Source organism: Piliocolobus tephrosceles, chromosome 12, assembly GCF_002776525.5.
Source record: "Piliocolobus tephrosceles isolate RC106 chromosome 12, ASM277652v3, whole genome shotgun sequence".
In the NCBI taxonomy this organism is placed as follows: Eukaryota; Metazoa; Chordata; class Mammalia; order Primates; family Cercopithecidae; genus Piliocolobus; species Piliocolobus tephrosceles.
In genome coordinates, this window is record NC_045445.1 from 19,984,238 (window position 1) to 20,056,326 (window position 72,089).

Sequence of the window (72,089 nt, forward strand, 5' to 3'; positions counted from 1 at the left end):
ACTGAGAGGTATAGGCAAAAGTATAATTTGGATGTTTACAGATCTGCTGTCTTTTGACAAGGATCAGGTCTGGTTGACTGACTTCAGTACACTGACCATGTCTGCTATCATGTAACACTTTCCAAATGCCACCATTAACTTATATAGTAATTGGTTATTTTATAGTTTTCATCTTCTGAATAAAAATCACAAATACATTTTTGCTTTACATCATTAATATTCAGTTACCTCATTATCTGAACAAGGCAGTATTATGTAACATTGGTTGATGTATAAAGCAGCATTTTGCCTACACAACTGAGGACTTAGTCTAATATATAAATATAAAAGGGATTGGGTTTTTCTCTTAAAAAGATAAACTAGCCATCTGCTGGCTAGAGAATTTTCCTAAGAAATTCTACCAGGTCCATCCTTTGGAGTAACTTTAGCAACTGCTGGCGACTGCAGTTGGAAAAACAAACAAACAACAACAACAAAATAACAGCTTAAATAGCTTCAATTAGCTAAAGAATAGCACACAACTCCCCATCTCCATATTTTTATGGCAATTAAAATGAGACTTTAAAAATTGGTGGCAATTGAGACTTAATAATGGATTTTAAACACACACAGGCACATATGTGCCAGGCACTACTAGGTAACATTTGCAGTGAAGTACACCATCCTATGTTCTGGAGTTAATTAGAACATGTTACTTGATTTTTCCCCCCACTCTGCAGGTTAGGAATTGTGTGTATGGAACGAGCATATCCTACTAATTACAACTTTGATTTCTGCCCTGGATGTGACAAACCTCAATATATAAGCACTGTACTAGAAGCACACTGTCCATGGTAATGGGAGTACATTTAAAGATATAAGGTAAAATCCCTTTATGACAAGGATATTAATCCTGTACCTATATAACCAATCTGATAAATTGTACTAGGAGTTTTGGTTTATTTTCAAAACAACCTTCTGGTTGGTTCCAGAGGATCTGATTTAAACTATGGGTATCTGAACCATGTAATAAAAAAACCAAGATGTAATGCAGTTCGATTGTACTTACAAGATTGCAGTTTCTCTCCATGATAAAACCTTTATATTGTGAAACTTTGAACTGAATTCAAATTCACATTTTTTTTTTTCTCCCACACTTGTTTAATGAAAAGTTATTAAGCTAGGCATTTTACTCTGAAATAAAGCAAGATTAAAAGGAACACAATACTATTGCTGTTATCAAATAAGCTTCAGTATACACTTTCACAAAAAAGACAAACAAATATGAAAGTCATAAGTCATTTATTGAATGTATATGCAAGAATACCAATAAAAGGAAACTAATACTACAAACTACAATTTTGAAAATAAAGCCAATATAACAGGAACAAAATATACATAACATGAGAGGAATGTTTGATTTTTGACCCATAATGCATTCCTTATCTTTACAATTAACCTAAATGTCTGTTAGAACAAAACTGTATACCTTGGTCTAACTTCAGTGCTTTTTTAAAAAAGCAACAACACTCTAGAACACTTTTTCTTTTGCTTTGAGATATTTGAGATTCACACATTTGTTCAAGTACACAGATTCTGATTCAATAGCAGATCTACAGATCTTGTTATCTCTTAATATCTTGAGTAGCATGTACTTCTGAGCAAGTACTATCTGAAATTCTAAAACTGCTGATCCTTGAAATAAAATTTACCTCAGTTGTGGGTTTTTAATAACTTGAGATGAAAGTAAAATTCACCCCTACCCCCCTACCCCCAGGAACAAAGAGCTCTTATTAAAAGTATAGAAACTCAAGTCTATCTTTCTACTCTAAAGAACATTTCCTACTAACATTTCTGGTAAGGCAATAAATGCTCCAGAATAATCTTCAATATACGCTTGCAAAGATTACACTGTTTAATATCAATAACAAAAAACAAAACAAAAAAAGAAAAAAGAAAGAAAAAAGACGCTTCAAAATTTCAGGCTAAAATATGCATAAAAGACAGTAACGGCAGTATTTTTTGAAATGATGTAAATGTTATATACTTATCAAATAATGTCATGCTTATTAAAACTACAGTTAAAGACTTAAGAGATGTACAGTAAATACACTGCTGAGGTCCATTTTTCTAAATATTAATACCACAATGTAATTACTACCCAGAAGATGATGATGCTACTTGGGAACATAAGTACTGTACAATTTTTACATTGTAAGGCACTTTTACTCAGCATGTGACGAAAACATGATTAGAGAATCAAAACATTGGAGGTTTACAACCAAACATGATTTTTCATGTGAATTCAATTTACATTTGAATTTTTAATGCAAGATTGTTTAGCCAATCACACCACAGTGAGAAAAACAGGGAGTCAGCCACTTATCTAGCCAACCAAAAGGTAAAGTGCTATTCTGGTTGCTAGTGGCAGAAAAAGGGCTGAAGAAACCCATACAAAGTCATACATTTTACTACATAACAAATTTATCAACTGACAGCTATAGTATTTGAACTCCTTTATATAATTATTGACTGGCCATGATTACCCCTGGCACCTTCCATTTTTCCTAAAAAAAAAAAAAAATGATTACAGTAGTTGTTCAAAAATGAAGGAGCTCTGTTGTCCCATGGGTAAGTCTATGGCACACAATGTAAAAAATGATCTAGACACAGTGATTTAAGGATTTTAAAATAATGATTTTCAAGCTGTTGTAAGGAAAGAAAGTACAGATCCTTTGGGAGAAGTCACATAGCCTGGTAAACAAACAGCTAGATCTGTCCTTGCACTTCAAGTCATGAATTTTGAAAATCACATACACACAAAAACCCAATGGTATATTAAGAGCAAAAAGAGAAAACATACAGGGCAACCCACTACTAAAGCTAGTTTCCTTCTAAAAATAGTAAAAGATGGTTAAAATAAAAGCAAGCATTGAGTCCCTTGATTTAAGTAAATGTGTGAATACACACTTGACAAACATGACCTTAAGGGACTCACAGTTTTTAAAAAAAGCAGTCATTAAGCACAGTGTAATTTTCCACCTGTTACATTTTAAAAATGCTGCTCTATCAGATGTAGAATATCTCAATGTACAGTCAAGTTAACATGATTATTCCTTATTTAAAAATCTGCTTTATTGCGGTGGCTTAATAATTCAACTAGTCAAAATCCCTTCCCTTGGTATTGAGGTGCTATGGTAATATCAGGCAGACCACAACTAAAGTTATTTGGTTTTGCCATAAAGAAATGCATAAATGTGCTTCAGCAGGTAAGTGGAAGAAAATATCACTACCTAGAAATGCCAGTGTGAAAATCCTTTCTAAAAAGCTGGGTTCTTCGGCTTTCAAAACCAATTCTGACAATCGATAAAACACCACCAAGCCCTACAAGAAGAAAAGTAGGGCACAAAAGCCTTTTTTATAGATAACCAAAGCAATGACTGAAAACATTAAAATATTAAATAAAGTTTCTAAAATAGTGGTCACAAAAGTAAAAATAAATACTGTTTTATGCAAAGACTTTTTTACTCCTACAGCACGAGACCTCCTTACGTACTCTGCGCCAGTATGGGAAGTGTTCCACACAACAGGGCACTTGAGAGGAACACGTCTCGGACATGATGTCTGAAGTCCTTAGCAAGCGGTAACCCTTTCTTTACATCTTAAAAACATTTAATTTGCTGTTGCCAAATGTTAGTTTAAACTTGAAGGACTCAATCATTTTGCCAGAAGTCCTCTGTATAATATAGAAAGAAAGGAGGTGTGCTGTCAAGAGAATTTTGGCAAAAGCACTGGAGCTCATAGCTTATAATTAGCAGTTGCCTGAGTCCATGCTGGTCAGTGAGAACAACTTTAACAGGAACCAAATGAAAAGCTTTAGCGTACTTCTTGGAAGAGATTTTTAGCATGTGCTGTTAAAGCCAAGAGAAAAAGAAGGTTCTCTTCATTTCTAGCCTCCATTACTTGAGTGTGAAAAAAAATATCCACAAATTACCACGTGCTGCCACCAGTGGCATGTTTGCATTGTAAAGGAAAATTTGCTTATGCTTTCCTTTGAGTATGGATCCACTAAACAAACTTAAACACTCTAAACAGCAGAACTTTGTTCAGTCCAGAAATATAGCTTACTTTGTTTCATCTGCTTTAACTGTTGACACTATACACAGGGTTAATAGTGTTTCAATTGCTTCCCAGAAACTGCAAACTCTAGCTAAGTAATATCAACATGTCAAACTCAGCCTTCTAGTGAAGGCTCATAAAACAAACAAGACATTTTTAGGCAGTTCAATGAAGGATCTAAGAGTTGGGCAGTAAAAAGTTACAAACCCTTTTTGATTTTAGAAAACAGTGAAAAAAGAATAGTAGTTATGGATGTCTTATTCATTCCCAGTTTTCTAACTCTGTCCCATGAACCTGTTTAAAAGATGATAAAAAAATGTAAAATATGATGCTGGAGGGGAACACAATCAATATAATGTTATTGAGGAGTGTGATTATCTTATTGATTTGACATTACAACTACACTTATTGATAAAGCAGATAGCTTGTTTTTACGGTTACAAAATCAGCTAGTTAAAAAAAAAAACAACTACTATGCAAGCCTACAAAATCCTCAGCATTTTAGTAACATGCTCTTAACTAAACATAATAGGATTTAAAAAAATCTTACTGCATACCATTACTTCAACATGTATATATCAGTGTGTATTGTATCCTCACAACAGATCCCATATAATTAACTTTCATACCTAGTTTCCATTAAGTTGCTGCTGAGTTAGTTGTTGCTGATCAATTTCTACTTTTCCTCGGCTTTTACTTTCTCGTTCCTCATCTTCTTCATCTCTCTCATCATTTCCGCTATGATTTTTACAGTATAGTCTGTAACGATGAAAGGCAAAAATCTCAAAATGCTTTGTCACTGTTGAACATTCCTACCAACATTAGTGGGTAAGGCTAGTGCCCATTTAAAACATGGGTTTCCTCATCCACACTTTAAAAAATACTCCCCAATTAGTTACAGACCCATTTTTATCTAAAAGATAGGAAAACAGGCTACTATTGAGATAATAAAAGTTCATCTGAAACAAAATCTCTGGTTTAAGATGACAGTTATCATAAAGCAATTACTCATTTTGCCCAATGAGATTAAAAGCAAAGTTTTGGCCAACTTAAAAATACCAACCTTCAGGTATACTGATGAAATAATCAAATTCTATAAATTTGTTTCATATATTTAATTTAAAATCACATTTCAGGAAATATATATTCTATCTATACTGCTGCCTTCTGCTCACATTTGATGAAACAATTTTACTCAAACTCTTCAAATGTCTTTTCATTATCAGCATCCTAGCCTTCACTGGAATACCTACATGAGTCATCTAACAGTTTTCCGGCACTGCATTTGGCTATGTCTCTTTTAATTTAGACTGGTCCTTCCAACTTCTTGTTTTTACATGACACTGACTTTTTAGGATGAGATCAGACCAGACAGTCTGTCAACTGTAGCACATTCTGGACTTGTCTAATTGTGGTACTGTTTTATTTGGTTCTCTCTCGCCCTGTATTTCCTATACACTGGGTATAAGGTCTAAGGGCTTGGTCAGCTTCAGGTTCAGCTTTTCTTTTTCAGTCAAGATATTCTGTAGGTAATCCTGCATACTTCAGGAGGCATCTAATTTCAAAATATCCTGCTACTGGGTAACACTATGTTTGATCATTTGGTTAAAGTAGTGGTGATGGCCAGATTTCTCCATTGTAAAGGTAGGTTTTCCCCTTTAAATCTGGCAAGTTATCTCTGGAGTGACACTTTGATTATCATGCTTGACTCTAACCTTTTATTTGGGTATACAGACTGTATATTTAAAGTTCATTAAGTTTTTAATAAAAATCATAATATAGGTGATTTGGACAATCAAACAAGGGCAGGCTGATTTGAGCCATTTTTTCTTTTTGTATTATACTTTAAGTTCTAGGGTACATATGCACAACGTGCAGGTTTGTTACATATGTATACATGTGCCATGTTGGTGTGCTGCACCTGTTAACTTGTCATTTACATTAGGTATATCTCCTAATGCTATCCCTCCCCCCTCCCCCAACCCCAAGACAGGCCCGGGTGTGTGATGTTCCCCACCCTGTGTCCAAGTGTTCTCATTGTTCAATTCCCACCTATGAGTGGGAGGCGATTCCTCAGTTTTATGTCTATTATACATAAGACAACAATGGAAGAATGCTTAGAACATGTTCACTGGATGCCCTCTTGTGGTCAGCAATAGATAAAAGAAATCATCTAGGAATTTACATGTCTAGTTTAGATTATCTAAACTAAGTCTAATATTTGAGTAGAATAAAAGGCAAAGGTGGGGTTCAGGACACAGTGGACAACAATAACAACTGACTTTAGTTTTGTTCATTATTTTTCTTTTTAGTCTTAAAACATTTTCAATAACTTTCAAAGAGCTAGGGAGAATTTGTACACTTCAAATACTACACATTGGGAACTACCTCTTTTTACATTTTTAAATCATGAGTTTAAATATCAAGAGTGAGATTCCTACACAATAGCACCTACGAAGAATCTTCCCATAAAATATAACCTGAATCTAATTAAACTTCTGAACCAACTTCTAGTTTACAAGAAACGGGAGAGAGGGATAGAGACACAAGTAAAATGACATCATGAAATGGCAAAGAGACAAATCTAGAATGTGGGACTTAGGACAATTTATCGAGGCTCTTCAATAAGTAAGGGGACAAGTATGTCCGTATTTAGACTTAAGAGACATATCAAATGCAATGGATGGACCTTGCATGTATCCAGATTTGAACAAATTAAGTCTAAAATGAGTTTTTTTTATACAACTGGGCAAATGTGAAAATGGATTGGGTATAAGATGATACTAAGAAATAATTGTTAATTTTACAAAGTGTGATAATGGAATAATAATTATATAATGACAAGAGATCTGGAATTTTGCTTTAATATATATACTTCAGGAAAATAAACAATATACTCCAGGAAAATAAACAATTAGATAAAGCAACTGTGGCAGCAACTTGGTAACTGCTGATATGAGGACTTGTTATACTATTCTGTTTTTGTTTACATTTGAAAATCATCTTTTTAATGGAAAGTTTCCTCCAAAAGGGCAAGTGCTTTGTTGTTGGAGCAACTTTTAATCATTTTATGGGATTAGTTTTTACTTGCAGAATATTTCCCATAGGCCCTTATATGGCCTTCACTAGTCTAGGTGCCAAGGTCACAGGTGTCAACTGGTCAAACAAGGTCCCTGCTGTCACAGAACTCCTTTTTTTTTTTTTTTTCTTGAGACGGAGTCTCGTTCTTTCGCCCAGGCTGGAATACAGTGGCACCATCTGGGCTCACTGCAAGCTCCGCCTCCCGGTTCACACCATTCTCCTGTCTCAGCCTCCTGAGTAGCTGGGACTACAGGCACCCACCACCACGCCTGGCTAACTTTTTGTATTTTTAGTAGAGATGGGGTTTCACCGTGTTAGCCAGGATGGTCTCGATCTCCTGACCTCAAGATCCACCCGCCTTGGCCTCCCAAAGTGCTGGGATTACAGGCATGAGCCACCGCGCCCGGCCAGAACTCCATTTTTTATAGTGGGAGGCTGACATTTTAAAAGAATCCATATTTAAATGGTTAAAAATACAATAAATACAATAAAACAGGATAAACATAAATAACAATTATTATGTACCTCTCCCTCGTCTTTTGAATAGGAATATAGTCAGGACCCAGAAAGGGCTGGTAAGGAAGAAAAGCCATAGTTAGGAGACAGGGAAGCCATTTCTTTTTTTTCTTTTCTTTTTTTTTTTTTTTGAGACAGAGTCTCGCTCTGTCGCCCCAGGCTGGAGTTCAGTGGCACGATCTCTGTTCACTGCAAGCTCTGCCTGCCTCAGCCTCCTGAGTAGCTGGGGACTACAGGGGCCCACCACCGCACCTGGCAAATTTTTTGAAGTTTTAGTAGAGACAGGGTTTCACCATGTTAGCCAGGATGGTCTCGATCTCCTGACCTCGTGATCCGCCTGCCTTGGCCCCCCAGAGTGCTGGGATTACAGGCGTGAGCCACTGCACCCGGCCAGGGAAGCCATTTCATTCAGAAATACTCCTCCCTGCATTTCCTCCTATTTGTTCCTTCTTCTCTTGCCAAACTACCCAACTATATGGGTTCTCATTTGAACTCAATGGTCTCTATCTGGAATCCACATTACAAGTGGATTGCAGAAACAAATCTCAACAGGAAAAAAGTAAAAGAGCAATTCAAATCATTATGGATCCAAGTACAAATATTTTTGTTTTGAGAGGGTCACTGAAATATGGTTGTCTAATAGCTAAAAAGCAAAAACAACCTAGATGTCTGAAAAAGGAACCAACAGAATAAACTGATATACCTATATAATGGAATACCATGCAATCATTGAAATAGATGTAGCCTGGGCACAATGGCTCATGCTGTAATCCCAGCATTTTGGGAGGCTGGGGTGGGTGGATCGCTTGAGCCCAGGAGTTTGAGACCAGACTGGGCAACATGGTGAAATCTCGTCTGTACAAAAAAAATCAGCCGGGTATAATGGGGTGCCCCTGAGGTCCCAGCTACTTGGGAGGCTGAGGTGAGAGGACCACCTGAGCCTGGGAGGTTGAGGCTGCAATGGGTTGTAATCGCACCATTGCACTCCAGCCTAGGTGACAGAGTGAGACTGTCTCAAAAAAAAAAAAAAAAAAAACAAAACAAAACCCAAAAACCAAAAAGAAACAAGATGTAAAATTGATTAATGTCACACAAAAATGTCTCAGATAAGTGGAAAAGAGATTATAAAATGGCATAGATAAGAAAATCTTTTTTTTTTTTTTTTTAAGAAAGCAAAGGAATAAAAGGATGGCTGCCCCATAGGCAGAGCAGCAGAAAATCTTGTTTTTATAAATACACGCACATAATTACATAAACGTCTAAGAGAAAACATTCCAAAAGATTTAAAATTATTACCTCTGCGTGGTAGACTTAAAGTTGACATTAAGTATTTTTTCTCATCTATATTTCCATTTTTCTTCCAAAATGAAAATGGAAATATTTTCCATTTAAAACTATTATAATAAAAGCATCTAAAAGTTACATTTTAAATATAATAGTTCTCCATATAATCTGATTTTGGATATTTAAAATCAGCCTGTTATTTTAAAATGTTAATGGCTACTTTAATAATAATATACTGCTCATGAAGATATTCAAACACCACAGAATCCTATCATGGAGAATATAAACTTGCCTCTTCTCCTCCATCCCTATGTAACTAATGAGAAGTAATATAACCATTAAGCTTGTTGAATACGTTTCTAGAGATTTTTCTACGTACACAAAAACATACACACACATACGTGGAAGGAGACCTTAAGGAGGGGTGAGCAGAAGGATGGTGATGTAGGTCTTTGACAACACTGAAAAATTGCCTACCACATCTGGATTGCTTTTCTCTGCATGTCTTTTAAGTGAGAAAGCAACCCTCTCTCTTGTTAAGCTGCTATTTTTTTTTTCTGTTATATAAGGTAAACACAACCATTACAAGTGAAAATTATATCACATTTAGCCTTTCAAATAAAACTGTCAAAAAATTTGGATTTGATCAAAATTATACCAAATTTATACATTTGGTGAGAATAGGTGTCTTTCGAAGCTGAGTTTTCTATCAAGGAACATAATATATTTCACCACTCATTTCAGTCCTTTGTAAAATGTAATTTTTGGCCAGGTATGGTGGCTCACAGCTGTAATCCCAGCACTTTGGGAGGCGCAGGTGGGTGGATCACTTGTGTCCAGGAGTTTGAGACCAGCCTGGACAACATGGTGAAACCTTGTCTCTACAAAAAAATAGCAAAAATTAGCCAGGCATGGTCACGTGTGCCTGCAGTCCCAGCTACTCGGGAGGCTGAGGTGGGAGGATCACCTGAGCCCAGGAGGTCGAGGCTGCAGTGAGCCATGATCATGTAGTGGCACTTCAGCCTGGGTAACAGAGTGAGACCCTGTCTCCCCACCCACGCCCCAAAACAAAGCTTTGTGTGTGTGCTTTTTTTAAATGGAAAAAATTCATCTTTAGTGTATGTGTGTTTGGCGGAGTATGGCAGACGATTTTCGTTTACATTTTCTAACTAGTTATTACTGGAATTGTTTTTCAAAAGTCATCTCATATTCAGCAATCTTACTGAGCTCTTACTAATTTTAATAAATTCAAAGTTGATTCCTTTGAATTTTCTTGGTAGATAATGATATAAATAACAAATACTGATCATTTTATTACACACTTTTATTTACTTTTATTTTTATTTGAGATGGAGTTTCGCTCTGTTGCCCAGGCTGGAGTGCAGTGGGGCAATCTCGAGGCCGGTCTCAAACTCCTGACCTCGTGATCTGCCAGACTCAGCCTCCCAAAGTGTTGGGATTACAGGCGTGAGCCACTGCGCCCGGCCTTATTTTTTAAGTTGAGACAGGGTCTCACTATGTTGCCCAGGCTGGTCTCTACTTCCAGGGCTCAAGTGATTCTCCAGTGTGGGCCTCCTGTGTAGCTGGGGCTACAGGCGTGTGCCACTTTGCGTGGCTAATTTTTAAACGTTGTGTAGAGATGGGTCTTACTATGTTGCCCAGGTTGGTCTCGAATTCCTGGCCTCAAGCAATCCTCTTGCTTTGGCCTCCCCAAGTGTGGGATTTTAGACGTGAGCCACTGCACTGGGCCTCTTTCTTTTGGTCTTGCATCAGCTTAACCCTCTAGAAGAATGTTAAAAGTCATGCTAGTAGTTGGCATCCTTGTCTTCTTCCTAATCTGAATTAAAGTATAGTCTAATGGTTTTCAATTAGAGATGAACATAAGAATCACCTGGGGAGTCATAAAAGTGCATGGTTTGGGCCCCAATCCAGACCTACTAAATTTGAATCTCTACGGGTAGGGCTCAGGCATGAACATTTTAAAAGAGGGTCTTATCCACCTCACAGTGATTCTGAGGCTCACTCCTGGTTAAGAACCATTGCTCCTTTACCTTAACAACAAATAAGCTATTTGCTGTTGTTTTTCTCATAAACACCTATTAAGATTCCTAGCTTACCAAGAGCACTTGTTACTTTAAAATTCAGAAACTGATGTTGAATGTTATCAAATGTCTTTTCACTATCTATAAGGAAGGTGATAAGATTTTTATTTACTCTACTAACACATTATATTAATATATTTCCTAATTTTGAAGTCTTTTTTCTTTCTGTTTTTAAAATTATATAGAGATGAGAGTCTCGCTTTGTTGCCTGCACTGATCTGGAACTCCTGGCCTCAAGCAATCCTCCCACCTAAGCCTCCCAAAGTGTTGAGATTGTAAGTGTGAACCACTGTGCCCAGCCTGAACAGTCTTTCAATTCTTAGAATACAGAACTGGATTTGATTTACTAATATTTTATTTAGAATTTTTGTATATTTATAAAAGTGAGATTGTGGCTGGGCATTGCTCATGCCTGTAATCCTAGCACTTTGGGAGACTGAGGCAGGGAGATCACTTGAGCCCAGGAGTTTGAGACCAGTCTGGGCAACATAACAAGACCCCTCCTCAAAAAAAAAAAAAATTAAAAAAATTAGCTGGGCTATAGTCCCAGCTACTTGGGAGGCTGAGGTGGGAGGATCACGTGAGGCCAGGAGGTCAAGGCTGTAGTGAGTCATGATCGCACTACTGCACTCCGGCCTGGACAACAGAGTCAGATCCTGTCTCAAAGCAAAAAAAGGGAGACTGGTCTACAGTTTGTTTGTTTGTCTTTTAACGTATCTTTGTTAGGTTTGGTACCACAGTTACGTAAGCTTTACAGAATGAACCAGTAAGTTTTCCATCTCTTGCTATGTGCTGGATCTCTTAAATAACATTGGGATTATTTGTTCCTTAAAGGCTTTATAGAACTCACTTGAAAACATTTGTGCCTTGATTATTAAACAGAATTTGGCAAATTTTATTATATAGCATAGCGCCTTATGTAGGCACCCAAATGACTTGGTGACTGCTTGTGCACATTGTCTTTTACACAGAATACTAGACCCGGAAGTTATTGGTTTATTGCATTCTAGGCATGTAAGAGTAAGGAAGTGCTTTACAACTCTGGACAGCAAATAAAAACTTCAGGAGTACCTGCCAACTTATACTTGATTAAACAAATGGAACCATTACATTAACACCACCTAGCCCAAGGCAGCACGGGTAAGTGGAAGACCCATAAAAGAGAGGCTGACCCCCAATCCCAAATCTTCAAACTTTATTTTTTCACCATCTTCTCAAGAGAACCTTTTGCCTTCTATCTATCACATCCTATTCTAAGCTACCAATAATTCTCACCTGGACCACCAGCACTAGCCTCCTAACACATCTTCCCATTTCCACCTCTGCTTGTGTCTCACCCAGGGCTCTTGCATATGTTGTTCTCTCTGCCCAGAATACCTCTCCCAACCAAGGCTCACTTTTGTCCTTAATATCTCAGCTTAAAGCTGAGCACTATTTCCTTCAGAAAATTCTTAAAGACTCCCCACTACAGACTAGGTTACCTCTTCCTTCTTACATGCTCTCATAACACTTTGTAACTTCTCTGGAACACTTATGCTGCTATGTTGTAATTGCATATTTGTCTGGCCACTTAAATAATAGGTCTCTCCCAATAGACTGTAAGCTTCTTGTTGCCCAGGCTGTAGTGCAATGGCACAATCTCGGCTCACTGCAACCTCTCCCTCCTGGGTTCAAGCGATTCTCCTGCCTCAGCCTCCCGAGTAGCTGGGATTACAGGTGCCTGCCACCACACCTGGGTAATTTTTGTATTTTAGTAGAGACGGGGTTTCACCATGTTGGTCAGGCTGGTCTCAAACTCCTGACGTCAGGTGATCCACCTGCCTTGGCCTCCCAGTGCTGGGATTACAGATGTGAGCCACCGCACCCGGCCCAGTGTATGTAGTTTTGATCACTGTTATATGCCCAGCTTCAAGCACAATGGCTGGCACACAGGAAGCATAACTAATATTGGATGGATGAATGCTAATCCAGGGATATGTAGTCAGAGGAAAATGCCAATTGTAGTACTCATTCCTTACACAATGTGCTCAGTATTCTATTCTGTACTTAACTAAATACCACCTAAGAATAGAGATTGAGTGAACTAATGTCATCTATTTTACTTACTAACATGTTTAGGGAAATAGACAATTGTTGTTTTCTTACTTGTAAATTCCTCGTGACATATTTTCAATGTATTTAGCTTTGTCTTGTACTCCACAGTGGTAATGGTAAGTCTTAACACAGGCTTTTATTTCACATCCAATAGTAGCACCAGGCTGACTGCAAAGTGTACATTTCTGTATAAGGAAAGAGAAATAATCATAAGCAGTATTTCAAGAAAACAGCAGCCATTTTCTATTGAAAAAGAATACACTGAAATTATCACATAGCATATAATTGAAATAACACTGCAACTTAAACCATACTTCGATAAGCCCTCTAATATTGACATCCCCTGATGTTTCTATTATTTAACATTTATAAACTGCCGGCTTGTTAGAAAAACTACTGACCATCCCAGGTCTGACATCTAAATGTAGATAAGACTCTCCTTAATACTGCCAAATACACAAAAAGAATGATGTTGTATATTTTAGTGGTTGGTTTCTTTTCCTCCCTAAGATCAGATCCTTTCCTATTATGATTAGGGGAAAGAATAAGAAACCAGAAAAGCAGTTCCCCCACAGAGGAACCACTACCAGTAGACAAAAGTGCAGAGGGAGACTAAAGGGGCTGAAATCTTTTCAAGACTTCTCAGTTTGGCCTAGATAAGCCTTGCCTGAAGAACGTTCGGAGATTAAAAGGTAACTGTTGAAAAAGGGGTTTCAAGTCAAATAAGTTTGAGAAAGGATAGGTTAAGCAGATCACTTTATTGCAGGACTTCTCACAGCCTTTTCTCCAAGGATGGGGGCACAGAGCAAACAGTTTTCAAGTTTATTGAAATCTAGATGCCCTTTTATCTCTGGAGGGGTGGGGGAACATCTTGATGAACTAACTTCCTTTGGAGCACACTTGGAAATGCTAGGTTAGTGTTTACCCCAACCCTCAATGGTGCAGAGGTAAACAATAAGTTGGCAAGATAATTGAATTGCTACCTTAGTCACCTATTTGGACTTTAGCTGTATTATACAACACTGCTCTGAATAATACGATAAAGTGGTTTTTCCTTTTTTCAGTACCACAGGCTCTGTGATGAAAGTTTCCTTTTCAGCTGGGTGCTCACGCCTGTAATCCCAGCACTTTGGGAAGCCGAGGCAGGTGGATTGCATGAGGTCAGGAGTTCATGAGAAGCCTGGCCAATATAATGAAACCCTGTCTCTACTAAAAATACAAAAATTATCCAGGTGTGGTGGTGCATGTCTGTAATCCCAGCTACTTGGGAAGCTGAGGCACGGGAATCACCTGAACCCAGGAGGCAGAGGTTACAGTGAGCCAAGATTGTACCACCGCACCCCAGCCTGGGCGACAGAGTGAGACTCTGTCTCAAAGAAACAACAAAAAAGGCCTATATGAAACAAGTGCCACAAATTTTGGTAATTGATGAAGCAAGATGACGGATAGATACGTGTTACTAGGCTTTCCAATTGTGGTATGTTTGAAAATTTCCCAACAAAAAATTTAAAAATTAATTTCTAGAGACAACTGACATATTATAGCATTCATAAGCTATAAAGGAGTAAGTGATCAATAAAGATGCCAATATTTCTTAGAGCTACTTGTTGGTAATTCAGTATGTTTAACAACATGAGACTAAGGTGTAGTTTATATTATTTTATTTAAAAAAACTTTTAACGCCATGACAAACATTTTAAGAGGCAGTCCTGTGTTTGTGTACTTTAAAAAGCCCTGAAAAAAATTTCCTTTAAGCAAGCTTACACAATGTAACATTTTAAACTTAATAAAGTTTGTCACATTCATATCTTCATTTATTTTATTGTTAAAGGCTTGCAAATGCCTTGAAATGTATATAAATCTTCTCAGTATAATCCTCTTAAGTAATGAAGTTACATAGAAAGAGAAATAAGTTTCAGTAACATTAACATCCTTTATTATATTACAAATAAGTCAATATACTTTGCTTTAACATATGAACTACTTTATATTAAATTTTCTGATGACTGGATAAATTTGGGATGTACTCTAAATTTAAAGCAGCAAGTCAAGTGTAATGTTGCATAACAAATATAAAAACTACAGACCATTCTTTTTCCTCGCTTAATCTCCTGAAGTACAGTTTTAATATCAAAATCTCCAAATTCTGCTCTTGATGTTGTTGTGAGCTGGACTGTGCCAGAAGAAAACAACTAGAGAAGAAAAATGCAGGAACATTAACATTCAGAATCCTTATGAGAAAAACATTAAATGTGATAACAAATGTGTTATATTTAATTTCCGAAGAAAGACAATCTTTCCTTAATAATCAAGTATCTGCTCAAATATTTTTAATATATTTACATGTCTGATTAAAATACAGCCAAAATGATGGACATTGAAATAAAAATGAGGACTGCCAGTGTGAAACCAAGATTAAATCGCTTCAAGCAATGAAAATTTCAACTATGTCACTCTATTTTCAACTATTTTACATTTCCACAAAGTTTTAAAAAGCAGTTTAAATTGGCAAATTTCAACCATAGATGCAGATCAGAATCACTTGGGGGATTTTGTTTTTCAAACTAGACATACATGAGATCTATTCCACAGGGTTCCCAGATGCACATATTTTGGAAAAAGCTCACCAGGTAAATATGATATGTACTCTGGTTAAGAACCTGTGACATAAATAATGTAATTTTAAAAACCTTATCAATGGGATGAGTCATTCAATACACTCTAAGTCAAAGATATTTATGTGTACTGTAAGTCAGGCATGGATCTAAGGATATCAAGATAAAAACTTATTCTTATCTTCAAGGAATTTAAGAGTCTGTTAGGGAAGATAAGTTCATAAATGAATAACTGTAATACAGTGTGTTAAGTACGACAGAGATAATTATTAGGTTATAGTAAAAGTCTAAAATATATTTCATGACATGCTTATAAATTTTTACAGTTATGAAATAATTAATTACAGATTATCCTAACTACAGTAACTATAATTAGAATTACTTCAAATCCCACTAAAACATAAAGGCTATAATTTAACAAAATCTAAATTTTATTAAGATTTGGGATTACAAGATATACTATTCATAACTCTAAAATACTAAAGCTTGTAGGGGAAGTTTTTTGGTTACTAGCTAAATGATTTTTTAAAAATCATTTGGGCTTTTAGATCACAGGGGAAACAAAGGAAAACAAACAAACAAACAAAAAAACAAAATTGGGCTTAAAAGAACCATGTTTACCATGCACTTATAATGGGCAGCTGCCTTCTTGGCATTAAATATATGCAGTTTTCCTCGTGCTTCATTTTCTTCCTCCCCTACATGGCAAAATCCACATTTAGGCCTGGTATCACTAGGGCTGCTTCTGTGTGGAGACCTATCTCTCTGCAAATGTAAAAGAAAAAAAGAACTTAAAAAAAAAAATCATGAAAATATGCTATCAGTATTTCAAGCTTATTTAACATTTCAAATGATGAACTTCACCTACAGATAGTTTAAATGAAATATTCATGGTGCAACAAAAAGTAAGAATCCAACAGTTTTTTTTACTTACATAGGAACTACTTTCCATTTCGTCTGTTCCATGGGAGGATGTGGACCTGGTATCTTCTGACAGTCCTTTAAAATTAGTTTTTCTTGGCCTTCCTTTGCGACTTTTCTTTTTACTTTTAGGTGATGAGGGCTCCAGTTCATGTTCATTAAAACTTTCCTCTAAATCAGCTGCTTAAAAATGAACAAAAACCTTTTATGGACCAATCTCAAAATAAGTATTAGTTCATGGGTCTTTAGGACATATGTTTCTCCTTAGAATGAAACTGTCTCCAGAAATGAGGAGAAATGGTCTGTGGTATGCTCAATATAGCAACCCAATGTTTCAAATAAATGCAATAAAAATCAAATACAAATAGTTTAGTAAATTAATTTTTAGAGTTTGCTTTTGCATTTTTTTTATCACAGGTTTCAAAGAATTTGTGAAAGTAGAACACTTACCTAGAAAATACACTTATTGTAACTTGGAAAACTAAATGAAAATAAAGTAGATATATTTGTGCTATCCAATGTGGTAGCCACTAGCAACATGTGGCTTAAAAAAAATTAAGTCAGTTATAATTAAATACAATTAAAACTTCAGTCTCATAGTCACACTGACTGCACTGTAAGAGCTTATTAGCTACATGCGGCTAGTTGCAACTGTATTAGACAGCACATATACAGTGTCACTGTCACAAAAAGGTTCTATTGGATAACATTGGTCTAGATTACTCTTCAAACTATCATGAAAACTGAATGAATAAATTCAACAAGGAAGTCATTTACAATTGAACTAATGGATCAAATAATTAAACAAATATTAAGTACAAAAAGAATTTCTAATACAAGCAGTAAAAGAAGTATGTTGCTAGTTAGTTGCATATGCTTTAATGAATTAAGCAAAACTTACGCAGAAATTTGAGAACTGCATTTCTCAGTAATCTGAAAAGAATTTCTACCATAATGAAAGGTGTTTCATCAGTAGTTTACTATAAATATTTTATTTATTGAGGGCCTCTGTATAAGATAATGTATTGGCCGGGCGCGGTGGCTCAAGCCTGTAATCCCAGCACTTTGGGAGGCCAAGACGGGCGGATCACGAGGTCAGGAGATCGAGACCATCCTGGCTAACACGGTGAAACCCCGTCTCTACTAAAAAAAATACAAAAAACTAGCCGGGCGAGGTGGTGGGCGCCTGTAGTCCCAGCTACTCCGGAGGCTGAGGCAGGAGAATGGCGTAAACCCGGGAGGCGGAGCTTGTAGTGAGCTGAGATCCGGCCACTGCACTCTAGCCCGGGCGACAGAGCAAGACTCCGTCTCAAAAAAAAAAAGAAAAAAAGATAATGTATTAATATTTAGTGTTTAAAAGGGTAATAAAAAGCAAATATTCACTTGCCATAAGGTCAAACTATGGAAAGTTTTAGGTACAGCTCTAATATCTTCACCATTTTTTCCTTTACCATGTTATTGATTATAATTCTAGAGACTAATTTCTCAATGAGAAACCATATCAACTCGTATGCTCAGATGTTAATATCTTTCCTCCTACTTTGAAGGTTGTTTATTAGAAACGAAAGCACATTTATTGTAACAAAAGGGCAATTCAGTTGGTATACCTGAATATATATAAACTAAGGGAACTACAAGTATTAGGTTGTTTGCAAAACAGTTAATAACAATATACATGAGTGCAACTTCACAGAGCTGTGGTAGGACCTGAGGGAGTTAAGGGGAAAAGGTAAAAGTTATTGGATAGTGTTTTATAGGCAACAACATAAATTCGTGTGAATAACTTCCTGTGAAGACAGAGAAGTCAATTAAAGATGTTTCCTCTCCTTAACACAATAGCAAATTTCATGTCAGAATATACTACTTAATTTAAATATTCAAATTGACAATCTTTAATACACGGAATTTCACTAAAAGCTGTTAGAATTACTTGCCCTTGGCTGGGCACGGTGGCTCACACCTGTAATCCCAGCACTTTGGGAGACTGAGGCGGACAGATCACGAGGTCAGGAGTTCAAGACCAGCCTGGCCAATATGGTGAAACCCCATCTCTACTAAAAATACAAAAAATTAGCTAGGCGTGGTGGTGCGCACCTGTAGTCCCAGCTAATTGGGAGGCTAAGGCAGAAGAATCACTTGAACCCGGGAGGCAGAGGTTGCACTGAGCCAACCTTGTGCCACTGTACTCCAGCCTGGGTGACAAAGCAAGATTCCATCTCAAAAAAGAATTACTTGCACTTGCCAAATATTAAAATTTCTCAAAATGAAAAATCGTAACCGTTTCAATCATTCTAGGACATCTATGTGTATGTATATATAAAACATTCAGTTTTATACATATGTATACACATATAATATATTCAGTTATCTATTATGAAAATAAGCATCACTAACACCATACATAACACTATTAAATAACATTTAATAGTTGTAAATAACATTAATAAACAAATAAGATGTTTAATAAATAACATTATTAAACATCTATAAAAATTACTTAAGAACTCATTCCATTATCAAGCCAACATGATTAGTTTCCCACATGGCATATTTGTTCTAAATATGAAATCATTCCACAAAAAATTTTAACAACTTTAACATCCATAGTAAAAGTCACGAAAGATTCATATATTTAACTATATTAGACTTTTGAACTTCTGAAAAGTATAAATTAAAAAGTGGTAAATTTGGGCTGGGTGCGGTGGCTCACGCCTGTAATCCCAGCACTTTGGGAGGCCAAGGTGGGCGGATCACCTGAGATCGGGAGTTCGAGACCCTCCTGACTAACATGGAGAAACCTGTATCTACTAAAAATACAAAACTAGCTGGGCATGGTGGCGCATGTCAGTAATCCCAGCTACTCGGGAGGCAGAGACGGAAAATGGCATGAACCCGGGAGCCGGAGCTTGCAGTGAGCCAAGAGCACACCACTGCACTCCAGCCTGGGCAACAAAGTGAGACTCCGTCTCACAAAAAAAAAAAAAAAAAAAAAAAGTGGTAAATTAAAAGGCAGACAATAAACTGGAAAAAGGCTGGGCATGGTGGCCAAGGTGGTTCGATCACTTGAGGTCAGGAGTTCGAGACCAGCCTGGCCAACAAGGTGAAAACCCATCTCTACTAAAACTCCAAAAAAAAATTAGCTGGGTATGGTGTCGTGTGCCTGTTAACCCAGCTACTAGGGAGGCTGAGGCAGGAGAATCACTTGAACTCAGGAGGCAGAGGTTGCAGTGAGCCGAGATCATGCCACTGTACTCCAGCGTGGGTGACAAAGCAAGACTCTGTCTCAAAAATAAAATAAAATAAAATAAAATAAACTGGAAAAATATCTGCTTCTGCTGTACCTCTGACAAAGAATTAGTATCATTTTGACATGATAAGCTCATACAAGATTAAGACCCAAATGGAAAAATAGATCAAGGATATAATCAGATAATTCTCAGAATATAAGTAGTTAATAAGCACAGTTTAAAAATATTTAACTTCTCCAGAATCAAAGTGCAAATTAAGTGATATATCATTTTCACCTATCAAAACAGCAGACTTTAAATAGTTATTAAAAGCTAAAATAAAAACCACAATGAGATACCATCTCACATCAGTCAGGATGGCTATTATTAAAGAGTCAAAAAACAATAGATGCTAGTGAGGCTGTGGAGAAAAGGGAACGTTTATACACTGTTGGTGGGAATGTAAATTAGCTCAGCCACTGGGGAAAGCAGTTTGGAAATTTCTCAAAGAACATAAAACGGAACTACTATTTGACCCAACAACACCATTACTGGGTATATATTCAAAAGGAAACAAATCATTCCACCAAAAAGACACATGCACTGGTATGTTCACCACAGCACTATTCATAATAGCAAAGACAAGGAATCAACCTAGATGTCCATCAACAGTGGACTGGATAAAGAAAATGTGGTTTGGAGTGGAATGCCCTGCTACATGGAATACCCTGTAGCCATAATAAAGAATGAAATAATGTCCTTTGTGGCAATAAGGATATGGCAGGAACAGAAAACCAAATACAACATGCTCTCACTTATAAGTGGGAGCTAAACACTGGGTTCTCATGGACATGGAGATGGCAGTAATAGAAACTGGGGACTACTAGAAGGAGGAGAGAGGGACAAGGGCAAGGGTTGAAAAACTAACTATTGGGTACTATGCCCAGTACCTGGGTAATGGCATCATTCATACTCCAAACCTCAGTATCACATAATATACTCAGGTAACAAACCTGCGCGTATACCCCGAATCTGAAATACAAGTTAAAAAAAAAAAAAGGTACAATAAACCCAACAAAATCTGTGTTAGAAAGAAAACATAAAACAAGTGCCCCTAAATGGAGAGATAGACTATGTTTCTGAATGAATGTGATAGACAGAAAATCAGCTCTCACTAATCTGACTTTATGAAATGAAACTTAAAGTTGATTCTGTGGTCTTCTGGAAAATGGATGAGAATACACAAGATGAAAAAAAGAATACACAAGAGTATCCTTTTGAAAAGAAGATATCAAAATATACGATAAAGCAATAGCAGTTAAACCACTGGCACAAGAATAGACACATACCAGTGGAAGAGAATCTCCAAGTTTGAAAACAGACCCACATGCACATGAAAATTGAAAGTATGGTAATGGCGGCATTTCAGGTGAGTGGAAAAGACATAATGGCACAACTGGCTATCCACCTTTTAAAAACGGATACCTCATACTATATGAAAAAGTTCAGATGGATTAAAAATCTAACTGTAAAGTAAACTATTAATACAATAGGAGAAAATAGAGGAGAATTTTAAAAAATAATCTTGGATCAGGACATATAAGAAGCCCTAAAGGAAAAGACTGGGAAATTTGACTAAAAATTAGTAACTTTTGTACAGCTAAAGGCACCATAAACTAAGTTAAAAGAAATACATGGGGCCTGGCGCGGTGGCTCAGGCCTGTAACCCCGGCGCTTTGGGAGGCCGAGGTGGGCAGATCACCTGAGGTCAGGAGTTTGAGGCCAGCCTGGCCAACACGGCGAAACCCAGTCTCTACTAAGAATACAAAAATTAGCTGGGCGTGGTGGCAGGGTGCCTGTAATCCCAGCTATTCGGTAGGCTGAGGCAGGAGAATTGCTTGAACTTGGGAGGCGGAGGTTACAGTGAGCCAAGATCGCGCCACTGCACTCCAGCCTGGTGACAAGAGCGAAACTCTGTCTAAAAAAAAAATAATAATAAATAAATAAATTGGAAGATCATTTGCATATAGTGATAGAATATCTATATTATAGAGAACACCTGCATATCAATTTTAAAAAGACAAACCCCAAGAGAAAAATGCACAAAGAATAGGAAAAGGCAATTCACAAAAGAAATATAAATGACAAAAAAAACATGAACAGAGGCCCAACCTCACCAGTGAAAATGGAAATTAAAATTAAATGAAATAATCAGACAAAAAGACTTATACCTAGCGCAGGTATGGGAATTTGACGTTGTTGGTGGGAACATAAACTGGGTAAACAGTTTCAGAAGCAACGTGACAGTACTCATTCCCCATGTTAAATGCATAGACCCTTTGACTTGGCAACCCCATTTCTAAGACTTCTATCTCATAGAGTCACTCGTATAAGTACATAAGTATATTATGTATAAGGGAAGGTGTTGCAGTATTATTTGTAATCATGAAAAAACAGACATAACCAATTTTATTAATAGATAAATCCTTAGGCCTGGGCGCAGTGGCTCACACCTGTAATCTCAGCACTTTGGGAGGCCAAGGTGGGTGGATTGTTTGAGGTCAGGAGTTCAAGACCAGCCTGACCAACATGGTGAAACCCCGTCTCTACTAAAAATACAAAAATTAGCTGGGTGTGGTGGTGCACGTCTCTAATCCCAGCTACGCAGGAGGCTGAGGCAGAAGAATCACCTGAACCCAGGAGGCGGAGGTTGCAGTGAGCTGAGATCACGCCATAGCACTCCAGCCTGGGAGACAGAGCAAGTCTCAAAAAAAAAAAAAAAAAAAAAAAAAAAAAAACAAAGTGAAAATCTTCCTTTCACCTTCTACTTCCACCTGCTCTGTGCTTCCAGCTGGCTCCTCAGTCTCCCGAACCTGCCTCCCTCCCTAACCTCCTGACCTCCCACCAAGGAAAGCACTGTTAACTGCTTCTTTTCTCAACCTCAGTGTATAAGAGTCTGGGTTTGAATCTTGGATCTTCCACATACTGTGTATCTTTGGACCTGAAACCTACCTCAGGGTGTTCTTAAATTAATTACATGAATTCGTGCATGTAAAGTACTTAAAACAGTGCCTGGCATATAAGATGCTTTTAGTAAATGCTATTATTTTCTCTGCATATGCACATGTTTTTAAAATGGTATTCTAAGCACACTATTCTGCATCTTGCTTTTTCCGCTTAATATAGCTTGACAACTTTCCATGTCAGTATATAGGAATTTACCTCCTTCCATGTAAGAGCTAATAGTAATCCATCGTATTTAACCAGCCCCCATGGTTATGACTTGTAAGTTTTCAGTGTTTTTGCTGTTACAAATGTGATGAACATCTTTCTCCATTTATCTTTGCTCACTTGTACAGTATCTTTACAGCTTTCATTTGTAAATATGTGTGTAAAAGTTGGAAATAGAATAGTAAGAGCTAACATCTGAGCTTTTGAGTTTTCACCATACCAGATACGCTATGTGGTTTATATGCATTATCTCATTTGAGCCTCACAATCACTCCACAAAGTTGTAACGGTCATCTTCCCAACCCCCCTCTTCACCCTCCACCGCCCTGTTTTACAGATAAGGAAGTTTAGAAAGGTTAAGTAATTTTGCCCAAGGTCACAAAGCTAGAGAATGGCAGAGCTGGGACAAATACATATATGTCAGTGAATAACTACAAGTATGCTCTTAAAATAGTAATATTCATTGTCATGGAAATACACATTTCCATATGCTCCTGGATGTTAGAAAAAGAACAGTTATGCTTATGTATGCACATAATTGGTCTGGAAGGAAACACAAGAAACTCACAGATAGTAGTGTTTGCTTTTAGCAGAAGAATTCAGAAAAGGATACAAGGGCACAGGTGACAGGAAAGCCTGATTTTTTTACAATGTTCATGTACCTATTCAAAATAAATACGATAAAAGGTAAAACTTTACACTTGTATTCACAATTGCAATTTCTAAAAATCCAGGCTGATAAGGTAGGTGACAAAATAGGGTTGTCCTCCTTCCCAAGCCACCAAACATTCCCAGCCTCTTATCAGCACAGCTTGCAGATGTCTGTGTCACTTTAGAATGGCCAGGCCCCTCTCTATTACCCTTCTGCTCTTTTCTGGCCCCTATGGGGAGGGGAATGCCCAACTTACCAGGACACCAACTCTCTTGCTAGTACTGTAAAGCCCTGTCTGTCCCTTTCCTGATTCTCTTCTCTTAGTAACCAATGTTTTCCTCCTTTTACAACTTCCTGGTTTAAGCTCCACCTTCCTCCTCCTAAGTTCTCCCATCAGTTAACAGTGTGAAGTAGAAAGGATAACTGGACAGGACGTCTGAAATTGTCACTTACTAGGTCTTAACTTGGTTAAGTTACTTACCATTCACAAGTGTCCTCATGTATCAAATGGGACTAATGTTAATACCTTTCTTACAAGGCTGCTTGAAGAAATTACTTGTGAAAAATGTTTTGTAAACTATAAAATTATATTTGTTAGTTAATACTCTTGGCATTATCTTGTGTAGACTGTAAGCTCTTTGTCCACATGGGGACTCTTTCTTAAATTCCCCAAGGTGCTCACACTTTGCAGGCACTCAATAAATGTTTGTCAAAGTTAAAAGAAAAAAAAAAAAAAAGAAAGAAAGAAGAAGGACAAGCATTAAGATTGAGGCAAACATCACCACCTCTGCTTTGAATCTTCATGGTTGCTGCAAAAGGAAAACTGGAGGACATTCGTCCTGCTTTTTCCAGTGTAAACGTGATGTGCATTTACTCTGTATGTGCGGAGTCATTTGTGAACTCAGTTTCCTGCTTTTTCAGGAAAGGTATCAGGTAAATGATTTATATATATATATATGTGTGTGTGTGTGTGTGTGTATAATATATATACACATACACATGCATATACAAACACATGCACATATACATACACATGAATACACAAATTTGTAGCACACACCCAAAATATATTATTAATTAAGTGTGCTAAACTGATGCCTGGGATTACTTCAAAATAATCCAGATGAAGAAAGTGAGTGGGGGGTGAAGATGAAACGTTATGCTGTTATTTCTACTTTTGCTTAAGTTTGAAATTTCCTATAATGAAAGTTTGTACAATGTGCTAAATCAAACATGAGCATACACAATGCCTAACACAGTACTCTGCACATGGGTGAATCAGAAAGAATACGGAATAGGCCAGGCACAGTTGCTCACGCCTGTAATCCCAGCACTTTGGGAGGCTGAGGCAGGTAGATCACCTGAGGTCAGGAGTTCGAGACCAGCCTGGCCAATGTAGCAAAACCCTGCCTCTACTAAAAACACAAAAATTATCCGGGCATGGTGGTGGGCGCCTGTAATCCCAGCTTCTTGGCTGAGGTGGGAGGATCGCTTGAACCTGGGAGGTGGAGGCTGCAGTGAGCCGAGATCGCACCACTGCACTCCAGCCTGGGTGACAGAATGAGACAAACAAACAAAAAAAGAATATGGAGTCAGTTTTACATGGTGCAAAGACCACAATATGAATACACTACTAAAATTTTTCAAGGTAAAGTACAAAGAATTTAAATTCCATTGTCATCTAAGGAAGAGCACATGAAAAGATGGTGATAAAAGCAGGTGGAAGTTTAAAGGAATAATAATGATATAGAACACAGTATTTACAGACATCTTCAAGATATCGTGGGTTTGCTTCCAGACTACCACAGTAAAGCAAGTATCGCAGTAAAGCAAATCACACGAATGTTTTCGTTTCCCAGTGCATTTAAAAGTTATGTTTACACTATATTGCAGTCTGCTAAGTGTATAATAGCATTATGTATATAAAAAGGTATGTACCTTCATTAAAAATACTTTATTGCTTAAAAAAAATGCTAACAATCATCTGAGCTTTCCAGTAAGTTGTAATCTTTTTGCTGGTGAAGGGTCTTGCCTTGATGCTGTTGGCTGCTAACTGATCAAGGTGGTGGATGGCTGAAGGATGGGGTGGCTGTGAAAATTCCTTAAATTAAGACAACACTGAAGTTTGCCGCACTGATGGACTCTTTCTTTTGTGAAATATTTCTCTATAGAATGAGATGCTGTTTGATAGCATTTTACCCACAGGAAAACTTCTTTCAAAATTAGAATCAATCCTCTCAAACCCTGCCACTGCTTTATCAACCATGTTTACGGAATATTCTAAATCCTTTGTTGTCATTTCAACAATGTTCACAGCATCTTCACCAGAAGTACACTCTATCTCAAGAAACTACTTTCTTTGCTCATCCATAAGAAGCAAACTCCTCATCTGTTAAAGTTTGATCATGAGATTGCAGCAATCCAGTCCCATCTTCAGGCTCCACTTCTAATTCTAGTTCTCTTACTATTTCTACCACATCTGCAGTGACTTCCTCCACCGAAGTCTTGAACCTCTCAAAGTCATCCGTGAGGGGTGGAATAAACTTCTTCCAAGTTCCTGTTAACGTCAATATTTTGACCTCTGTCCTTGAATCACAAATGTTCTCAATGGCATCCAGAATGATGAATCCTTTCCCGAAGGTTTTTAATTACCTTGCCCAGATTCAACATAGAAATCACTATGTATGGCAGCTACAGCCTTATGAAATGTATTTCTTAAATAATAAGACTTGAAAGTCCAAAGTACTCCTTGGTCCATGGGCTCTATGGACTGTAGAATTAATGCTGTACTAGCATGACATGAAGACAACATTCATCTCCTTGCAGATCTCTGTCAGAGCTCTTGGATGACCAGCTGCATTGTCAATAAGCAGTAATATTTTGAAAGGAATCTTTTTCTCTGACCAGTAGGTGTCAAGAGTGGGCTTAAAATATTCAGTAAACCATGCTATAAACAGATGTGCTATCATTCATTTATAGAGCATAAACAGAGTAGATTTATTGTAATTCTGAGGGCCCTAGGATTTTTTAAATGGTAAATGAGGATTGGCTTTAAAGTCACCAGCTGCATTAGCCCCTAACAAGACTCAGTCTGTACTTTGAAGCTTTGAGTCCAGGCATTGACGTCTCTCTAGCTATGAATGTCCTAGATGGCATCTTCCTCCAATACAAGGCTGTTTCATTGATACTAAAAATCTGTTGTCTTGTATAGGCAACTTCACCAATGATCTTAGCTAGATCCTCTGTATAACTCACTATATTTCTACATCAGCACTTGCTGCTTTCACCTTGCATCTTCATTGTTATGGAGACTTCTTTCCTTCAATCTGATAAACCAACCTCTGCTAGCTTCAAATTTTTCTTCTGTAGATTCCTCACCTCTCTCAGCCTTCATAGAATTGAAGAATTAGAGGCTTGCTCTAGATTAGGCTTTGGCTTAAGGGAATATTGTGGCTGGTTTGATCTTCTATCCAGACCACCAAAACTTTCCCCATATCAGCAATAGGGCTGTTTCACTTTCTTATCATTTGTGTGTTCCCCGGAATAGCACTTTTAACTTCCTCCAAGAACTATTTTTTTGCATTCACAACTTGGTTGTTTGGTACAAGAGGCCTAGCTTTTGGCCTGTCTCAGCTTTCAACATGCCTTCCTCACTAAGCTTAATAATTTCAGCTTTGAATTTAAAGTGAGAAAAGTACAACTCTTCCTTTTACTTAAACACTTAAGAGGCCATTAGAGGGTTATTAATTGGTCTAATTTCAATACTGATACGTCTTAGAGAATAGGGAAGCCCAAAAAGAGGGAGAGAGATGGAGAATGGCTGGTTGGGGAAGCAGCCAGAACACACATCACATTTATCAATTAAGTTCATTGTCTTACATGGGCACGGTTCATGATGTCCCAAAACAATTTGCAATAGCAATATCAAAGATCATTGATCACAGATCACCATAACAGATAAAAAAAAAACTGAAAAGGTTTGAAATATTGTGAGAATTGCCAAAATGTGACAGAAACAAAGTGAGCACATCCTGTCAGAAAAAATGATGCCAACAGACTTGTTCAGTGCAAGGTTGCCATAAATCTTCAAGTTGTAAAAATGCAGTATCTGTGAAGTACAATAAACTGAAGTGCAATAAAGTAAGGTATGCCTGTACTGAGCCATTGTTTAGAGTAGTACACACATTATTTTTCATTTAATCCTTAGAATAATCCTATGAGGTAGGTTTAAAGAAAACAAAACAAATTTTACAGATGCAATATCTAACGCTCTCCTCTGAGAGAGATCGAGTAATTTGCCCCAGATCATGTGCCTAGGATGTGGCAGAGCTAAGATTCAAACACAGACCTTATTTCAAAGCCTATACTCTTAACCAGTATATAATACTGCCTTCCCAGTACTTCATAAGTCTATTCAGTACTCCTCAACTTAAAAGGTTTTTAAAGAGCTTAACACCAATATCAAAATCTCCCTATATTTCCATTTAATAAAAGTAATGCAAACCGTGGCCAGGTGCGGTGGCTCAAGCCTGTAATCCCACCACTTTGGGAGGCCAAGGCGGGCGGATCACGAGGTCAGGAGATCAAGACCATCCTGGCCAACATGGCGAAACCCTGCCTCTACTAAAAATAGAAAAATTAGCTGGGCGTGGTGGCGCTTGCCTGTAATCCCAGCTACTCGGGAGGCTGAGGCAAGACAATCACTTGAACCAGGGAGGCAGAGGTTGCAGTGAGCTGAGATCGTGCCACTGTACTCCAGCCTGGGCAACAGAATGAGACTCTGTCTCAACCAAACGAACAAACAAAAAACAAACAAACAAAACACTAATATTAAAGCAGGTAAAGGCTGCAAATCTACATAAATTATAAAATTTTTAAGATACCTTTAACATAACTATGGTGACCCTATTTCCTGAAACATAAACTGAGTTATATCATTTGACAAGCAATTTCTAATATAAAGTTTCAGAATTGTCCATTAGGGAATCCACCAGGTCCTTGAATAAAATACAGACTATAGCCTCCAAGGTTAGGCACAAAAGATTCCTTTATACCATCTCAGAAAGCAAGGGATTTTGTGGTCACTGTAATTCTAACACTTATCACCACTTTATCTTTTTAAGTAATTTCAGACTTATAAAAAAAGTTGTCATAAAAATTCCTGTATACCCTTCACTCAGATTCTAAAAATAATATTTTACTACATTTGCTTTATCATTCATTCTCTCTCAATATCCATACACATTTTTTTCCTGAAAAGTTTAAGAGTAAAATGCAGCCATGATGTCACCACTGTATTTTAATGTTTGTCACATATCTGTCACTAAATTATGTCCTCCCCAACTCCCCCAAAACTAAAATTTGTCTCATTTGATACATGAGGACACTTCGTCTTGTGAATAAGTTAAACAAGTTAAGACTTTGTGGGGCAGTTTCAGACTTTCTGTCCAGATATCCTTTCTACTTCACACTGTTAAATGATGTGAGAACTTAGGACGAGGAAGATGGAGCATAAACTAGGAAGAAGGTAAGATAAGGAAAATAGTGGTTAAGAAGAGAAGACAATCAGTAAAAGGACAGACAGGGCTTTATAATACTAGGAGGAGTGTTGGTGTACTGGTAAATTGGGCATTACTCTCCCCAATTTACCACACTCGAAAACCTTATAATCACATAAAATGGTTCTATTTCTGACATCCCTATGTCACACTCTGGGACCACAAATGCTTGTTTTCCTAAGTACTTTCATTCTCATTGTTCAACCCTACTAGGACCTCCAGTCCATTGATGACTTCTTGTTTCTTGTTCTCCTGCCATCACTTCCCTCCCTATCTCAAACTGCTCTCTTGCGAATATCTGAAACTTCCATATCCCTTTACTTCATTAAACTCACTTGGCAAGATCCCAATTTTTATTTACCCTACTAGCCACTTTCTCTATGCACATACAGGATCCTGAATTACTGGTGGAAAAGTCACATCACTTGACTGATGGGAATCACTACATAAACTCATAGGTACTAACCTCAACAGCGCCCTCAACCTATTCTGGAAACCTTACATTTCTCCAGGCAAACTTCCTCTCCCAGTCTTCAGAGCTATTCTTTCAAATGGTCCTCTTTCCTTCAGCTTCCAACCCTCACACCTTTTGCTACATTCTCCTTCACAGAGAAGACAGACCAGATAGGAGCCACTTATCCTGTTTGTTCCCTCCTACTACAGTGGAAATGCCCTCCTATCACAGGCCAGTTGTTTTGCTTGTGTGCTGAATCCTTTTTCCTTTACCTTCAATTTCTTCCTGCCCAAAGCATCCTTTCTCATAAGTGTCTATCAATCAATTAATTCTCCTCCTTAAAAAAAAAAAAAAAGCCAAAGGCTGGGAGTCGTGGCTCACACTTGTAATCCCAGCACTTTGAGAGGCTGAGGTGGAGGACTGCTTGAACCCAGGAGTTCGAGACCAGCCTGGGCAATGTGGCAAAACCCCGTTTCTACAAAAATAAATAAATAAATAAATAAATAAATAAATAAATAAATAAATAAATAAATAAATAAAAATGAGCCAGGTGTGGTGGCATATGCCTGTAGTTCTAGCTACTCAGGAGGCTGAGGTGGGAGGATCACTTGAGTCTGGGAGGCTGAGGCTGCAGTGAGCCATGATTGAGCCACTGGACTCCAGCCTGTGTGACAGAGTGAGACTCTGTCTCAAAATAATAAATAAAAATAAAAGGCAATTAAGTGAAAGAGGCCAATCTGAAAAAAGCTATACACTATATGATTCCAACCATGACATCCTGGAAAAGGCAAAGCTATGGAGACAGTAAAAGTATCAGTGGTTGCCAGAGGTTTGGGAGGGAAAAGGGATGGACAGGTGGAGCACAGGGGATTTTCAAGGCAGTGAAATGATTCTGTATGGGATTTTCAGGGCAGTGAAATGATTCTGTATGATACTGTAATGGTAGGTACATGTCATTATATACATGTCAAAACCTATAGCATGTACCACACCAAGAGTGCACTAACTTGAACTATGGACTTTGGGTGATAATGATGTGCCAATATCACCCAATCTGGTGTGGGATGTTAATAGTGGGTAGGCTCTGTGTGTGTGTGTGTGTGTGTGTGTGTGTGTGTGTTAGGGGTTGGGGAACAGGAGATATATGGGAACTCTGTACTTTCTGCTCAATTTTGCTATGAACCTAAAACTGTTCTAAAAATAAAGTCTATCAATCAAGGGAAAAAAGCCACCCTTTAACTTCCTTCTAACTATTCCCCTCCCCTTTACAAGCAAACGTATTAGGAGGCTTACCCGTGTTACTCTTAACATCCTACACCTGAGTGGTACATTTGTTACAATGGATGAACCAATATAGGCATATCATTATCACCTGAAGTCCACAGTTTACATTAGGGTACTCTTAGTGTGGTACATTCTATGAATTTTGACATGTATGTAACATGCCATGTCACAAATCTCCAATTTCTCACTTCCCATTTGCCGAGGTACATATCAATATGGCTTTTGCCCCATTACTTTACCCAAACTATTTTCTAAGGTCACCCATGGCTCTGTTGTCACTGCATCTAATGGATGCTTTTTCAACAGTCTACCAAGTTGACCATTTGGTTCCTTCAGAACTACTCTCTTCCTTTCTTTGGTTTCCAGGATGTAACACTAATCTGACTTTCCTCCTCCCTCTCTAGTCATTGTTTCTCTCTCCCTTTGCAGGCCCATCCTTCTATACCCAGCCTTTAATTGTTAAAGTTCCTCAAGGCTCAGTCCTAAGCCCTCTCCTCTTCTGAACTCTCTCCTTAGGGGATTTTTCCTCCACTCACAAGGATGCAATTATTTATACTCTCACTTGGCAAATTTCTATCTCTAGCCAAGGTCTCTATTCTGAGAACAAGAACCATATAATCAATCCATCTGCTTCTCTGATACCCCACTTAACTAGCTCATAGGTATCTTAAACTTGATCTTTCAAACTTACGTTATCAACTTTCCCCAAAAGCTTACTTCACCTCTCCTGTTATCTAAGCAAATGGCAACATCAGTCACCCATTTGCATATGCCAGAAATCTTGGAGTCATCTCTAATATCTCTTATGCCTTATCTCTACACTGGATGCACCTGCTAAGTGCTATCAATTCTATCTTCAAACACTCTTCCTAAATTTGTCTACTTCTGCTCAACCCTGTAATTACAACTCTAGTCCAAGCCTGCTATCATTACTAAACAGGATTCCTACAACAAGCCATTCTGTTTGCTTAAAACCCTCAATTACCTCTTGCTGTTCTTAGGATGATATTCAAAATCCCTACCAATCTGGCCCATGCATTCTCCTCCCAACCTCATGTGCCACTCTACCTATCATTTTTGTTTGTTTGAGTAAGAGACAGAGTCTCACTCTGTTGCCTAGGCTGGAGTGCAGTGGCGTGATCGTAGCTCACTGCAGCCTTGAAATTCTGGGCTCAAGTAATCCTCCTGCCTCAGCCTCGCGAGTAGCTGGGACTACAGGTGCACAGAACCATGCTCAGCTAATTTTTAAATTTTTTGTAGAGAGAGGGTCTCGCTATGTTGTCCAGGCTGGTCGTAAACTCCTGGCCATAAGCTATCTCCTCACTGGAGCCTCCCAAAATGCTGGGATTACAGGCATGAACCACCATGCCTGCCCCAATCTATCTTTTACTTACATAGCTTTCTATCAATTCCTTGGAAGTATCAAGTTCCTTCCTGTCTAAGTCTTCAAAGATCCTGTTCCTTCTGCATAGACTGTGCCTCCAATCCTCTTTAGTCCTTTAAGACTTAATTTAAATGAAATTTTCTCACAGGTCCCCCCAAACATTTGCTCATGGCACTCTAATTTCTCATTCATATGATTTATTACAATTGTAACCTATTACTTGTGCAACTATTTAGTGTACATCTCTCACATTAGACTTCAAGCCCTTTGGGGCAGAGACCCATCTAATTTATCCCTATCTCCCCAGTTACCCAACAGGCCTGGCAAATAGTAGCTGAAATGTATTTACCAGCTTGTATATAATTCCAGAGGGACTCTGTCCTCAGTTAACTGTCACCATTGATAGGGGAGATATTTTGCATCAGAAATGCTTTCCTTTTATTTTGGAGACTGAGTCTTGTTCTGTCACCCAGGCTGGAGTGCAAATGGCATAATCTCGGCTCACTGCAACCTCCGCCTCCTGGGTTCAAGCAATTCTCCCGCTTCAGCCTCCTGAGTTGCTGGGATTACAGGTGTGCGCTACCACACCCAGCTAATTTTTGTATTTTTAGTAGAGACAGGGTTTCACCATGTTGGCCAGGCTGGTCTCGAACTCCTGACCTCAGGTGATCCACTAGCCTTGTCCTCCCAAAGTGCTGGGATTACAGGAATGAGCCACTGCGCCAGCCCAGAAATGCTTTCTTGCATGTTTGGAATCATTTTATAGGCAGCTTATCTAAGCCCATCCCCACTAACAGGTAAATACATATAGTTCCTGGGATGGGCATTCTAATAACCTAGTGACATAATGATAGTTAAAAACTCCACATAGGTTATTTTAAATTGCTTTTCAAATTCACAGTCCACTTTTTCTGAAGCAAAACGGATGACATAGGTTTTAGGTATTTAATATTCAATAATATTTTATTTGTGATGGGAAAATTGAATTGCTATATTATGCAATTATTCTCAAATTTAGTATTTCAAAACAGCTCATTTTATATAAAGCTAACATGGCAGACTGAATTATATATTAATAGCATTTATCATATCAAGTATTAGCAAAGTAAGTATTGAGCCACAGATGGCAAATGACCAAGACATTACCATAGATATTAATTCCTCTTTGCTCTGGAGACTAGTGCAGCACAATTCTTAAAAGACGGTCCCTGAAATACAATCCTATAACCTCCCATCATAAATCACGATCATAAAGGAGAACATATGTTTCCCATTAGAACAATGGAATAATTGGAAGTTCTGTTTCTGACAAAGCACTCAAAATCAACTAAATTTGAGATAGATCACTGTGATAAAAGCCAGAAATCAATAAACATAAAGCTTTAATACTTTATAGAATTATTCTTTCAAGGTCCACAATGTGAGTATAAACACACTATATATAAAAATGATACAAACCCCCGCCCACTGTTCTACAGACGTACACATCGAATCCCAAATTCAAACTAATTGTATCACAAATCTGAAGTTATAATAATGCTGCCAGTTACATTAAAAGAAAAGTTGTCTTGAAAAGTATGAATTTAGATCTGTCACTATTAAGCTTCACAGTGCTAAAACATGGCCAAAATTATTCTCCTTTATATAGTTTGCAGTGACTTCTCCCTACCACTAGATGGTACTATCAGCTTCAGAAATTCAGGGAATAAAATGGGAGCTATTTATATTAATCAGTATATATTAATCATCCTTAATTATCTCAAATATCCTGTCTCAGTGTGCTCATACTTGTACTCATCAGATCATGAGTCTCAATCCTCAGCTTAACATACAGCATAACATAGTCTCAATCCTCAGCTTAACATACAGTATAACATCGTCTCAATCCTCAGCTTAACTTGGATTGTTTGAAATGGCGATGGATACCCCATTCTCCATGATGTGCTTATTTAACATTGCATGCCTGTATCAAAATATCTCATGTACCCCATAAATATATACACCTACTCTGTACTCACAAAAATTAAAAATTAAGAAAAAACCATATAGGGCCACTACAATCTTAAAGAGTATGAAATAAATATACTGTTAAAATCTGAAATAATTAAAGGTGGAAAAGCATACTCAATCTTTCACAAAGGATTTTCCAATTCAATTCTAGAATTCAGTGACGAGAAAACAGAAGAAAAGCATTATTAAGGTTTTTTGCGTCATATTTTATCACTTCAAAAAACTGTTATTATTTATCCAGTTTGTTTACCTTAAAGACTAGATTTTGCTAATGACTGTGTTTTTAACCAACACTTTAAAGTATTTGGACTAATCTCAAGTCCAGAAGTGGAAACAATATTGTTTTGTATTACAAAAGCCAAGATCTAGAGATCAAAAAGGGCCACCAATTTTAACATGCGAATACCAATAATTAGGTAAATCTTTATAAAAGAAACAACTTCCTAAAACAATAGTGCTCAAACCATTATAATTCTAAGCAACATATTCTCAAAAGCAAACAAAAATTTTAAAGATCTCTAATCTAAATGAAGGGATAGAACAATTGCAGATTACATCTAAGCCATTTTATATTGCTAGTAAAAGTACCAAAACCATCTGTTTGAAAATGTTTGAAACAAGTCAGAACTCAATATCAGAGTTTTCCCATACTTTTTACAGACCAAGTACAACTTGGCTAACTACATATAAACATGACTAACCTGGTTTTATATAAATTTAAGTAGAAACAAACTATAAAATAATGTTTAAAATTTGTATTTTAAATTTGGTTACTTATTAACACATTCACATTTTTTTAAGTACTACAAATGTGAATAAAAATTTAACAGAAAGCCTGGTGATCACAAAATGTACTACTATTGCCAAGTTCACATCATTTATATGACAGTAGCAAGGATCCCAATTAGCATCCTTAAAGAAACACACAGCTGACCAGGCACAGTGGCTCATGCCTGTAATCCCAGCACTTTGGAAGGCCGAGAGGAGTGGATCACCTGAGGTCAGGAGTTCAAGACCAGCCTGGCCAACATGGTGAAATCCCGTCTCTTCTAAAAATACAAAAATTAGCAGAGTGTAGTGGTGGGTGCCTGTAATCCCAGCTACTCAGGAGGCCGAGGCGGGAGAATCGCCTGAACCCAGGAGGCAGAGATTGCAGTGATCCGAGATTGCGCCACTGCACTCTGGGCAACACACCAAGATTCCGTCTCAAAAAAATAAAGAAAACAGAAAAGAAACGAGCTCAGGCGCGGTGGCTCACGCCTGTAATCTCAGCACTTTGGGAGGCCGAGGTGGGCAGATCACGAGGTCAGGAGATCGAAACCACTCTGGCTAACGCGGTGAAACCCCATCTCCACTAAAAATACAAAAAACTAGCCAGGCGTGGTGGCAGGCGTCTCTCGTCCCAGCTACTCGGGAGGCTGAGGCAGGAGAATGGTGTGAACCTGGGAGGCGGAGCTTGCAATGAGCCAAGATTGCACCACTGCACTCCAGCCTGGGCAACAGAGTGAGACTCCGTCTCAAAAAAACAGAAACGAAATACGCAGCCACCAGCGTAATTTCTTACTAAAGATAGCTTTTCAACATATACTTTACAAGGACTTTGGGGTAAAAGTTTTCTTACAAGTTCAGATCTTGGCTGGGCGCAGTGGCTCACGCCTGTAATCCCAGCACTTGGGGAGGCTGAGGCAGGTGGATCACGAGGTCAGGAGTTCAAGAGCAGCCTGGCCAACATGGTGAAACCCTGTCTCTACTAAATACACAAAAATTAGCTGGCATGGTGGCGCGCGTCTGTAATCCCAGCTACTCAGGAGGCTGAGGCAGGAGAATTGCTCGAAACTGGAAGGCTGAGGTTGCAGTAAGCTGAGATCACGCCACTGCACTCCAGCCTGGGTGACAGACCAAGACTTCGTTTCAGGAAAAAAAAAAAAAAGTTCAGATCTTTTTACTATGCACGTTAGTTTATCCTAACACTTTTCTCAATTCTTCTAAATGTACTGAATGTTGAGATATATCTTATGGTTAAAATTGATATAGTACAATTCACTAATTTGTACTCAAATTTCTTCTTGAAACTGAAAAGTGGCTGAAACGTGGCTAAATGATGTACCTTCGGAGTTATGTGCAGTTTTCTTGTGTTTTCGGCAATAGACCCTATAAAAAATGAAGAAATCAAAAATTAGTAAACAAACTAAACTCACTTTTCAAGTTAAGAAAATGAGCAGTACACTTCACCCCCATTCACTAGCTGGATTCAAAAAATATTATTAAACTTCCTGTACTATTTCTCTAAGTATTAAATTTCTTATCAAAAACACCCTTTATGATGACAATGAAATGCTTTGAAATGGGAAAAATTTTTACAAAAGCCCAAAGAAAGTATAATTGTCAAAAAAAAAAAAAAAAAACAAACTTAAAGAGAAGCTAAATAATTACATGTAAATTCCTTGTGAAGGTTTCTCTCGTATTTGAGCTTTATCATGCAATGCACAGTGGTAGTGGTATGTCCTGTGACATGTTTTCACATCACAACCAATTGTTGCTCCAGGACAATGGCACAAAGAACACATCTGCAGCAAAATGACAAAATAATATTATTAGTATGTGACTTTCTAAAGCTGTATATCAGATTAGAAGCATATCAATTTCTGTCAAGGAAACAAATTGGTTATTGAAAACTTTTGTAATTAATGCTATTTTTCTTGTTTTCTCTCCTTAGAATAACTGGAATAAAATTCTTCTGGGATATTTTGTTCCCACGTTAAACACCGACAAAATTAACAGAATGTTATTAATGTCTATTATTTCATTATGGTCAAGAGAAAATTTGAAATACTGTAATTCAGGAATGTGAGCTGCATGTAACATTATAAAAGAGAACTTTTTATGCAATCCAGATCTTCCTGGGTATAAGTAACTGGAGAAAATGTCTCATACCAGAAAAAAATGTTTCCCTTAAAATTTCCACTTAATTGCTAGGCACGGTGGCTCATGCCTGTAATCCCAGCACTTTAGGAGGCAGAGGCGAGCAGATCACAAGGTCAGGAGTTCAAGACCAGCCTGGCCAATATGGTGAAACCCCAACTCTACTAAAAATACAAAAAAATCAGCTGGGTGTGGTGGCGCACGTCTGTAACCCCAGCTACTTGGGAGGCTGAAGCAGAAATGCTTGAACCCAGGAGGTGGAGGTTGCAGTGAGCCGAGATCGTGCCACTATACTCCAGCCTGGGCAACAGAGCGAGACTCCGTCTTAAAAAAAAAAAAAAAAAGAAATTCCACTTAATTAATGAGACTCTGTGGGAAAAAAATCTCACATAACTTACTATTTGAAAACCTGGTAAAATCCATTTAAAGTGAGGGAAGGAGAGAGGATAAAAGAATTAGGTAGTGTTTTTAATACCTTGAGCTCTGAGACTATTTTATGATGTCAAGTTGATTATACTGTGAAAATATGCATGGTACTTCAGTTTAATCTATGTCACTTACCTCTTGCATTACGAATTCAGGTAAACATATAACAGATGCTTTCAATGTATTTTATTATACCTTACCTTTTGAATTTAATGGATAATTCATATTGATCAACTAGCTCATACTCTACATTTAGGAAAAAAGTTATCTTTAAAAAGTTATGTAACAATGACTTTCAGTGGTTTTGATTAACATATCATAATGTACTGTACCAAGTGAACTTTTATAATGAGGCCATTTAACTGTAGATGACATGCCCAATAGATTCACAACAAGCTAAATCTAAAAAACTGTTCATTTGTTTCTTGGTTGCTGGACACCTTGTTCTAAAGTGTTCTCATCCCTTTTTTATTAATTTGAACATAAAGAACACTTAGCATTCCTAACTTTTGGATTACTCGGCCTCTAAGCAATATTGGTGTATCAAGAGGCTAATATAAATTCCAATAAAATTTCTTACATTTCTCTAAGCAAGTCACTCACACTCTCATTCAAGCTATTGTTTTAAAAATATTCATATATAAGTCAGAAACAGAAACAGTCTTGCTACAGCTGTTTCCCAGAAAACATGAGGGTCAGTGCCCACTATTGATACAAGAAATACCCCTTTCTTCCTTAAATAAATATAGAAACTTCAAAGTATTACTGTAAAAAGAAATACTATGCCAAATTATCAAGAAGGCAAAGCTTTTGGATGGCTTATAAATTCTTAACGAGGTAGAGCATTTGAACTGTTGCTTAATTACAAAGTTCTATTATATTAAAGAAATTTTAGAAAACACAAAAGAGCACAAAGAAAATTTTTAAATCACTCATACTCACCAAGCAGAGATGCCTCACAGTATTACAATGCTTATGTGAAACTAATTCTATACATACTATTTTGCAATCTATTCTTTTAACGCATCAAACACTATCCCACTTCACTAAGAACTTTAGGGAAAGTAGTTTATCTTGAAACTTACATCTAAAACAGGTTTAGATGGGTACATTTTGAAAAAAAATTATTAAATTCAATTAGCAAGCAAAACTGAAAAGAGAGGTGCCATTTAAAATACTATATTGAGCTCAACATTGACAAGATACAGTTAAGATGGGCACTCTTGTATACAGCTGGAAATTGGTACCTACTCTCTAGAATGCAATTTGCCTGATTCAACAAGGTTTTTTCTAAAATTTGTATTCTCTAAGCCAGTAATTTTACTCTATAAATCTAGTCTAAAAAATAATCAGACTCAAGCAATTAATGTGCAAGCACAATCACTGTAGAATTATTTAGAACAGTCTACAATGTAAAACCACCTATCAACAACTGAAAAACGTTTAGGGCCGGGTGCAGTGGCTCATGCCTGTAATCCCAGCACTTTGGGAGGCTGAGGCAGGCACATCACCTGAAGTTGGGAGTTCGAGACCAGCCTGACCAACACGGAGAAACCCTGTCTCAACTAAAAATACAAAATTAGCCGGGTGTGGTGGTGCATGCCTGTAATCCCAGCTACTCGGGAGGCTGAGGCAGGAGAATCGGTTGAACCCAGAAGGCGAAGGTTGCGGTGAGCCGAGATTGCACCACTGCACTCCAGCCTGGGCAAAAAGAGTGAAAGTCCATCTCAAAAAAAAAAAAAAAGGAAAAAAAAGAAAGAAAGAAAAAGAAAAAGAAAAATGTTTAAATAAATTATACACATGAGAAAATGTTCTACAGCCATTCTTTACAAATAAATTGGAATGGCACAGGAAGATCTATGTGTAATGTTAAGTAAAAAAAATGAGGCAGAATACAAAACTATGTGAATTATGAACCCAACTGTGTTTATAACATAGATTCTTTAAAACAGGTAGAAGTAAAAACAGCAAAATGCTAAGTGGCTATCTCTGGGTGGCTGGTTTTCTTTATAATGCCCTGTATTTTGATTTTTCTACAATGGGCAAAAGTACTTTTATATGCAAAAATATGATTTAAAAAACAAATTAGGAAAACTCCAGTAAATGCTTTCAATACCCATCTCTCAGTCTGGTGAGAATAAGATGGGAACCAAAAACCCAAAATATACCAAAACAGTTTTTGGCTGGTTATAAATTTAAATCTGCCCAAAGTAACTGGTTTTAAGCTGCTATGGTGAAATAAATGCATTTTGCAAATAACTAGTTAACTATAGCAACTCAAGACAGATACTTTTTTTAAAGTTTACTTTACTTTTATAGTCAGTTTCACTCAAGAAAGAGAAGAAAGAGGAAGACATACCAATAAAAAATATTTTCAGAGTGGAAACTTCTTTACAAGCTTAGGAGTTGGAATTTTGCTAAATTAGAATTCACAAGACCTATTTTATGCAGCATTCACATACAAGCAGTCGAATTTCCGGCAAGGTACTAACAAAATAGCAAAAATTATCCATAATAAAACCAAAATACAATGTTTACATTTGCTTGCTTACCTATGAATACAAAAAGGGAAAATTATCTTAGTCTACCATGCTATATTCCAACCTCTAAAATAATCCTTTTTCTCTAAACTCCTACGGGACTTAAGAGATACATATATATATAAACTGTTCATTTTGGCTCTTATCATTTTACTCCATTATATGGCTGATTATCTTTATAAATACATAAATTTTATCAATCAATTCATTCTAGACAGAATTCATTTTTGAAGACTAACACTGTGCCTTACAAAGTAGTGTTCAGTAAGTATGTCACTGCAAACATACTCTATTATTGAAGATTTTAATCTTACGGCATATTTTTTCTCATTCATGTTTCTAATACCTGCAGATTTAACATAATTATCTTCAGCTACTTCTAAAAATATTTAAACATGCTGATCTAGGACTGGGAATGGTGAAATTGGGGAGATCAATCCAGTTGGAGCAGCACAGAATCAGCAGCGGCAAGAATGTTTCAGGGAAAAGATTAGCCCCACTAGAAACAAGGTTGAGAACTAAGATGAGATAAAAAGAAAAATTAAAGGAGCTGAGAAACCAGATAGGTGGCTAGTCCAGTTTAAAAAATGTTATAGGAAATAAAAATAAAACAGAGGTGTTCCCTAGAAAAATGTGAAATAACTGGAAAATGGGGACCCCTCTACCACAAGGCACCTGGTTGGTTATATCCTAATAATGGCTCCAGTATCTCCCTTTACACAAAACATTTGCTCTCCAATTTACCACAGTCCCTACTGGGGCTTCAGCAAAATGACTGTCAGCTGCCATGTACCATCATGCTTACACAGTATCCATGGTTTCCTCAAACGTGGGAAAATGAAAGTTAACCTGACAGAAACGTGTTTTTCAAGAACAATGGAAGATCTCTCCCCCAATCCCCCCAAAAAAGGCCTGCTCCATATATCAAACATTCTGTTGAGGGCTAATTTCCTGCCCCCATCATAGGCATACATGTTAATTTTCAGCTTATCCTGCTTGTATCCTGATTTCAAGTTCTTGATTTAGATAGAGGTGAAAACTTCTTCATTAACAATGATTTTTCTTTTACTCTCCTATTCAGTTTGCTACCTAGTCGACCTAGCAAACCTTAGTAATTAATTACCAGCTTCAAATTAGGGATACTGGAAAAAGAGGCCCTGTCTTATTATAGATATTTGCACGGCATCTCTATAAGCTACACTAACTTAAGGTTAAATTGTGCAACATAAGCAGAGTCTCAAGGAGCTGACCCACTGACGAAAGAGGAACTAAGTCATGCATGAGAGGAGACACAAGGAACTAAATGGACTGAGACTTAGCTAATTTCGGGTAGGAGCCAGAGGCTGGGACATACCTGCTCCTCAGTCAACTTAACTAGGACAGGACTGAAATTCAGTCTGCAAAAAGAAGTCTTAAAGAGCACAAGGAAAAATATTGCTTCCTCAGTAACTACAGGGGAGTAAAATGAAAATGAGATTGCCAACTTCTACAATAGGCTCTTGGGGAAAAGCTGGAACCTAATGGTCAGACAGAGCCATAGGGAACTAAGGGAAGAAAGGCTGCCTGCAACTTAGCTTTTGTCCAGCTTCATCGCCCTATAATATGTCTGTCAGTAACTGACTACCAGTGTATAGATAGACATTCTCACAGCCAAGCAGTCAACTGTTCTCAAGAAACCTGCTCCAAGAAAACTGCTACGAATGCACAGACAAGGCAAAGGAGGGTACAAAAAGAGGTCACATTCTTGAGCCTGTAGGCAAAGAAAAAAAAAATGCCAAAAGCTCTTGGAGTAGGGAACACTGTACCAAGGATATTTTCACAGGAGATATGAGCCAAAAACAAAGTGAGAGCAGCTTACCTTACGCAGGTGCTTGGCTTTTGGTTTTGTTTTTAATAACAGATAATATTACCTCCAATAAATACTAGAAAGTGACAGTACAGTTGGGGCAAGTTTTCAGAGACGCACCCAAAAATGCTCCTTAACTCCAGCTTCATTGCTTTATTTATAGTAATACCTCACATATCCAAATAACTAGACAACAGAGTGGCTCTGAATTATCTGGTTAACTGCTGTTTTAGTTTTCATTTGTTAAATTTATGTGTTAAAAATTCCTTAAAAAGTGCCACTTCATGGGAGGGTGGAATATGAACTTATAACTGTTTGTATGATCCTTTAGTTACTATTTGTTAAAAACAGCATTTTGAAGGAGTTCTCATAAAAACACAAACACTACTTTTAAGGTTTAAATGGAAAGCCAGAAAACAATAGTGAAATCTGAAAGCTGTCAGTCATTGAAGAGTGACAAGTTGCTTGAAAAACAGATTAGGACCTTAAATTCCAGGTACTTCTAAAAAATAGGGCCACTGAAAAGTACTCGTTAAATTTTTACTAGATTTAACAGGCTAAATCTAAGCAGTTACTGAATAGGTTATTTCAGATGTCTTGGAAATGGGAGGGAAATGAACTAAGCCTTAACCTCATCTCCTGACCTTGCTCAGAATATCACACACTCCAACCCTATCCAACTCTCTGCATCATGACTGATGAGGAATATAAATTCTCTTGTTGGAGTTTCTGAAGTTTCTTTTTGTGTATTGAAAGATTCAGACAGACATTTTCTGAGCTCAGATTTTTACGTCCAAGCTTTTCTCGGGTATGGGTTTTTCCAGCTGAGGGTACTCTAAACTGCTATACTGCTTGCTATATTTAGTCTGTGAAGAACACCTCGTCCACATCTATGCTCAAATAAGTACCGAGATAGTCCCCAAAACCAAGAATATGTTTTGTTTATATTATTGGTTTTGGATCTCCTCCATTAGCAAAAATAAATGAGGATTTTATAATGAAATTACTTGACAGTATTCCCAATTGCCAAAAAGTATTAAATGGAGGCAAATAAAAAAATTGTGCATTAAAAAAAATTTATTCAGTAATAGCCAAAGATCCAATTTTCTCCACCACTACACTTCCAAGTTTCTCTTTGACCTTACATTCATTCTCCTTTATCACCTCAAAAGTAAAGCAAAGTTCATTTTAATATAAATGACTGGTAAAATATCTGCATACATTAAAATTAATCTGCATGCCATAATTGGAGCTTTTAAAAAAATTCACATTTATATGAATACATTCACAATGTATGTACACTAAGGTACACAGATGACAATGAGGCCACTGAACAAATCTTCAGGAAGAAAATTTACCTCTTTTCCTCCCTACAGAAGGCATCCTTCTGTGGGCCTAATCCATGGGATTTACAAACTTTATTTGTAAATATTTTTATTTACCTTTTCTTACAATTAAAGTAAAAATATTTTTATTTACAAAAAACTCTGTTTTTTGTAAATAAAAAGTTTAATTAAAACACGGCCACGCTCATTTCTTTGTGTATTGTCTGTGATTTCAACTGAGACTACATAGCTTGCAAAACCTTAAATATTGTCTGGTCCTTTACAGAAAGTTTGCCAACCCCTGACCAAAGGCAATGGTCCGTAACCAGGGCTGTTCATCAAAAATCACCTGGGAGGCCGGGCATGGTGGCTCACGCCTGTAATCCCAGCACTCTGGGAGGCCAAGGCAGGCGGATCATGAGGTCAGGAGATCGAGACCATCCTGGCCAACATGGTGAAACCCCCAACCCTGTCTCTACTAAAAATACAAAAATTAGCTGGGCGTGCTGGTGCGTGCCTGTAATCCCAGTTACTCAGGAGGCTGAGGCAGGAGAATGGCTTGAACCAGGGAGATGGAGGTTGCAGTGAGCCAAGATCACACAACTGCACTCCACCCTGGCGACAGAGTGAGACTCCGTCTAAAAAAAAAAAAAAAAAAAAATCTGGGAAACTTTTTCAAAAGATACCTGTCTGCAGCACAACCCTCACCCCTGCCCCTTTTCTGATTTAGTAGAGTTGGTTAGGTACCACTGCTCTAAGGATTTAGTAGCACCAAGAGTCATCTAGAATCTTCAGCTTCTGTGATTGCAGAAAGCAAAGTGGCAGCATTCTATACAATGTGGGTATTCCATTTTGCCCCTACTGAATGCTAAGTAAGTCACACAATCTACTATAAATAGCACTGGCATTTAATACTTATTTAATATTTTTTGACCACTTCCTCCTCCTTGAAACTCTTCATCTTTGACTTCCATAGCTTCCCTCTCCTGGAGGAACACATTTCAACTCTCATTTTCTATGGAGTCTTCTGACTGCTCATAATTAATTGTGATCCTCTTTCCCAGCTCTCCTGTGTCATTCTTTACATACTTCTAAGGCTAAACCATATTTATTCATGTTTACATTCAAAGTACCTAGCATTGTGCTGGTAGAAAGTGGGCACTCAAGTATTTGATAAACAGATAGGTAAATTCTAAACTCTATATTGTATGGGAACTTGACTAATATAATACCCAAGGAAACAATAAACACAAAACTATACTGAGGGAGCGAAGGCTGAAGAAACATGAAAACTCTCACGTTTGAGGCACACACAGCTCTCTATACTCTCTGGAAAAAAATAACCAACCTGATTTTTCCTTCTAAATTACTCTCCTCCCTTTTCAAACCGCTCAAGTTGCAAACAACACTAAAACACTAATTAACCAAAACAGAGGAATTTTGTGCTACGCCATGACTTCCCTAGTCAATTTATACCTAGCCTGTTATTAAGGCTTCACGCTATTATCCAGCTGAAGCCCTTTCTATCTTCAAAGTCCACCAACGAGTGCCCACTTATTTATTAGAACACTATTGAGCACAAAGAAGACATCAAGCACCATATTAAGAGTTTTCTATGCATTATCCCCATGTCATGCTAGGCTGGGCAAAGAGAATACAGTCTTACTCTCACAGAGTCAACAATACAGTGGAGAAGAAAGGCTTGCACATGTGTATCAAATACAATGCATATTGTGTTATGCTGTATGACAGAAACAAAGTGTGAAGTTTGAGCTGGATCTCAAAAACAGATAGAACTTTTGAGAGGCAGCTAGGAGGAAAAAAGAGCCGCAAGCAGAGGTGAAAATCAGTATGTGCACCGCAACGGGGTCAGAGACAGGATGCCTGGAAAACCCAGAGGAGAGAGAATGAGATAAGGATGGAAAAAGTGGGTTAAGACAAGACTTCTGAATGGCAGGCTGAGGCCTCTGGACATTATATTATATGCAGTAAGAAATCATGAAAGGTTTCCAGTTAGGGAGTGGCATTAGCTTTTAAAAGCAGAGATCAGGTAACTATCAGTAGTATGCTGGAAGGGTGGGAGGAGCAAGACTGGACATAGAGTAGCATTAAGAAAGAAAAGGCAGACATCCCACAAATAGGACTGACATGACTGATATGGAAGAAGGAAGAGTTGATGGTAAAGGATTCAGAAAGAGAATCAGGTTTGAGGAGGGGCGGGTGATGAACTGGTTTAGACAGGTTGAGTTTAACATACCTGCAGGACATCTATGTAGAGTAGACAAATATGCTGCCATCATTATACTTCATTCTTCACAGTGACTATTGTATATCACCTGTCTCCTGAAAAATCCTGCTTTTACCCTTCCCCATCCCTTCCTATCTGAGTTGAAATTCCTCTCTAATGTTGGAAGACCCTGCAATCATCCCACCTTACTCAACTGGGGTGGGTCTCAAAGACCTATTCTGGTATGGCTAACCTATTAATATTTCCTAGACTCATTCCATTTTTTTAACCTTACCAGCTCTAGGAAGCAGTCTGAACTCTCTCAATAGGTAAGACTCCTCCCAGACAGAAGACACCCTGTTCTTTAAAATGCTAAGTACTCCACTGGTACTGAGTAAATAACAAAATGAAGACTATGTGGAAATCGTCTTTTTATTTTCAGAGGCTACAAATATATGTGGAGGGTAATATCACAATATTCTTACATAGGATGTGTATAGGGTTTTTGTCCTAAAAATTAACAAGATATTACTACTTAATAGAACATATTAATAGGAGTCTGCTTATGTCCTAAATTCAGTACTATTTCTATCTTTATTAGAAAACTGCTAAGCTGTAATCATTGTTTCTTTAAATGCGATTTTGGAGTGTAGCTTAAAAGACAGTCTAGCGTAACCTGGTGATTAGGAGTTCTGGCTTGGGAGTCAACTGACCCTGGATTCAAATCCCAGCTCTGCCACTTACTAGCTATAGTCAGGTTACTTAATTCATCTGAGCCTCAATTTCCTCACATGTAAGAGAATACTTCCCTATCTCACAACATGATTATAAGCATTAAAAAGGATGATATAATTAAAAAACTTAGCACAGTCCCTAGCACACGTTAAGTGTCTAACAAATGTTAGCTATTTCTACTACTAGAAAAAGCAGGAAAACTGTTCAGAGGATTTCATAAGACATGAGTAAAATTTAGTTTGAAAAAAGGGAATGTTTAGGAGTGACCTGAAGACAGTCATCAAGTATATGAAGGGTTTTTTAATAAGGAAAAAAAAAAAAAAACCCAAATATTTATTTAATGGAAGGAGACAGATCTAAAATGGCTTTAAATTAAGAGAAATACTTAATTTATACAGAAGGATGAATTTCTCAACTCTGAAGAGTGCTATATTTCTAGTCTTGTTTCAGGTTACTTGCGTAGAATCACAATTTTTTGATATATTTAAGAACAGGGCAAAATTTTCTTTTTTTTTTTTTTAAAGAGAGGACCTCACTCTATCACCCAGGCTAGATGGACACAGTGGCACAATCATAGCTCACCACAGCCTTGAACTCCTGAGATTATGCAATCCTCCCACCTCAGCCTCTTGAGTAGCTAGGTCTACAGGAATACACCACATTTCAAAATTTTTATATTTTTTTGTAGAGATAGGGGTCTCGCTTTGTTGTGGAGGCTGGTCTTCAACTCCTGGCCTCAAGCAATCCTCCCAGTCGGCCTCCCAAAGCACTGGGATTACACGTGTCAGCCAGTCCTCAGGCCAAAGATCTTATCTTGAGTGGCTTGTAAAAAATCTTGCATAGGGGTAAGAAAGGTGAACTAAATGGCCTTCTGAACTCTTTCTCTTCTTGTAATCTGTGATATAATCTGACACTGGTACCAATTAGAATAACAGCTACCTGCAGAGGCAGGCGGATCACCTGAGGTCAGGAGTTTGAGATCGGCCTGCCCAACATGGTGAAACCCTGTCTCTTCTAAAAATACAAAAAATTAGCTGGGCATGGTGGTAGGCGCCTATAATCGCAGCCACTTGGGAGGCTGAGGCAAGGGAATTGCTTGAACCTGGGAGGTGGAGTTGCAGTTAGCTGAGATCATGTTGCACTCCAGCCTGGGCAACAAGAGCGAAACTCCATCAAAAAAAAAAAAAGCTATCCAATGTAGATACCCTTAGTAATCTCACCAGCTAGCTTTATCCAGAAACAGTAAATTCTTCAAATATCCTTCTCTCAAGTATCTCCTTAAACAAATTCAAAAAAGCAGTGATAACTCATAATTTTACTTGGAAATTTGCATTTCTTGGCTAGATGACTGGAGAGTAAGAATAGATGGTACAGATGTGGTATCTCCATATGGCTTCAGTAGAAACTGGAAATCATACTGGAAAAATATATATCTGTCTAAACTGCAAAAACAGGGCATCAAATCATAAAAGCCTTAGTACTCTGGCAAATTTTTCCTGGTCCATCTTGGTGCTATATAATTAAAGATGGTGTCAAGGAGATGAAAATGTTCATGCAGAATGGCTTTCCTCCTTTGATCCTTGTGGCTGACATGAACCTTGGAAAATTGCTTGTGGCAGCAAGAACATAAAAACCATACATACGCACCTCCTGCTCTACTGAGCCCTCTCATCCTCAACTCTGACCCACCTGGCTGCTGATACATACACTTTAATCTCAAGCCCTAGCCTCCTTATCTCTGTTCTTTTCTTTGGGGCAAGCGAGCAACTTTGGAGTCAACACCAGGTACAGACTGAAATTTGTCTTGAAAGCACAGAGGGGTCAGTACTCCAGTTTTCGATGAGTGTTCATGACTTACTTTTCATCTAGAAATCCAGATGAACAGGAGCCAGAGCAAACAGGCTCACAGGCTCACAGGATAAAATGCCTTAAAAAGTCAATTACGGGCCGGGCATGGTGGCGCATGCCTGTAATCCCAGCACTTTGGGAGACCGAGGCGGGTGGATCACCTGAGGTCAGGAGTTCGCGACCAGCCTGACTAACACGGTGAAATCCCGTCTCTACTAAATACATAAAAATTAGCCGGGCATAGTGGCGCATGCCTGTAATCCAAGCTACTTGGGAGGCTGAGACAGAAGCATCGCTTGTACGTAGGAGGTGGAGGTTGCAGTGAGCCAAGATCGTGCCATTGCACTCCAGCCTGGGCAACAAGAGCAAAACTCCGTCTCAAAAAAAAAAAAAAAAAAAAGTCAATCAGGGAAGCTGATTACCTAGTTTATACTAGTTTATATGTAGTTTATCTAGTTACATAAAGCTTTTCACTCTTCCCCCCCCCATTTGATTGACAGCCCTTTTATTGCTTAGACAAATTGACACAGGGAATAGTAGAGAATAAAACTTAAATCTAGAATTTTGGTTACCTGATAGCACATCATGTAAAAATGATATAATGAAACAAGCAAAACTGAAGGCTAAAAGGAGTTTCAAAAATTATTTCAAACCTAAACGTATAAATGTTACACTCCTATCCCCTATATAAGTTGTTTAAACTGTGACATTCTAAGGAAAGGAAATGGAGCAAAAGTTCTTCCCTTCTGCCACTATTCCTCAGTGCTCACGCCTGTAATCCCAGCACTTTGGGAGGCCGAGGCGGAGAGATGGTCTGAAGTCAGTTCAAGACCAGCATGGCCAATGTTGCGACACCCTGTCTCTATTAAAAATAAAAAACATTTTTAAAATTAGCCAGGCATGGTGACACACACCTGTAGTCCCAGCTACTCGGGAGGCTGAGGCAGGAGAATTGCTTGAACACAGTGGAGGTTTCAGTGAGCCAAGATCGCACCACTGCACTCCAGCCTGGGCAACTGAGCAAGACTCCATTCAAAAACAAAAACAAACAAACAAACAAACAAAAACAATAAGTGGTGGCTACTATTTACCAAGTCCTAATCATGTGCCCAGCACCACCTTAAATCCTATATACTTCCTCTTTTAATTCTGGCAATAATTCTGGGAGGCAAGTACTGTCATTATCTATCCCCTTTTGCAGGTGAGGAAAACATGGCCTGAAGAAGTAAATAACTTACTCAGGATCACTTAGCTAGTAAATGACAGAGCTGGGATTCAAACTCAAATCTGTTACTAAAGCTTGTGTTCTCAATTCCCAGTATTGTTCCATTCCCTAGATCGAGGAACAAGTTTCATTATTTATAACACACTACACTTGGGGAAAAAATTATCTCCCTACACTATAACACTAAAAATTAATCAAAATAATTTATAATAGTAAAACCCGTAAAAAGTTCTGATGCTTCAACAAATAGGTCCAAATAAATTAAATCTCCATTGAACTTAGCAATATTGACAGATGTGTGCTGTTGCTTCACATAACACGTAACAGTAGGCATTGCATTTGTTAATAATGTTTCAACATTAGGGACCAAAAGACTATAGGAGCTGTGTCAAGTGACAAAATGCTAACGAGTCAAGATACAGAAATATTTTCCAGGGATATTCGTAATGTCAAGCAATAAATAAAGGGGTAATAAGGTTTACAGCACAATCACTTTCAAGTAAGTATCATTCTTTTTTACATCTGCATTTGTTTTAAGGACTAGGAAATAAAAACATAGTGCTATAGTTCTCAGAAATCAGCACAGTAACATGAAGAAACCTAAAACCATCAAATAAAATTCACATTTAAAAAACAGGGCTTTCTAGGCTGGGCGCGGAGGCTCACGCCTGTTATCCCAGCACTTTGGGAGGCCGAAGTGGGCAAATCACCTAAGGTCTGCAGTTCAAGACCAGCCTGACCAACATGGTGAAACACTGTCTCTACTAAAAATACAAAATTCGCCAGACATGGTGGCGCATGCCTGTAATCCCAGCTGCTTGGGAGGCTGAGGCAGGAGAATCACTTGAACCCAGGAGGCAGAGGTTGCCATGAGCCGAGACTGCGCCACTGCATTCCAGCCTAGGCAACAAGAGTGAAACTGTCTCAAAAAAAAAAGAAAGAAAAAGGAAAAACAAAACAAAACAGAGCTTTCTATTACTATCTACAGTTTTTAGGATGGGGAAGATAAACATTTTCACAGTTAAGGTCTCACTACAACAGAAATGGTCTGACCTCTGAATTCTCATTTGTACTAATACTGATACTAGGATTTGAGACTATCCTAAAGCAAATCTCAAATGTCATCTTTGAACCCATATTTCTTCATATTGCTTTTTATGTAAAACTATTAATAGAAGACTACTTTTCAAAACATATCATTCCTGATCATCAAAATGATAGCCCCCCCCTTCCCATTACCATTTCATCCAAAAACTACCATCTCAGGGTCTTTGTGAAATAAGAGGTTATGCAGTAACTACAAACACAGTTATATGTTTGGCAAAATCTATCTTTTAAAAAATGAAACTGGAGAGCAAAGCTATTAAAGGTACATTTATGGATGTAATTTTAATAAAGGGTTCAAATGAGAAAAATAAAAATAAATCTTCCCACTAATTGTTTCAAAGTAAACCATATGTGTCGTAAGTACCAACTGAGATGACACTACTATTCCAATAGAGCAATGTAATACCTTACTAATATGGTTATTGGTAGTGAAGACTATAGGAACATTACTCTAACGCAGCTTCAGAAAAGCTCCTGTGAAATTCACTGAAAGTTATCCAAAGTCATAAATGTTGTGTTATACAGCTGAACTACAATAAAATACTTCATTCAGCAAGAGCTAACACTTTCCTGTTGAGAGGCTACTGTCATCTTCATTTGTAATGACCATAATAACTTTATGATGGAGATGAAAACATATCAGAATTATGAAAAATAAACTTGAATGAAGACTTTAACACAAAATATACTCGAATTAACCAAACTGCTTGTTTTCTAAGTAAACAGCCTCCAAAAAGATTTTAATTCTCTTTAAAAAGTAAAAAAAAATTGAATAGTATAAATATTGACTCATTCCTTTTTGTCGAGTGGTAAATAAGATAAACCCGGCCTTGGATTTTGCTGGCTCAGAAAAAAAAAAAAAAAAAAAAAGCCTGCAATTTAAAATTATACTCAGTTAATAATGCAATACACTCTAAAATAAGCAATTTCCTCTTTAATGAGTTTAAATAATTTTTATTCTCAAGAGGCAGAAATAACAACTTACCAGCTTCGTGCCTCTTTTAATTTCCTTTTGGACATCTTCAATAGAAAATCCACCAAGACTTTCATTATCAGAGTGTGATGATACCAAAGCAGATGAAAAGAGCTATAAATTACATTTAAAAAAAATTAAGGTTCATATATAAATTAATTACAGTAAAACAGTAAATAAGATGTTAAATTTAAATGGTAATTTTCTAGTAAAAATGGCATAGCATTAGTGATAAACCATTTCTTAAAATTTAACTGAGTTTTCTTTGGTTTTTGTTTTTTTTTTAGTATTCAGGAACATTCATGTGTTATTAAGATTCTCATGAATCGGTTCAAGGTCTCTGTTGTTGCCGGTATACTTACCATGCACTTATGGTGCGCTGCCACCTTCTGGTTTTCAGATATTAGTAACTGTCCACATTCCTTGTCTCTATTTGACTTACAAAAGCCACATTTGCGCTGTCTTGTAGGCCCTTTTTTCTGTTCAACTGAGCTTGACATGATTTTTAAATTGCCTTTAGAATGCCACTTTAAGCCTCAAGAAATGCTACAGAGAATAAGAAGGGCGACAATGTTAATTTTATTTTAAAATCAGTTTATACATATTCATTAGAGCTGTTAAAAATTTGACCTAGGTTTTAATATACACATTTTAAAATATTTATTTAGTATAGACAAATTAAGCCCCTTGAAGCCCCAAGAAATGCTACAGAGAATAAGAAAGGTAACAAAGTTCATTCCGTTTTAAAATCAGTTTATACACATTCAAGTAAGTTGTTTAATGTTTGACCTAGGTTTTAATACATACATTTTTAAACGGTTATTTAGTATACATAAATTAACATTAAAATCTAAGATGCCTGCATAATCAATACAGATAGACAGATAGACAGACAGATAGCTAAATGAAGTTTAGAGTAACTGAGAAAAATCAAACCGCTCCCAAATTGGAGGCTATGTGAAATAACTGACACTATTTCTGTGCGGATAAAAATGTACAATGTATAATATTAAATTATCACCTGCTGGCATAATTAATGTAAAATATTTTTCATGTGTAGCTAGGTGCCCTTTCAAGGAGATAAAGAATTATACCTCTTAAGAACAGGGCAAAAGCTACTAACGAAACTTCAGAATACTCCGTGGGAACAGAATTCTACAACTGAACAATTTCTCAAAGTTCACATATTGATAAAACAATAAAAGTAAAATGAATTTACCTAACTACGACTTTGGTGCACTTTAAAAATTATTTCTGAGTTAAAAAAAAAATCAGGTATATGTCTTTAATAAATTAATTTTTGCTTTTCTATTCCATTTTCAAGTAAATAAAAAGTTAAGCTTCTAACAGTCTATTTAAAAATGCAAACTTTAAGACCCAATTCTTTATAAAACAACCATATTATATGACTGTAAGATTTACTCCAAGCCTGCTTATCAATTAAAGTCACAAACTGATAGTGGTCTTCTAAATGTAGTAACTTCCATACTTAAATTAGTAATACTGTGTAAAGGAAGAAATTTTTTTCTGAATGAGCCTTAAATTTGGTCACATTATAATCATAGGTAGTACAGGATAGTCAAAAAAAAAAGGGAAGGAAAGCTGTAACATGAAAGGTTTCAGATTTAGATCATCAATCTTAATATGGATTCCTCAGAAGAAATTTAAAACCAGTTACTTGATTTGTATAGTTTTCCCAAATCAACAGGACTAAGCAGTTCAAGATCCAGGTTGCCACAACACACATCACAATCAAAAAAAATCTCAAACTTTTGTCTTAAAATTAATTTACTAAATTCTTTCCATTTGTCTATACATTTGAACAGTTTCATAATACTATGTTAAAAAAAATTTTCTAACACTACATTGCAGCTTTCCGAGAAGCATTAGTTCACCAACAAGAACAGTAGCAGCTGTATGCTAGGAAGGTAATATCTACAAACTATTCAGTGCTTTTCAATATAAAATTCAGATACTTAATCAAAATCTAACCTGAAGCTACAAAGAAAACATGTCTTCTCATCCATTTATGTCTAGAATTTTCTTTTTAACACAACTTCAAAGGCCCTGACAGTCTCTGCTTTGATAGGTTTAACAAACTCTTAATGCTATCTATAATTTTAAATATCTCAGTCTTCCAAATGGCAACGGATACTTTACCATAGTACTGTATTCATAGCGCTGGCTATAAACCGTGAAACTGATTGAAAACAGGCAGCAAATACTTTTAGGATTAAAGAAAAAAAAAAAAAAGGACATAACAGAGAAACAAAAGAAACAAAAGGGAAGTGTGTTTGCATTTGCTCAGGCAAGTATGTGTTCGGTTGCTTTATCAAGAATATAGCTGCCCAAATTTTTAGAATCAACTATGCAAAATACCAAAATCCATAAACAGCATCAGAATTTGCTATTATATTTGAGTTCTAAATTAGTTTCTTTACTACTATGCAATGAATAGTAGGCACTCTGAAATCACCATAATAATGTATTCAGCATTACTCCCGGTCATCCTGGCCAGCTGAAAGGATGGCACAGTATAAATCAAATCCCGTACAGACATCTTCAATGTGTAATTTCCATACAATCCTAGCACTGGCTCTAAAACTGGCTTAAGATAAAGAAAATTTCTAGAATGGAAAAAATCACTTCGTATTCTTAAAATTAATTCCGAAATGGCATCCCCAAAATCCTATCTATATTGAATTCTGCCTCTTCCAATTTATAAACAGGCTAATTTCTCATCCTAATTTTGAGAACCTGCTTTTCTAGATATCAAACACCCCAAAATCTAAAAGAGAAAAAAGGTACACTTTATTTTGCATTCAAAAATATTCTAGTGTATTTTTTCTGTAATCAGTTTAAATTTATTTTGTAAAGTAACAAGAGCCACAAAAAAAGTGCACCAAACCAATTAAAAACTTTCCCCAATGTGAAATTACTAAATGGATTTTTCCACTAAAATTCAAATAATACATCTGTGCATATCTTGGTAATTTTTTTAGTCTCCTTGTAAAACATGAAGTGGAGAACATCATGGAAACAATGACTCCTAGCAAAAAATGTCTTTATCATAAAAGTACAGATTTTTATCTAATGTTGTCACATTTGTGGTCTCTACTTAAGTAGAATAAGGGCATTCCAAGGACCAATACTAAGGGGTTCATAATGATCCACAGCTATATGGCATTTTAATTTTAGTCTAAAAGGTTTTTCAGGCCATGCGGAGATCAAAGTTTGATGCTTTCACGCAACAATGAAGCCTTTTCTTTAAAAGAAACATCGCATTATGGAAAACACTACAAAGCAGAAAGAGAGAGGCAACAATAACGGCGTGTAATACATAATTTAAATGCCTGGAAAAAAAATAAAAGCTAGATTAGTTAAGCTTAAGCAATCAATGCATTTCTGATTTTCCAAGATGCTGCGAAGCACCAAGGTAGAAATAACCTGAAACATCAGAGAGAGCATTCAAGAACCAACTCCAGAGCTCATTCAATGCCTGGTATCTGAAAAAGCATTTTCACAGAAAAACAAACAAAACAACAAAAACTGCAGTTCCGGAAGATTAAAACATTCCACGCGACAGCAAGTTGAAATATACAAATCAAAATAGATAACAAAAGTGATTCCCCAAAGAAGCAGTATTTCTAAGAGGAAAGTTACAGTGGACAGAAATAAACGAATAAGATATACCGGAAGGGCACCTGAATTTGGTTGCACGATATTATTACATGCTTCGCACTGCTTTTTGCGGTTATTCAAAAGGAAACTAAAGGAATTTTCCAGTTGTTTCAAACCCAAGGGTAGAGAAATAATTTGAACAGTATAAATAAGACCTGACATTACGTAGTAAGGCGATGAAAATAAAAGGTTTTCTAAAAACAAAAGATTTTCTAACTTCCACGCAGAATATCAAAATGAATAGAAATTGGAAAAGAATACCGTGGTGTTCATCCATATAATGAAAGACGGTACACATAAAGTACCGGATCCTCTCCGTTATTTATTCCCCCAATACACACTAGACTCCAAGATCTCCCTCTAATCAAGCGCTAAAGTCACAAAACTATCTTCCTCTAAAACACTTCAGCAGGTTCCTTTCCGTCGTAAAGTCAGGGTCCCCTAAACGTCCTTTTCCAATCCTCCCGAATCCAGGAAAATATCATCCTACCACTTTCTTTATGCCCCCTCCCCCAAGAGTTAGCCCTCTCACAGTCTTCGTTGTAAGCTTCCCCTTATACCCCAGTTTCACCCCTAATTCCCCCCACCCCGGAGTTTTTCCTCATTCCGTAAGGCTAGCTCTTTTGCCATCCTAACAATTCTTCCTCTTACTCTTCCCAAACTGGGAGTCTCCCTCCTTCCCAAATATGTTCTAAGCAATGGCAAAAACTAAAAATTCCCAGTTTTTTCCCTCCTCAAATGTTGCGCCCCCTCCCCCGAAGTCTAGGCGTAAGCCTAACCTCTCCTTCTGCACCTCCAAGGCACTTTCTCAGCAGCCTCTCCGCCAAGCGTCTACAATGAGCGGCGCTTCTGGGGTCCCTGACAATAAAGCGAGACCACCAAGAGTCCCCTTTAACAACGGGCAGGGGCGGCGGCCTGGCCACCGCCATCCTCCTTGTCTTCTCCCGCCGGGCAGAGAATGGGGGGCCCCAGGGTTCCGTGGGGACTCACCGGCAGGGCCCAGAGGCGGACGGCAGGAGAGAAGCGCCAATGAGGGTAAAGAGAAAGAAGTCGGTCTCGGTTCTCCGGCAGTGCCTGAGAGCGGGGCTCTGTCGCCGGAGGTTGTTTCCTTTCATTCGAGGAGAGACGGGCTCGCGGAGCGCCCTTACGTCGCCCCCCTCGCACGCACACGACCCACAGAGCGTTGATACGTCCCGAGCGCGCCGCGGGCCCTGATTGGCCGCAGAGAGGGGGCAGCTGACGCCACAGAGACACAGCGCATGTGCAGAAACCACCCCCTGTACGGCTCGAGGCGGCAGGCCCCGCCTCCTGTTCGCGCGCGGACCTTCTATTCTCCGCTCCGCCGCTCCGCCAAGTGTTTGGGGGCAGGATCCGAGAAGATAAAGAGATTCAAAGATTTCGCTGTGGGTTGGGCGGAGAAGGGGCAGGGTTGGGACTGGAAACCGTTGGACAGGGGCCCTGGGTAACCAGTTCACAACAGTGATTCACGTAGACAGGCCTTATCCCTTGCACTTGTTCACCGAGGCCTTTTCACATCCATTATTTCATTGTACTCTCGTGGCATCTCTTTCAGGTCCTCCGTTCATTTTATTGCCAGGAAAGACTGAGAAGCTCGTAGTCGAGTCAGCCTGCCAGCATTTCAATCCTTGGGCGAATCGTTTTAACCTTTACACCTTTTTTTTTTTTTTTTTTTGGTCTTTAAAATGGTGATAAAAATAGTGCCTCACGGATTTGTGGTAAGGAAGAAATGAAATAATGCAAATAAAGCGTGTTATTAGCATCCCTGGCATATAACAGACTCTCCATAAATGCTGGGATTATCATAATCAGAAATGATAAGGTGATTTTCTTTGTAATCTACACATGTAAACCAGACACCTAGACGAGTGCTTTCCTCTTTGGTGTATTGGAGCCATGCTTGGGTTTGAACTCCAGCTCCGCCACTTGTAGCTGTATGACCTTGATTGCTTTGTATTACCTCTCAGTCCCTCAGTTTCATCCTGTCCAAAATGGAGATCATAATGGTATTTGTCTCAAAAGGTAGTTGTGAGAAATGAGATAATACATGTAAATCACACAGAATAATGCCTAGGCATATAGTATGTCCTATGTAAGGGTTAGCTTTTTTTATTTGCTATGGGCTTCACAGACTTTAACAACAACAACAACAACAACAAAAAGCCTTAACAAACTAGTGAAATTTTAAAGATGCTCTTCGAGAGCCATTTTTCCTGTAGTGGGGGTGGATTTCCACTGTTTTGATCCAGTGCTGTTTCTATGCTGTTTCGTCAATCTTTTTACTTTTCTCTGCAATGTCAACTTTAAAGTGTAATTTCCCAAGCAAACAGTGATCATGGTGGTGTGACGTTGAACTCTTCAAATAGGTACCTATTAAGGGTGGACAAATCAGCCATTTAGCTGCAAGGAACCCTTAGCCCTTTTACCCAAGGCCCTATGCTGTGAAAGGGAGTGGCTAAAGATTTGCATAAGAAGATCCAGAATGTGTATTCCAAACATTTATGGTGTACAAGAAGACAGGTTTCCCAGCATCATTTTCTACCAGCTTTACACACTTACTGATACCAGGATGAGACTGACAAAATATAATGCCTAGGCAGTATGCCATCTTTTTAAGTCCCCGCCCCAAATCCCCACATTTTGCTATCTTTTATTCATTATTCATTATTTCATCCATGCATTCATTTCAACAAACTTTGATTCAATAAGCACTTGCAAAACTACTAAGTTCCAAACACAATGGAGACCTAGATCAATACAACTCAAACCCTGCCCTTGAGTTCATGGTCAAAAAGAAGAGACAGCAAGCAGACATATACAGTATGATGTGATAAATGCTATATTAGAGACGTGTGGCCGGTACGGACATCTTCTGCCTATTATGTACAAAGCACTATGCTGAGGTAGGACACAATAGTAACTAAGACACAGCGCTTGCCTTCAATTGTTTACAGTCTACCAAGAAAAAGATAAATAGTTACAATAGGAGATAAACTGCACTAAGTGCCTTAAAAGGTGGAAAGGAAGTGCAGAGAGAGTTCAGGAGAGGGAGATTATCAATGACTCTAGTTACTTCCAGGCCCCAAGTCTGGTAGCCAGTCCCAATTAGCATGACTGATAGATGCAGCCTGTTATTTCAAGGTCTACAGAAAGGAATCGGATTGTGATAACATGCCCTTAATGCCTGGGGATATAGCGTGAGATCTAGTCATCTCTTACTGATTCACCAATACACTCTTACCAACACTCTTCCAGTTTTTTTCTTCAGGCTCAAGATCTCACTTTTTCCCCATATTCTCAGCAAAGGTATTAACTTCATGACTTATTTAGCAAAGGGCCATCTGAGCTAAGCTACTTTATCTTATACACCTACCCTCTCATGCTGCCTTCAAGACTCAGAGAAAGAGCTGTCCCGCTTGCTTTCTAAAGCTTTTCAAAGCTGTGCTTTTAATTACATCTTTTCCATGCTCTGGAGAATCTGATTCCCTACTTATTACCTGCTCCAGCAGCATCTACTGCCCTGCTCTCATTTGCCTTCAATCTATGGGATTCATCTCCTTTCACTGCCAGACTGCAATTGCTCCTTTGCCTCCAATTGCTCTCCAGTCATTCATTCAGCAGGCATTTACACACATCTTCTGTATGCCAGGTATTATGCCAGACCCTGGAGATTTGAAAAGGAACAAGATATGGCTTCTTATCAAAACACCAAATTGTATACATTAAATATGTACAATTCTTATTTGTCCATTAGATCTCAATAAAGCTGGTGGGGGGGGGGAAACAGATGAAAAAAAAAAGGGGACACAGCTTCTGCCTTCAATAAATTCTCAGTCTAATAAGGAAGAAAAACAGGTGAACAGAATTTTAGTATAATAGGTGAACTGCTATAATAGAATTATCTACCACGGGGATTGGTGGACTCAGTCCAAGAAATACATCACTGGGAGGCAATGTTTTTAGTTGGGTCTTGAAGGACAGGTCAGGGCCTAGAAAAGTCTATATTTTACATCACAACTTTACAAAAAATATACTCCAAGGCCACAGTTGATCTTTTTGCCAAATCCAACAGCTTTTCTCTACCTTCATTTTTTTTAAAATTGAGACAAGGTCTCACTCTGTAGGTTGGAATGCAGTGGTGTGATCACAGCTCACTGAAGCTTCGACCTCCTGGGCTCAGGTGATCCTCCTACCTCAGCCTCCTGAATAGCTGGGACTAAGGTGCGCAACACCATGCCCAGTTAACTTTTGTACTTTTTTTAGTAGAGATGGGGTTTTGCAATGTTGCCCAGGCTGGTCTGTCTTCATTCTTGACATCTCTGTTACATTTGACATTGTTGGCCATCTACTTGTTCTTAAACTTTCACCTTCCTTGGCTCATAACAGCAATGCCCTGACTCTGGCTCTCTGGTCGCTCTTTTTTTTCTTTCATAGGTTTCTCTTCTTCTTACTTTATAATGTTAACATAAGGCTGACTCTTCCCCAGACACAGTCTTAGACCTATTCCAGGTCCAGTAGTTCTTGAACTTTGGAAGTGAGAATTACCTGGAGAGTTTGTTATAAGTGCAGATATTTTGGCACTGCACCCTGGAAATTCTGAAGGTTTGGATCCAAGAATCTGCCTCCTTAAACTACCCAGGTATTCTGATGTAGATCTGTTAAGGACTAAGCATTAAGAAACCCCCCCCTTTTTTTTTTTCTTAAGAATTGAGACAGCCCCTTGACTTTCACTACCCTGTAAACCAATGCTTAGCAACCGCATCTGCTCTGCTTAGATCAGCCCTGCTCTTGACTTCAAATCACGAACTCCAGTACATGCAAATCATCCTCTTCAGCAACTAGGAAGTGACTCCTTTGCCCATTTTCAGTGTTTATATATAAGATACCGCTAGCATTTCTGCTCCTCCTTAAACCAACAACTAAATTCACCTACATGTGACCTCCTGGTTATAATCAACACCAGTAGATCACTCATGTATTCATTAAATACATATTGATCACCTACTATGTGTTAGATTAAAAATTGATATGATTCATTTTGGTGTAATAGGGGAGATGGGCCTGAGTCATGTAACTGCATAAACAAATGTAAACTTGCAAACATGACAAATACAAAAAGAAAGTGAAGTATTATGTATTTGCATTTTGTATATTGAATACATTTTGTATTTCTTATTCTTTATTTTTCAAGTGAATGGATTAAGCATTTTAAATGTTCCTGTGGGGAAAAAAAAGCTATTTATTTGTATGAAATGCTGCATAAGATTCAGATGTCCTGAGTACTAATCACTGGCCTGCCACTAACTAGCAGAGGTTACTTGGGCAATTCATTTGCTACACTTAGCTTTAATTTACACATCAATTAAATGAGAATTGCAAGGTTGTTATGAGACACAAGAGAGAGAATGATGATTGTGAATGTTCTTGTCCCAACAAACATGAAGGATGGTTTTTAAAAATATATCCCTTAACTGTCATATCATCTGATTGATCTACCTACTAGTGTTGGTTCCCAGCGTCTACTTAGTTTTTGTTGTTTATTTTTAAATTTTCACTTACTGTATTGGTGAGGCCTTATAGCATTCTTTTTTTTTTTTTCTTTTTTTTTCTTTTTTGAGACAGAGTTTCACTCTTGTTGCCCAGACTGGAGTGCAATGGCACGATCTCGGCTCACTGCAACTTCTGCCTGCCATTCTCCTGCCTCAGCCTCCTGAATAGTTGGGATTACAGGCGTCTGCCACCATGCCTGACTAATTTTTGTATTTTTAGTAGAGACCGGGTTTCACCATATTGGTCAGGGTGGTCTCGAACTCTTGACCTCAGGTGATTCACCCGCCTCAGGCTCCTAAAGTGCTGGTATTACAGGCAAGAGCCACTGTGCCCAGTCAACGTTCTTAATTCTATCCAGCCAATGGAAATACTCAGGCAACTAATTGAGGAGCTGGGGAGTCTGATGGACTTTGTTGTTGATATCTCTTCCTTGTTTAGCAGTTTTAGGCTGGGTGTGGTATAGACACAGCTCAGGAAACTAGCAACTGTGGCAGAGGAAATGCTTAGAGACACAGTAACATCTCTACAACATTGTTTATTGAGTGCTGAATAAACACAGAAGCTGATCTTAATTTAATATGTTGATGGCAATATTGCAGAAGTAACTAAACTTCACAGTACTGGTGCAATCATGAATCATTTCAAAAGGAGTTAACTCTGACTGCAGACAATGTATCAGGCACTGCACTCAGTACTTTGTGTATATGGTCTTATTAGATCCTTACAATAGCACTGAGAAGCAGGGAATATTATTAGTCCCATTTCACAGAGGAAGAAACTGTTGAGCAATTAAGTAACTTGCTCAAATTCAAACAACCAGGAAGAGGAAAGACTATGTTTCAGGGCTACATTTGTTTTAGCTCCAGAGCACAAGCTCTTAATCACTGTGCTGTGCTACCTCTTATTTACTTGCTCATGTGTTTATTATCTGTCTCCCGACTAGAATGAAGCTCTATCGGAGCAGGAGCTTTGTTTTGTTGTGTTCACTGCTCTATCCTCAGCCCATAGAACCCTGTGCCTGGTTAATAGTAGGCACTTAGTAAATATCTACTGAAGTAAGGCCCTGGAGAGAGAAGGAGAATCTAATGAAGAATGGGGAGAAGTGGAACTGAAATGGAATGAAATAATTTCATGAATTTGTTTATAATTTAGCAGCCTGATTCTTACCCCAGCGACTCTGGCATATGTGTGAAATGGAGCTCAGCAACTATATATTTAAAACAAGCTCCCCAGGTGAGATCGTGATATACACAAATATATGAGAACCACTGACCTGCAGCCATCAAAGTGAAAAAAGAAAAAAAAATAACATGGCTGTCTCATCAGTTACATTGGAATGTCCAAGAGACTTCATTCTGATTAATATCATTCTTAGGCATGTATTTTAGTGAGGACCCACACGAACAACTAGCTTTACCACTGGGTCTCCAGTGAGCCTGAGAACCTTTGTTCCTGTAACCAACAGCCCTGTTTTTGTTGTTGGTTAAATAACATGATCAGACAGATCTACACTACTCTCAAATATTATAATAATAAGTCTAAAAGGTAGAGTAATTCCATATGGATAAGATTTGTGGGAAGCTAATATTCACAATAGGACATAATTCAGACAGGAAGGCAAAGAATCAAATGGCCTGGACACAAATCCTGGTTTCAGGTTAACTTCTCAGTGTCTTCATTGTCTCATTTGTAAACTAAGGATGCTAGGAGTACCTTTCTCAAGGATTTTTATAAGGATTGTGTGAGAAACTTACCACAATTTTTGGCTCATAGAGCTCAATAAAAGTTAGCTACAAGAGCTAATTTATAATCAGCGATACCGAGTGGTTTTTATCTTATTTCACTTAGGAATAGCTAAGTTAATTGTCTCCAGTTTTCCTAATAAGGAGTATAGGAAACAAAAGGTCTTTGTTTCTTTTTGGGTTTTTGTTGTTGTTGTTGTTGCTGTTTGTTTGTTTGTTTGTTTTGAGATGGAGTGTTGCCCTGATGTCCAGACTGGAGTGCAATGGCTCAATCTCGGCTCACTGCAACCTCCGCCTCCCAGGTTCAAGCGATTCTTCTGCCTCAGCCTCCTGAGTAGGTGGGATTACAGGTGCCTGCCACCACACCCAGATAATTTTTGTATTTTTTAGTGGAGACAGGGTTTCATCATGTTGGTCAGGCTGGTTTCAAACTCCTGACCTCATAATCCACCCACCTCAGCCTCCCAAAGTGCTGGGATTACAGGTGTGAGCCACCACGCCCGGCCTGGGTCTTTGTTTTTTATTCATGCTGTTCTTGCTTCCTAGAACTCCTCTTGCAACTTTCTTGGATTAGCTGAGACCTAGTGGCCTTGAAGATTCAGTTCACATGTCAGTGTCCAAAAAGCCTTGACCTTATTCTTTGATTAGGTAAAGCTGCCCTCCTCTTTGCTTCCATAGCGCTCTGGCCAGACCTCTATTTCATCATTTACTGTATTATATTTAAATTAAAAGTATTTCATCTGTCTCTCCCACTAGATCTTTGGGAGAAGGGACCATGTCTTATTCTTTTTATATCCCTGGGAGATATCCCTAGCACACTGCCTGTACAATAAATATTTGCTGAACTTTCTCAGATGAACATGTGAGAGATCCGATGGTTACTACTCTTGGAAGAGCTTGTCCTATATAAGATAGCTGTCCGTACTCTGGGCCTTGGCTCCTGTTCCTCCCTGTTGCCCTTACAGTCATGCAATGCAATTTAGCACCTAATTATATATCGTATAACATATATTATTCTCTAATTGCTTCATATGTTAATCCAGCACTTATTTCCTCTTCCTTCAGGCACTAAGAAGTGATTATAAATTGAAAGTGGATGATCCAGCTGTAAGCCACACCCAGCTGTCACTCAGCTCTGCTTATTGAATGCCCCAGCACTATGAATACAACTATTAGTCACCAGAGGTGAATGCAGATGAAAAAGTAGCATGATTTAAAACTACTGCCTGCAGCAGTACGTTCACACAGTAGGCACTCAAGAAATATCTGTTGAATGAATAAATGATTTTATAAAAAGAGCAGTGCACTTGGTTAGGCTAGAGATCGGGAGCCCTGGCTTCTACTCAGATTTCTATCACTTCATTTTGAACTTGGAAAGTCATTTCTTGTTTCTGGGACATGCTTTTATATTCTGTAAAATATGAAGGAAGACCAGAAGATCTTTAAAGTCTCTTTCAAGTTTGTTTTCTATTTTTATTTTTATTTTACTTTATTTTTTGAGACAGGGTTTCACTCTTGTTGCCCAGGCTAGAGTGCAATGGCGCGATCTTATCTCATGGCAACATCCGCCTCCCAGATTCAAGCCATTCTCCTGCCTCAGCTTCCCAAGTAGCTGGGATTACAGGTGCCCGCCACCACACCCGGTTAATTTTTTGTATTTTTAGTAGAGATGGGGTTTCACCATGTTGGCCAGCCTCCTGACCTTAGGTGATCCACCAGCCTTGGCCTCCCAAAGTGCTGGGATTCCAGGCGTGAGCAACTGTGCCCGACCCTCTTTCAAGTTTAATATACAATTCTTCCTCCAAATAGTTTGAAAATTCCTCAAGTAAGCACAGATATATGTCTTATGTACATCTTCATAGCACCTAGCACAGTGCTGCGCACACAAGAGGATTTGATAAATACCTAAAAAGTTAGAACCATCACGCTCCATAGTCACCTATAACCAACATTAAAATGAAACAAAATAACCAATGGACACTAAACTCTACTGTGAAACATACCTTATCTCTAAAAATGAGCCCTAAGGGAAAAATAGGAGAAAACCTGAAAATCTCTTCTAATTGTTGCATTTCAAAATCTTTAAGATATTTGTGATTTGAAATCCTAACTTAGGTTCTAGTTTACAATCAACTTATTTCGTTAATCGAAGTAAAAATTGAGTGCAGACAGAGTAACAATTGCAACTTAATCTTAGGCCCTCTCTTCTCTCTTCTTGGTAATCATTCACACTCATCACATTATTTACCATGTTCATTACCACTGGGACTGATGACACACTCATTTATCTCTCCAGTCAATATCTCTCTAGCCAACATTTCTCCCCTAAATTCTAGGATCATATATCCAACTGCTTATTTGAAATTGCTTAGTTATCTCAAAGGCATCTCAAACAATCTGTCTAAAAGAGAACTCATGATCTTCTCCCTGGTACTGGCCTACTGTTTCCCAACTCAGTGACTACACCTCTATCCACCCAGTTCTGCAGGCCAGAGACCAAGGAGTTATTCTTGACACTGTCCTCTACTTCACTCCCCACATTCATCTCCACTTCATCATTAATCATGGCAATTTTGCTTTTTTTGTTTTTGAGATGGAGTTTCGCTCTTGTCACCCAGGCTGGAGTGCAATGGCGCTATCTCAGCTTACTGCAGCCTCTGCCTCCCGGGTTCAAGCGATTCTCCTGCCTCAGCCTCCCAAGTAGCTGAAGTTACAGGTGCCTGCCACCATGCCTGGTTAATTTTTGTGTGTATTTTTAGTAGAGGGGTTTCGTCATGCTGGCCAGGTTGGTCTTGAACTCCTGACCTCAGGTGATCTGCCCATGTTGGCCTCCCAAAGCGCTGGGATTACAGGCTGAGACACCGTGCCCAGCCTGCAATTTTGCTTCTTTTTTTTTTTTTTTTGAGACGGAGTCTTGCTCTGTCGCCCAGGCTGGAGTGGTGCAGTGGCGTGATCTCAGCTCACTGCAAACTCCGCCTCCTGGGTTCATGCCATTCTCCTGCCTTAGCCTCTGGAGTAGCTGGGACTACAGGCGCCCGCCACCTCGCCAGGCTAGTTTTTTGTATATTTTTTAGTAGAGACGGGGTTTCACCATGTTAGCCAGGATGGTCTCGATCTCCTGACCTCGTGATCCGCCCGTCTTGGCCTCCCAAAGTGCTGGGATTACAGGCTTGAGCCACCGCGCCCGGCCGCAATTTTGCTTCTTAACTGTCTCTTGAGTCAGTGTATTTTTCATTATCTCCAGCATCTCTACCATCTCTAATCTGGACTATTCTACTACCTTACTAACTAGTTTATCCTAGTTTGATTATTCTCTCCTCCAATTTATTCTCCACATTCCTTCAAATGTCATTAATTCATTTAGTCATCAAAACATATTTATTGAGTGCCTACTATGTATCAAGTACATGGAATATAGCAGTGAACAAAACAGACAAAAATCTCTATTTTCACTGGGTTTACATTTTAATGAGACAGAGACACACTAAAAATAATATGCAAAATACATAATAGTGTCAGAGATTCACTTCCAGCATGTTGAATTAAGGAAGTTAACAGATCTCCAAAAGCAGCTACTATAAAGCTGGACAAAAACGTCAAAAACAATTATTTCAGTGCTCTGGAAAGCTACCAAAGTTATAATAGGGTGACCAGTCATCCTGATTTCCTTGGTACTATCCCAGTTTTAGTGCTAAAAATCCTGTATTCCAGGAAAGCCCTCCCCAGAATGCAAAAAAGTCTCACTTTTCATCAATGGTTGCTCAAGTTTTAGGGCAAAGGTACCAAACCCATACCCGGTCTCCCAAAATAAGAGTTGAAAGCAATACTGTTTTTAGTGTCAAGTGGATATGGCATAGATGCCCATAGTCACTGTCACTGTTTTTTGTTTGTTTTGTTTTCTTTTGAGATGGAGTCTCACTCTGTTGCCCAGGCTAGAGTGCAATGGTGTGATCTCGGCTCACTGCAGCCTCCGCCTCCCTGGTTCAAGTGATTCTCCTGCCTCAGCCTCGTGAGTAGCTGAGATTACAGGTGCGCACCTCCATGCCCGGCTAATTTTTGAATTTTTACTAGAGATGGGGTTTCACCATGTTAACCAGGCTGGTCTCGACCTCCTGACCTCAGATGATCCACCCGCCTCAGCCTCCCAAAGTGCTGGAATTACAGGCATAAGTCACTGCGCCTGGCCCTGTTACCGTTTTTAACCCTGACCACTCATGATGGCAACCATGATTTGCAGTTCACAATAATGGATTATCCATTGTTGCATCACTCCAAGGGGTGCAACTTAAGTGTGCAATTTCTGAGCATTGCAATCATGAACAGTTAACATTGTATCTTTGACTTTGCCTGTGGATTAGCTGGTGTGATTTGTATGGAGATAGGGCTACTTTGATTTTTAACATTATAAATACGCTAACCATGTGTTCTAAGTGCTCAGATAAAAGGAGAATGATTACAATACTAACCCCAGCTTGACCCAGAAATTACCAAAAAAGAAGGCTAAGTGACCATGTTGTTTTAATAATAGATAGAAGGACACATACAACTTGCATTATTAGGGAGGTAAACAACCAAAACAGAGCATACTGGGCAATAAACAGAAAACAAGTTGGGACTAGGCACGGCAGAGACGGATATGAAACCACGTATGGAAACTGAATCTCACAGTCCAGGGTGAGATGGATAAGTACTATAAACCGATGAAAAGTTTTTGATCTTCCCCAAAGACACTAATGTTAACTCAAAATTGATGGCCACTGATTTAACCTAAATATGCCACATGCAGTAACATGTATCATTGTATCATTCATACATGAAACTGAATAAAGTTACATTTCCTGTTTAAGAGGTTGCAACTTAAATGTCCTGTAGGTGAACAAAAGGGGAAATCTGGGTATGAGATGTTCTTCCTTCATACAGTGTAGCTCTGATTTTGTCAGATTTTGCCAGAAATCAAGCTTTGTGCGGTAGTATATCAAGTGACTTGTCAAATCACTGTTTCTCCTACATTTTAGGTATTTTGATTTGAAAAATGGAATTTCAAATCACCTTCTTGATTTCTATGATGATCAAAATGAAACTGCAGAAAATATAAAACAAAAAAAGATTGTTGATATCTTGTCTAAAAACAAACTAAACTTTGCTTATCTATTTGCATATTCAGCAGACAGTACAAATGTAAATTTTGGAAATCAGACAGCTTTAGAACGCCAAATAAAATGTCACCAGAAAAGAACAGTCAAATTAAATAAAACTTTCTCAGTTTCCTTACCAAACCACTAACTTATTTGGAATTCAATTTTGATTTCACAATTACAAGTTATTTCTGTAATTTAAAGCCATTTTCTCTAAGAAAGAGAGGGTTAACTTATGATGGCATCCAATATGGTTTGCAGTGTTTAAAAATGATGGACATTCTAGACATGAATAAACCTATATGATTAATTTATAGATGCTGAAAACCTGATTGACAAACAGCTGGTCTACCAAAAGCAGCCCTACACTATAAAGTGAATGAACATTTTTCAGGAGCTGGAAACTAATTCCTACAAGTCTAAAAACCTGATGTTTTTGCTTAATAAAATATATATATTCCATGCTCAAACACTTTTGAGAGGACATTTTAGCTTTTACATTTAAGTCTTTGATAAATTTGTTTTAATGTTTGTACATACTGGGAGGTAGAGGTTCAATTTCATTCTTTTGCATGTGGCTATCTAGTTGTCCTTGCACCATTTGTTGAAAACACCATTCTTTCCCCTGTTGAATTGTCTTGGCACCCTTGTTGAAATCAGTGGACCATAAATGTGAGAGTTTATTTCTGGACTCTCAATACTATTCTATTGATTGATGTCTTTAGCCTCATGCCAGTACCACACTATCTTCATTACTATAGTTGTGTACTTAGTTTTGAAATAAGAAATTGTGAATCCTCCAACTTTGTTCTTTTTCAAGATTGTTTTGGCTATTCTGGGTCCTTTGAATTTACAGATGAATTTTAGGATCAGCATATCAAAATCTGCAACAAAGCAAGCTGGGATTTTTATAAAACATGGCATTGAATCTGTAGATCAATTTGGGGATTATTGCCATCTTAACAATAATAAGTCTTCTGATCCATGATCGTATGCTTTTTCATTTTTTAGGTCTTTAATTTCTTTTTTGTTTTTCTGAGACAGGGTCTCACTCTGTCATGTAGTCTGGAATGTAGTAAAAGAGGTTTGTGCCACTACACTCAGCTAACTAATTTTTTTTTTTTTTTTTTTTTGAGACGGAGTCTTGCTCTGTCGCCCAGGCTGGAGTGCAGTGGCACGATCTCGGCTCACTGCAAGCTCCGCCTCCCAGGTTCATGCCATTCTTTTGCCTCAGCCTCCCAAGTAGCTGGGACTACAGGCGCCCGCCACCACACCTGGCTAATTTTTGTGTGTGTGTGTGTTTTTAGTAGAGACTGGTTTTCACCGTCTTAGCCAGATGGTCTCAATCTCCTGACCTTGTGATCCACCCACCTCGGCCTCCCAAAGTGCTGGGATTACAGGCGTGAGCCACTGCGTCCAGCCCCCACCTTTTTTTTTTGACACAGAGTCTTGCTCTGTCACCCAGGCTGGAGTGCAGTGGTATGATCTTGGCTCACAGCAACCTCTGCCTCTAGGGTCCAAGCAATTCTCCTGCCTCAGCCTCCTGAGTAGCTGGGATTACAGGCATGTGCCACCACGCTCTGCTAATTTTTGTATTTTTAGTAGAGATGGGATTTCACCATGTTGGCTAGGCTGGTCTCAAACCCCTGACCTCAAGTGATCCACCCGCCTGGGCCTTTCAAAGTGCTAGGATTACAGGTGTGAAACGCTGCTTGTGGCCTTAATTTCTTTTGACACTTTTTTGTAGTTTTCAGTGTGCAAGTCTGCTCTTCTTTTGTTAAATTTACTCCTATGTATTTTATTCTTCTTGATGCTATGGTAAATTGAATAATCTAAAAATTTTTATTTTCAATTTGTTCATGACTAGTATATAGAAATCCTGTTGAGTTTTGTATGTTGGTCTCGTATCCCCAACCTCACTGAACTCACTTAAAAGTTCTAGCATTTGTAGTATATTCCTCAAGATTTTCTACATACCAGATTATGTTACTTGCAAATAGAGACAGGTTTACTTCTTCATTTCCAATCCAGATGCCTTTTTCTCCTTTGCCAAAACTCTCACTAAAACCTCTAATATCATGTTGAATAAAAGTGTTGAGATGAGACAAGCACGTTTTGTTTCTCATCTTAGGTGGAAAGTTTTCAATCTTTCACTATTAAGAGTCATGTTACAATAGCTATGGGTTTTTCACAGTTGTCCTTTATGAGGTTGAGAAAGTTTCTTTAATTCTTAGTTTGTTTAGTTCTTTTATCATTGAGGTGGTGAATTTTGTCAAATACTTTGTCTGCATCTATTGAGATGATCATGTGGTTTTTGTCCTTTATTCTATTGATATGGTGTATTACATTAATTGATTTTGGGTATTAAAACAGTCTTGTAATCCTGGGACGAATCCCACTTGGTCATGGTGTATAATCCTTTTTAAATGTTGCTGGATTACTTTCCTAGTATTTTGTTGAGGATTTTTGTTTCTATTTTCATAAGGAATTTTTGGTCTTTCGTTTCCTTTACTTGCTATGACTTTGTCTGGTTTTGGTGTCAGAGTAATACTGCCTTATAAAATCAGTTAAGAAGTACTCCCTCCTTTTTTATTTTTTGGAAGAATTTGTAAAGGACTGCTATTCATTCTTTAAGTATTTGGTAGAATTTACCAGTGTAGCCTCTTTTTTTTTTTTTTGAGACGAGTTTCGCTCTTGTTGCCCAGGCTGGAATGCAATGGCACGATCTTGGCTCACAGCAACTCCTCCTCCTGGGTTCAAGCAATTCTCCTACCTCAGCCTCCTCAGTAGCTGGAATTACAGGTGTGCACCACCATGCCTGGCTAATTTTGTATTTTTAGTAGTTACGGGGTTTCTCCATGTTGGTCAGGCTGGTCTCAAACTCCCGACCTCAGGTGATCTGCCTGCCTCGGCCTCCCGAAGTGTTGGGATTACAGGCGTGAGCCATTGCGCCCGGCCCAGTGCAGCCTTTTTTTGTGAATACTTTTTAAATTGCTAATTTAATCTGTTTACTAATTATAGGTCTATTCAGATTTTCTCTTACATCTGTTATAGTTTGTGTCTTCTTAGTAATTTGTCCATTTCATCTAAGTTATCTCATTTGTTGGTATACAGTTGTTCATAGTACTCCCTTATAATCCTTTTTATATTGGAAAGTTGGTAGTAATGTCCTCTCTTTCATTCTTGCTTTTAGTGAATTGACTTTTCTTTCTTTTTTTTCCCACCTTGGCCAGTCTTGCTAAATGTTTTCAATGTTCTTACTCTTTTCAAAGAAATGATTTTTTGTTTCATTGATTTTCTCTATTTTTTTTCTATTCTTTATTTCATTCATTTCCATCCTAATCTTTATTATTTTCTTCTACTTGCTTTGAATTTAGTTTACTCTTCTTTTCTAGTTTCTGACAGTGGAAGATTAAGCTATTGATCTGAATCTTCTTTTTTTAATGTAGGTGGTTACAGCTACAAATAATATGTTAGCTGCATTTCATAAATTTCAATATGTTGTGTCTACATTTTCATTTATCTCAGAGTATTTTGTAATTTTGTGATTTCTTCTTTGGCTCATTATTTAGGAATGTGTGATTTAATTCCCACAAATTTGTGAATTTCTTAATTTCTCTATGTCATTAATGTCTACTAATTTTACTCCATATTGATCAGAAAACACACTTTGTGTGGTTTTAGTATTTTAAAATGTATTAAGGCTTGTTTTATTGCCTAACACATGGTCTATCCTGGAAAATGTTCCATGTGCACTTGAAAAAAATGCATGTGCTTTTGTTGTTTGGTGTGTTCTCTCCATATACATCTGTTAGCTCTAGTTGGTTTATAGCGTTTTCTAAGACTTTCATTTTCTTTTGATCTTTTGCCTAATTTTCCTATCCATTATTATCATCATTATTTTTTGAGATGGAGTCTTGCTCTGTCACCCAGGCTGGAGTGCAGTGGCATGATCTCGGCTCACTGTAACCTCCGCCTCCTGCGTTCAGGCGATTCTCGTGCCTCAGCCTTCCGAGAATCTGGGACTACGAGTGTGTGCCACAACACTTGGCTACTTTTTGTACTTTTAATAGAGACAGGGTTTCACCACGTTGGCGAGGCTGGTCTTGAAATCCTGATCTCAAGTGATGCACCTGCCTCGGCCTCCCAAAGTGCTGGGATTACCAGCAGTGAGCCACCTCACCCTGCTGACTATCTATTATTGAAAGTGGGGTACCGAAGTTTCCAGTTATTATTGTTGATTTATTTAATTTCTCCCTTTACGTCTTGTTTTTTCTT

At 38.0% G+C, this 72,089-nt stretch overlaps 1 protein-coding gene across 3 annotated transcripts; it reads right to left on the reverse strand.

Moving 5' to 3' along the window:
• Nucleotides 1-1,264: 1,264 nt before the first annotated feature.
• PHF6 (PHD finger protein 6) lies at nucleotides 1,265-56,541 on the reverse strand. 3 transcript variants are annotated; one of them, XM_023198838.2, is made up of 11 exons: nucleotides 56,357-56,541; nucleotides 52,048-52,231; nucleotides 51,698-51,799; nucleotides 36,945-37,078; nucleotides 36,619-36,662; nucleotides 16,725-16,891; nucleotides 16,412-16,555; nucleotides 15,263-15,367; nucleotides 13,227-13,360; nucleotides 4,728-4,857; nucleotides 1,265-4,392 (listed from the first exon to the last, which is right to left on the reverse strand). In XM_023198838.2, the coding sequence occupies exons 2-10, from the start codon at nucleotides 52,183-52,185 to the stop codon at nucleotides 4,728-4,730; spliced, it is 1,098 nt and encodes a 365-aa protein (XP_023054606.1). In that variant the 5' UTR covers nucleotides 52,186-52,231; nucleotides 56,357-56,541; the 3' UTR covers nucleotides 1,265-4,392. The 3 variants fall into 3 exon arrangements, with proteins under 3 accessions (XP_023054606.1, XP_023054605.1, XP_023054604.1); XM_023198837.1 differs by having other exon boundaries at nucleotides 1,265-2,546; nucleotides 16,725-16,894; nucleotides 56,357-56,531; XM_023198836.1 differs by having other exon boundaries at nucleotides 16,725-16,894; nucleotides 56,357-56,531.
• Between the last annotated feature and the right edge of the window lie 15,548 nt (nucleotides 56,542-72,089).

What these genes read in the sequence shown, in the direction of transcription:
- PHF6 (XM_023198837.1), bottom strand. Translation starts at nt 52,185, where the DNA reads ATGTCAAGCTCAGTTGAACAGAAAAAAGGGCCTACAAGACAGCGCAAA. An exon ending in CTGCCCATTATAAGTGCATG is followed by an intron (nt 15,368 to 16,411) that starts GTAAACATGGTT and finishes TTTCTTCTCTAG; the next exon opens with TTGTTTTCTTCTGGCACAGT. An exon ending in TTAAGCGAGGAAAAAGAATG is followed by an intron (nt 13,361 to 15,262) that starts GTCTGTAGTTTT and finishes TTCCTTATACAG; the next exon opens with AAATGTACACTTTGCAGTCA.